Genomic DNA, 72,089 nt, shown 5'->3' on the forward strand with positions numbered 1-72,089 from the left:
ATATATATATATATATATATATATTGTAATGTAGACTCTCTCGTCAGGCTCTTTCTTACAATCATATTGTCAATGTTGGTTTGGAGAAAAAAAAGGGTGTTGGTGCTTTACTTTGTTTTGATAATCTTTTCATGTACTCATGATTGATGTCATTCCTTTTAGGCATCTTGGAATTTATTATTGGTGGTGGAAAATATATCTATACCATGTCACGTCCCACTTTTTATTACTTGAACAATATTACCATATCTATTATTATAATCCAATTTTATTAATAACATACGGAAGCTATATACATTCACACTCATAAATAAATGGAAATTCTCTCATTCGTACATACATTAGATGCAAAATATTTTACAATTAAAGAAATGTCCGTAGGTGTACATTATTACATAAAAAGAAAGGGCTCAACCCTTTTACAACAATGGCATACCACCAACAAATATAAGGCCTCTTGGCCATCAATTAAAGAAGATCCTTTCGACCTTGAGCCTCTTCTCAACTTATACCTGAAAAATGATTAGCAACGTGGGATGAACATAAAGTCTAGTAGAGATCTCAAAAATGATCCTAAACAATAGCAACATGCAAATTGCTATGATTATGAATGCACCACATTATACTATATAAGTAATGTGACAATTTTATTTCAAAATAAAACATATATAAATACATATAATTTCTTCTCAAAATCCATCTTTTCAACCTTTCAAGGAAAATCCGTTTATCATCTCTTTATCTCATCAATTATGATTTAAAAGAAATTCTTCAAATTATCTTTACTTTAGATAAATGTTTTAAAACAATAAATTATTCACTCATTCTAGCCTTCATCCCAAAAATGATAATCACACATTCTAGTCATAATCCCCTCTTACATCATAACTCACTGCACACATACCCATCAACACATTCACCACTTTCCCTGGCTTTAAGCACAAGGGAAAAAAGAATTGTCACGACCCCATTCTGCCCCTAGTAGAATGGTGCCATGATGGCCAGTAATCCGAGATTACCAAAGGCCAACGTATAAAAATTCACACAATCAGAGTATACATACGGGGCTTACATGTGCGGAAGCAAATTTAAATCTAAGTAGTCTATAAGAGCTGTGCATAGATCAAATGAAATGTCATACATCTTAACATGATTTTATAACTTGAATACAGATGAATTAAACTTAAACATTACATCTTGATCAAAAGGCTTCTTAAGCCGACATATACAAAAGAGATGAATTTCAAGCTAAGAAGCATAATCTTCAAGATGCTAGCAAAACATGAATACGAAAACAACTTGCAAATAACATCTTAGGTGTCACCGCCTTCTTGCTCGTCACCTACATATATATAAAGGGGAGGGTGAGCTTGGACACTCAATGAATGATATAAGTAATAAATGTTTGAATGAATGATATCCGAGATCTTTATCAAAACAATACATATCATAGCTTATAACAAAACATGGGATGAATCAAGTTCATCAATCAAATTCTTTCAAAGCTTCTTGGGATGTTTAATAACATCTACATAATACAAAGGATGACTATAGACGTCAGGGAATCCCGTTCTGTTCGTTTAGGCTCACTACAGTTCAGACTCAAATTGTCACGGTTCTTAATCTGATCTCACAATGTGCAATGTGAGATTGATAAATCACCAAAGAATCCAAATCCAGCAAATCGTTTTGAAAAACAGATTTTTAGAAAGAAATGCCAAACATGGACTGCTTTGCCAGATACAGAGTCACCACCCAAATATTTTTTATGGGGGAATTTAGGAAACCCTGACTCGTTTGCTTAAGGCCATGTGTCCGTCATCACCAAAGTTGCCTCGGCTCGGGAACTTGGGTACGATTGGGGAAGGTCAGCTATGAGCACCCCCGCTCACCCGATCAAAGATTGGCCTCTACTAACCATGATATCTAGTTTTGAAAACATTATGCATTCTTATTCCAGTTATTTAGCTAATCTTACTATGTGATGCTCACAACACAAAAGTATAGACTAGATCGCCTAATTTGGAACAAAGCATCGCATATCCGTTTTGTTTGGAAAATGGTTTGAGGTTTGCTACTCGCAAGTAGGCTAAAACACGGGTTTCGACGAATTATTCCAATTCAAGCAACCAAACCTTCACCCACAGGCATTCATGCAGTAAATCAACTAAGCAATTAGCCTTATGGCAAGCATGCTTTCATGTTAACACTCACATACATGCAATATGCTAAAGCATAAACACTCACAGTGTACTCCGAGCCAAAATGAAGAACATGTTAACAATCAATGTATGATCCAAGTCCATGTTAAGATGGCTAATGTATCGTATACAAAATGTCGCTAGAATAGGCTCGGCTAATCTAAGGATGGCATGTGAAATGCAACAACTCGATGCACGCATTCAAATTGGAATTGAAATACTGTGCGGTTAGTATGATGGGCCGAGCCCGATGCATGCAATACAGATGAATGGATGCACGCATGCATTGCATAAGGTATGCTAAATCAAATATGCCCTAAAACTAACCATCATAAGTGGTTAAATAAAAGGGAGAAAGAAGTGGGGGTTGGAAGACATGCACACACGCACGCACACTTATTACAAATTGCCCTCTCTCGGAGGGACCAAAAGAATAATACAAATTTAACTAACTAACTTGCTAATTAAATAGTTACAGACCACTTAACTAGTTTAAGCAAATTAACTAAGCTAATAAAGCGGTAAAACAGCCTTGGGAAGAGGGTCCAACGCATGTGTGCTTGGCTCCGCTCGGAAATCCACCACCATGCACAAGCTGCCTCTGTTTTCATTGTTTTATGCCTATGAAAATTACACAAGTCCCAAGGATGCTTCAGCATCACTCCCTGATCACTGTGGAACATCACCGGCCAAGAGGAATGGTCACCAACCATGGGAAAGTGGTCATCGACCAGTTGTAAGGCTCTCGGCCATCCATTATTGGTCGATCGGCCCTGAAAATGGTCGGTCGACCATATCTCCATGCAGAACCCTGTTTTGACAGCAGCAGAGGACAGACCAGGCATGGCAATGCATCTTAAAGCAAATGTTTGCACAACCAACCTTCCCATCATGTCATGAACTCAAGGGAGTTTGGTCCTCGACTCTCGGACCACCAATCACGTATTTCAATGCATAATAGTCCAAGAGGCCAAAGTGTACAATTTCAATGTCAAATGGAATGCACACAAAACACATAAAGGACCCAACCTCTATCATGCTTGATCAAGAGGCAAGGCATGCATGATATGCACAATGTTATGCATCCTAAGCATGCAAGCTAAGTATGCAACATGAACATGCAAACAAGCAATGTGTACTAGGCACACAACCTAAGCAAACAAGCATGCGAGGCATGTAACAACCATGCTAATGACAAACATGCAATAATATGTAAAGGGGACTTAGCATGGAAGCATGTAAGGCAACTTAACAAAGACGATGCATGCCAAATACAATGTGATTCAAGCATGTGACAACATGCGATAGGCAAAGTATGCAACAATACGCAAGGCGAGCATGCAACAACATGCAAAGGATGGACTTACACCAAGATGGACAGCTCTCTAGTAGGTCCAAAATAGTGGCCAATATACCAAGGAAATGGAGGTAAGTGTACACACAAACATGCATGCATACATGGTCCAATACTTAAGCATAAACAAGCAACTTTTAAGCACACTTAAAAGGAACAAACATGGACAAATGGCATACATTGTAAGCTTTGAAATCATGTTAGAAAATGTGCCAAACCAACTGAACAAATCAAACAAAGCATGCAACAAGGTCCAAGGCTCAAGGCTAGCCAAGGGGCTCAAGCCATGACCATGCCGACCAAGCCTCAAAGGGCCAAAGGGACTTAAAACAGTCCCAAGGCAGACCAAAACAAGGCCAAAGACATACTTAGATGGCATCCCAAATGCCTACACATGATGGCATACACAATGGCAAAAACATGGAGCATGAAACACAAACTTTTTAAGACATTAAAGAAGCGTCAATTGTGAGTAAACAAGCATGCCATATGGACTGAAATGACATGGTAAGTGACTCCAAGTCACTGAAATAATGCAAGTAAAGCATGCTAGAGGATCCAATACTCAAAGCCTACAAGCTAGGTTGCATGGTAGGTATACAAAGAAAGTCATGGATGACCCAAACAACCAAAATCAGACCTTAAGCATACCAAAACATGCATAAAAGCTCCACAAAGCTAAGCCAAAATCATGCTAGAAAGTCATGGTACATCATGATGCATGTTAAGGCAATTTCATGGCATTACAAGACAAGTATGCAAAGCATGCATGGTGTGTCTAAACCAACTTAAAACAGTGCTATATCATGACAAAATAAGCACAAATACCGACTGAAATGAAGCTAAAGCAAGCTAGGCATACAAGCTACAACACAAGTCATTCGTGCAAGCATCAAAGGCAACATGGAGAGGGGATGACCCTCTCCCATTTAGGACCTCAAAACCATCTCTCCACCACTGAAAATCCTCTGGATTTCAGTGGTAGAGAGGTCATGCAAAGCTCAAAGCGAGGGCCAAAAGGTATGGCCTTAAACAAGGCCTAACAAGGCCTTGAAGGGGGGAAACAACCCCAAACCTCAAACCAACTTTAAACAAAGTTCTAAAACACACAAAATCATAACTTTTATTAGTTATGCACTAAGCTCAAAAACAGATGCAAGATAGGTCAAAAGCTTGTGCAAAAATGGGGAATAAAGGGGTAAGGTTCTTACCCTTGAAGACCTTCTTCAAAAAGACCACTCCAGCAGCCTCCTTAGGTCAAAACCAGCTCAAAAACTCCAAGAACAACCCTTTGGCATCTCAGCAACCAAGGTATGGTGTAATACTATGTGTCTTAGTGCAAAACTAAGAACAAAACACCTTTATACACACACAAATCAAAAAGGAGAGGGAGATATAGAGATAGATAGATATAGGACTTCTCTAACCCGAATACTAGACCTCTGGAACTTTTTGGAACCCTTGCGGAGGGAGGAGAAGCCCTCCCTTTATAGGAATTCCAATCTTGCAAAGCTTACAAAACAAGCTAAGCAAGAGGGAAATCCCTCCATACACGTGTATGGAGGGGGGCATTGTGGATGCTAGTTATCATAGCTGACATAAAATATCTGCCAAAAGCAGATGAACAATGGTCGGCCAGCCAAAAATGACAAATTGACCAAAACAATGGTCGGCCGATCATAAAGGGTGCCGACCGGCCATCATCAATGGCCGGTAGAGACAAAATAGGGCCGGTGTCCTCAAGCCATGGCCGGTGAGGTGTGGGGATGACCAACAAGCCATTCCCTGCCCTCAGCAGCAAAATAACAAGTGTTTGGTGCAAAACCAAACACAAAACAAGCATGTCGAGAGATCTTAAGGCAAGACGCGTAGCCGAGACCTCCAAGAACTCAAAACGAACACGAATATGGATGATCACCGAGTGTTTAAACGATGACGTCTAAGTCTTAAGGACGGTCAAAAATGGGGTGTCTACAATGACATTCCTAACAAAACAAAGGAATAACCGACCCGAAATCAAAGCACACCCGTTCATGACCATCGGTGGCCGACCCGAAATTGGTTAGACAACCCACCCGGAAAATCATCAGTGGCAAAACGTAACCCACCCGTACAAGACCATCGGTGGTACCATCTGTACATGACCGTCGATGGCAAAGAGATATCTCAAACATAGGTGCTACATAGACGTAACTTCCCCTAGCACGAAAGGACCTTCGAAGAATGTCATCAAAACAAACATAATACTTGATACAAAAATTAGAGGATAATCATTCATGCTTGATCAAATAATTTTCCAAAACAAAGCAAAGCAAATCTTTTATCAAAACATTATAACATAGCTTTATTAAAAATACCACTCACATAGCTTTTTGGGTGTAGGGATTAAGGCAAGAATCCAAGACCTACAAGTACATAATAAATCCCATTGAATGCACTTCAAGAAGACAAGAAGAGATGCTCAAAGATGGATATGAAATGCATTCTCAAAATAAGCTTTACATGAGTGCAAATGATCCCTGAATTTCTTTTTAAAACCAAGTCAAGACAAAGCAAAACATGTGCTGGAAGTTAAAACACTATTTTTCTTCTAGGGAAAACATGCTGGGTACCAACCAGATCCTCGAATGGATGCACAGAGATGATCTAGGCCAAAATGACCTAGCTGGGTGAACTCAGGAAGTCTTGGCCGAGGTGTGGTCTCCTAGGCCTAGGTGTGTGGCTGCCGGCAAGGGTGTACCATGGTCGGCCTAGGGGTGTGGTGGTCGGCCTAGGTGTGTGGTGGTCGGCCTAGGTGTGCATGCAAGATAGGCTAAGGTGCAAGTGATCATGCAAGGTAGGCCAAGGTGAGATACAATGCTTGGCCTAGGTGTAAGATCTAGGTAAGAGTGGGTCTCAGTGACCACACTTAGGCAAATGAAGTCTAGGAATATGAGTTTCCTCTTAAGGAACATGAAGAACATGAATGCTAAAATCATAACTTCTTATTTATAATTTGAGATTTCATGTTATGAGTTCAAAAACATGGACCTGGGTACCCATAGTTGAAGATTTCATGAAAACAAACACAAAAACATGAAACTTGTTATAAACTTTCGGATCAAAACACAGCTTTTCTTAAAGAATACAAGAACATCATTTTCTTTTTCTTAAACCAAACTTTAAATCAATGCATGGCTTATGAATCATGCTATATCATGCAATGCGATTAGATCAACATAAACAACAACAAGAGTGGATCAAGAATCTAACCTCAAAACACGAATCTATCGGTTCAAGGTGTGAAGATCAAGCTTCGAAATCTAGTTCTCTCTCAAGAACTCCTTCTCTTTTTCCTAGAGCTTCTCTCTCTACAAGGCTAGGATATAGAAAATGATATGGGTTTCTCAGCTACAATCTGACTTAACCCTCTACTGGGACACGTGGCATCGCCAGATTGGATCTCCTCAAAAAGGTGCTAGAATGAAAAGACAAGAGTATGACAAAGTGTGTATAACAAGTAAGGTGGCATGAGCACTCTGACAAGGCAACGATCTCGGATTAGGACATAGGCTTCAGCAAGTAAGGTCTCACTGATCTCGGCCAGGAAGGATAACACTTGGCCTAGCTATGCCACACCTCGGCCTAGATGTGCCACACCTCGGTCTAGGTCATACCAGTCCAGGAACAAGATCACTAGGTGCAAGGATCAAAGATCTAGGATACCTAGATGATAACATCTCGGCCTAGATGATATACACCTCGGCCTAGGTGATGCACACCTCGGTCTAGATGATGACATCTCGGCCAATATGCCAGGGTGAAGGTGGAGGTCAACCAAAGTGGTTCCAAGATGGTCCTAGGTGTAGACGTGCAATGGTCTAGGTGTAAAAGGCTCAAAGGTATGACCTAGGCTTGAGATGACCTAGGCTTGAAATGATCTAAGCTTGAAATAACCTAGGCTTAACACACCAAGCAAGGAACAAAGCATGCAAGCAACACTTAGGCAAATTACATAAGCACAAAACAAGACAAGAACCTTTACTGAGGCAAAACAAGTCAAAGTCTACAAATGCAAGCTTAACAAGACAAAATCATGCAAATGCACAAGAACGTGACTAAGACAAGAATGAGGGTTATTACAAGAACACCTCCAACAATATATCTATGTGTATACATATATATAAACGTGAATAACGAAAAACAATAACTAAGCACAGATAGCTAATGAAACAACCCACATAACAAAGCACACTTTACCGACCTCACCCGGATAGGAATGACCCATAGGTCATATTTTACCGAGCGCAAACCTGAAAGGAGAGAAACTTGTCTCAAGGCGCCACGCTTTACCGATCCCATCGGAGGGTAACATACCCCAATTCACACTTTACCAGGCACAACCTGAAAGGGAGATAAACCATCTGTCAAGGCGCCACTCTTTATCGACCTTACCCAGCGGGAAACGAACCCCCAATCCATATCACAACATTCTAGATTACAATAACAATCTACAAATATAACACATACATGTATTCTACTTAATAATAACAATGTCATCCTCCACCGATGACCACAGACAGAACCTGTAACAATTAAATACATGACTCTAGTAACTCAAATCCACAACCGATTCCACCATTTCAAGTCATTAACGTTTTTAATGAAATCATTTCAAAACAACCATTTTCCCTACTCACTTTCCATTTTCCATTTTCCATTTCATTTCACAAAGGAATTAAAAATGTCATATTGTTTTCAAAATCAAACCCCTTCTCCTAAATCTCCAACCATTAGCGGAAATCCCTTTTTAATTGTCAAAATCCCAATTAGTGGATACACAGCCACAACCCAACACAACATAACATTAACCAAACAATCACAAGACCCGATTAACTGTTTTTTACCAACCCAAGCTCTAATTCATTAATGTAAACACATAGCTCAACAATTACTTAACTTTAATTCATTTCGTTCTATCAAACTCTTAATTACAAATTAGGATTTTTCACTACTATCAACATAAACATGATTATTTAACTCTAAAAATTCAAAACCCTAAACCCCTTTCATGCCTTTCCACAATCCCATAACAAAACATGCTTTTAATGCGATAAAAACTACCACATGTCTATCTATAACGAGGTATTGAAAAGGAGCAAAGAAATCCCTACCTCAAGCAAGAAGAGAAAAAATTCCAAAAATCCAACTTCAATGAAACAGGATCCGCTCAGATTAAAAGGAAGCTCTGGCTGTGCTCTACATTTTGGTATATGGGATTAAGATGAGATTCTCACTCGAAGAAGATGAAATCTAAGGTATAAGAGCTTAAAGCTCAAAAATGGAGGAAACAGAGAGAAGTGAGTGTGAAAAGTGAAGGGATTTGACCTAAAACGTAACTTTTAAAGATCTGATCCCGAACAGATTGCTCGAGCGATCAAATCTGGGCTCGAGCGGTGAATGAAATCTCTCAGTATCTATATTGTCTCGAACAAACTGCTCGAGCAGTAAAAAGTGCACTCAAGCGGTGAATCAAGGTTTGCGGTATCTCAAACAGTTTTTAAAAATAGAGTTGAAAGGGTCTATGGACCACTCGAGCGGTAAAACTTGTGCTCGAGCGAACTATACACGCAACACATATTTGCTAACATCAAACTGGCATAATTCTCTAGTTTGAACTTTGCGTAGGGTCGTTCTTGTGTCCAAATTGAAGCCCAGGAAGTAAGCTTTCTAATGGTTCTAGCCTTATATCAAGATACAAAGTGTGGACAGAGAAAATGATAAAAGAGTGAAGACTACTCAAGAATTACTGTTCGAATTTGGAGTTTTTGATCCAATCTCGCCCAACTATTATGGTAACACCTCAACCAAGGCTCAAATGTTGATAAGAAGGTTCTCAATTATGATAATCAAAGAGTCAAATATAATTTTATTATACCAAAAAGTACGGAATGCTACAACCTCCCCACCTTAAGAAATTTCTTCTCCAAAATTAAGAATGCACCAAAACACAAGGCAAAGCAACCATAAAAGGAAATACAACCACTCTCCATAATATACATTTTAAGGGAAAATCCCATATTTTAACAATATTTTTAAAATCCTCAACCACTTTCCAAACTAACAAGTAATATGTAACCTCGCCCATGTAATACTTCTAATAAATGGAAAATCACAATCCATACTAAGTGCATCATTCTTTGTTTCTCAATTACATAACAAAGGTGAGTTACAACATCTCATCCATAAGTTTTTCTGCTCTGTCATTAGTTTGGACCACTTACGTGGTATTATGAGTGAGTTTTTCTTTTTTAATGACTTTTAACTTTTAAAAATTTTTTGGGGTATTAAAAGTTAATGTTTTAGCAATAATTTTGTAGTAACTTTCTTAATTGTATGAAAAAACATAAAATGATAATGTGATATTTTAATTTTTTTGCTTAAATTTTTCATTTTACCATTGTTTTAATTATATGGAAAAAAGCTAATATGAGGATATATTAGTCTTTAAGAGTGTTGCTACTAGCACCCCAATTAATACTTTATACCAACACTTAATGAAAATCAAAATCTTAAAAATTTCTAAGGACCCCTCAAATAATATCAAAGTTATCCTTCTAAAATCATCACACCTACCAGAATGTGCACCCCTTAGCACACCCCCTAAAAACCCTTCATCTCCCTGTAGACGTCCCCGAACGCCCCGGGAGGGAAATCCCGTTCCGTTCATATGGGCTCACTACAGTTCAGACTCAAAAGTTACGGTCCTGTATCTAATCTCGCAGAGTGCAATCCAAGACCGATGAATCATCAAAGAGTCCAGATCCGGCAAATTGTTTTTTTGAAAACAGATTTTGTTGAAAGAAGTGCCAAACATGGACTGCTTTGCCAGATATAGAGTCGCTGCCTAAATATTTTATTTTAGGAAATTTAGGAAACCCTGACTCGTTTGCCTAAGGCCACGTGTCCGTCATCACCAAAGTTGCCTCGGCTCGGGAACTTGGATACGATTGGGAAAGGTCACTTCGTGAGCACTCCCGCTCGCCCGATCAAAGATCGGCCTCTACTAATCATGATATCGAGTTTTGAAAACATTATGCATTCTTATTCCGGTTATTAGCCTAGATTTACTATGTGATGCGCACAGCATACAAGTATTGACTGGATCGCCCGAATTGGAACAAAACATTTCATGTTTGTTTTTGAAAGCGGTTTGCTACTCGCAAGTAGGCTAGAAATGCAGATTTTTCCACCCTCAGGTGGGCTTAGGAAACATGGTTTTGCCACTATTTAGTGGGCTTAAAACTCGCAATCAATGAATTATTCCAATCCAAGCAATCTAACCTTCATCCACAGGCATTCAGGCAGGTATGTCACATAAGCAGTTAGCCTCATGGTAAGCATACTATCATGGCAGTCACTCAAACGCACGCAAGGATCCTAAAGTATAAAACTTACCGAGTACTCCAAGCCAAAACAAAAGCTGATTAGAAATCATGCATGAATCCTAACTATGCTGGAATGCCTAATGCAACACATGCAAAAATGAAACTAAGATAGGCTCGGCTATTCTAAAATGGCATATGAAATGCAACAACTGATACACGTATTCAATTCGGAATTGAAATACAATGCAGTTAGTATGATGCGCCGAGCCCGGTGCATGCAATACAGATGAATGATGCAAACATGTAAGCATAAGTATGCTAATTGAAACATGCCCTAATCTAACCATCATAAGCTGGTAAAGAAAAGAGAGAAAGACGTGGGGTTAGAAGACATACATAACACACACGCGCACACTTATTACAATTGTGCCCTCGCTCGGAGGGTCCGAATAAATAATTATAGTTCGAATAAATAATTAAATATTACAAAACCCTAATAAATTAACAAATTAACTAGGAAAGCAATAAACTAGTATGCAAATTCATGGACCACCTCAGCTCTGTTCCGAATGATGAAAGATGCATGCATGCTCGAGTCGCCTCGTCGGGATATTCCATCGCGATGCCTCGTCTCGCCTTTGTTTGCAATTGATTTTAGAAACTTGCACAAAGCTCCAAAAGGCTGAAACTCCACCTTAGGAAGGCTGCCGACCAGGTATTGTCTTAGGAGACACCTGCCGACCACCCTTTGTGATGGAAACCAAAAAAGGTGGTCAGCCTGCCAGAAAACCTGGTCGGCCGACCACTTTCTGCCCCTGGATCCTGGTTTTTCTGCAACAAAGGCAAGAGGGAGAGAAAGCAAGGTATTTTCAACATATGTGTGCAAGACCACTCTCCCCGTCCTTGCACAAGCTCAAGGGAGTGTAGACCTCGATCCTCGCGCCATCAATCACGCATCTCGATGCATGATGACCGAGAAGTCGAATTGCACAACTCAATGGAATGAATGCAAGTATAAACACAACAAGGCTTAGACTCCATCATGGTTAATCCGGAGTGTCGGTGACCGGGAATTGAGACACGTTTCGTCACTTTGAGCACGAAACGTCCCTCGTTTCCCGTGTTTGGGCTAACTCCTATCCCAAACACAATGCAAATGAGATGACATACACAATGCGACTAACATGTAACCTAGCATACGCAATGCTATGGACTAAAATGGCATACACAATGCGCGTGATGTAAGATGGCATGCACAATGCTCTAACATGCAACCTAGCATATGCAATGCCACGGACTAAAATGGCATAAACAATGCAAGATGGACTTACACCAATATGAGTGGACCTCAGCCACACTCACATTAGTGGCCATGTGATGAAAATGAGACAACCGAAATACATGCAAACATGCACGGATGCAAAGGATCGACCCTAAAGCATCAAATGCCACTCTACCAAAACATGGCAAGAGATGAAAGATGGCCTACAAACATGCAATTTCCAGCTCTAAAACATGATGCGCAATGGTTCCGAATCATGAAAATATGGCACACAATGCAAGCTAGGGGGCCCGGGTACCGAAACTAGTGAAGTGCGTTACACTAGAGGTACCCAAAGCAATGCACTAATGGCAAAACCAACCCCAAATAGACCCTAGGCAGGTCTGAAATAGTGGGGAAATGGCCTAAAATGATGGCTCGGAATGCAACGAAATGGAGCTCATTCAATGGTCGGTAAATGAGGCATACAAGCCCGACTCTCAAACGCATTTAAAGAGTATAAAACATGACAATATGGCATTCAAACAAGCTCTAAAATATGATGTATAATGGCCCCAAAACAAGGAAATACCTCAGTATATGCATGTAATGGACCCCGAAACTCAAAGCTAAGTAAGTGTATTGAACTACAAGCATGCAAAACAACATCATTCGACCATGAGACCCAAAAATAGAGCTAGGGCAGTCCAAAATATGCACAAAATCAGTTTAAGGCAAGCCCAAAAAGAGCTAAAATCAAAGGTCAACAAAGCATGCGAAGTAAGCTAGTGAACCATGATTTGCACTACAGCTATATGAAGCACATGAGAGCTCACCAAACCAGCCAAAAATAAAAGTATGCCATGCCAAATAATTCCCCAAAACCCACTGAAACTCAGTCAATGCATGCAAGAATGATGTGCTCCTTTAGAAGGCCATGCAAGGGGTTGTTCCACACATATAAGATAGACATACAAAATGGAAAAACCACCTTTGGAAAGAGGTTATGAGGACCCTAAAACTCACCAAAAAGGTCCTGAAATTAGTCTAGGAAGCATGAAAGTGAAAGCCCCTTTGAAAGGCGTTGAATATGATTGCTCTACACATGCATAATAGACACTTTATATAGAAAAATGGGCTCTGGAAAGAGTTTATGTAGACCTTAAAACTCACCAAATAGGGCCTGAAACATGGCTTCAAAACATGCAATGTGGAGCTCCTTTGGAAGGCCAAAAGGGCCAACAAACAAGACAAGGAGATAGTGGGTCACCCCCCTCTGATTTTGGCTCTAAAAACAGTGTGATAGCCATTGAAAATCCACTGGATTTCAGTGGCTAGAAGGCCAAACAAAGCATGCAACAAAGGCCTAGATGCAAGGCTCAAAACAAGATGCAAACAAGCATACGAGGGGGTAGATGACCCCCAAAAGAAAAATTCCTTTAATAAAACTTCAAGAGGGGCTCAAAATAAGACTCTTTTCAGTTTATGAAAAATCTCAAAAGTGCTTGCAAGTAAGGCTAAGATAGAAAGCAAAATAAGCCTACAAAGAGGGATGGAGCATACAAGGAGGTAGATGACCTCAAACAGAAAAGTATCCTTAATAAAACTTCAAGAGGAGCTCAAAATAAGATACTTTTCAGTTTAAGATGAAACCCAAAAATGCTTTCAAATAGAGCTAAACTATGGAGCAAAACAATGTCAAAATGGGGAAAATAGAGACTTACCCTTGTAGCCAAAGGGACCAGCAGCTTCTGGACCAAAATAACACACCTTCAATCTCTAAAAACCAGCCCCAAGTTTCTTAGAGTGATGGTGGAGGTGTTGTGCTAGGAGGTGTAGGGAAATGGTGCAATAACAAGGGTGTTTTGAAGCTTAGAATAGAGAGATATAGGGAGAGGTGTATGTATGAGCCTTCACCAATCTTGGAACCCTTGCAATGGAAGAGGCACTTTTCCTTTATAGAAGAGAGGGCCTAAAGCTTCTTCAAGAAGCTTAAAACCAAGCTTAAACATCCTCCATATGTATGGAGGATGCATTCTGAGGCTTCCAGTTGGCATAGCTGGCTCACACTCATTGAGACAAAACAGAGGGTGGCTGGCCAACCAGGGGTCAAAGGGTTCAAGCTCCAAAGCTGGTCATACATGAAGCCCTTGAAGTTAGCTTTCCAATTCCGCAAACCTTGCATTAAAATTCCTCCTGTGCAAAAAGTTATGCCTGTTTCGGTGAAGCTGAGCAGTTTCGGTCCTACCCGAATTCGTGCCGAACTTCTCCCAAACTAGTTTTCCTCCCTCTTCTCCTCTTTTCTTCAAATCCAAACCCCTAGACAAGGTGTTTTGAAAGATTTTTCAAAGATTTCATCTTTCTTTCATTCATTTCCACTTTGTCCTTGCTCGGTTTACCGAAAAGCGCAACATTTGACAAAATGCGAGCCTCGAAACATCGTAAAAACTTTATTTCAAAAACATTTTGAAAGAGAGGGTTTTAAGGTCTAAATCTTTTGATCAAGATTGCTTTGGTCCAAAAAGGGGTATGAAGTTGAGATTTGACTCTCTCCTTGCCGAAGAAACTAAACCTTTCCCTTGCACACCTTTCTCCACCATGTAAACCATCAGTCGCGTCCAAGTCTTAAGGGCGGTCAAAAATGGGGTGTCTACACTCCCGAAACCTTTAATAGTTGAACTCACCAATCTTCCTCTCATCGTTGAGAGAGATCCATCGTTGAGAGAACTGTTGGAAAAAATGATTTTTTGGTGACTTTAATGAGAAAATAAAGTAGGTCCCAACCATTGATTGCGGTGGGATTAAATGGGTCTAGATTCTTTGTAACAAGGTCTTTACACCACAACAAGAATGATAAAAAAACAATTAAGAATTGAATGAGAAATTGTCTCATAAAGTTGGCCTTATGAATGAGGTATTAGGTATTGTGTATATCTACCAATCTGACATTGATTATAGAGGAAAACTTTGATGGGTGTTTAAACATCAAGATTTTGATAAGGGTATGAGCCCTTTGGGACATCTAAATTTTCCGAAGGAAGGGAGTTATGGATGCTTCAAGGATAGGCTTGGGTCAAGACTATAGTCCAAGTTAGTTATGAAAAAATTGCCACACGCGCGTGCCGCCTGGATCGGGCTGGGTCTGGGTCCATGATTCGTGGGCTGTGGGTCGTGGATCTTAGATCTTAGAGCTTGAGGCTTACTGGAATGGGTTAGGTGTCAGACCGCGATATTTGTACCATGATAGGCTACCAACCCAATATATGAACAATAACCAAAGGTATACAATTCAACAACTGGAATCTATCACATTCTCATAAATTTCTTGTCAAGCTCAAAATAATAAAATTACAATACACGGTAATATAAAAATATCCATGTAAATTGTCACAAGGGCTTACATCTTTCAAGACTGAGAGCCTTGATTCAACAAATAAAATTCCTAACTAGACAAACAAGCTCAAAGGCTGTAGGCGAACAACATCAAAGAAGCTTCGGTGCTCCACATTGAATTCCATTCGCTTTTCGACACTATCATGATACACCTTCAACACCTAGATTTTTAGGATATCTAGCCCACAAAAAGGGAGTGAGCTTTGATGCTCAGTAGGAAATAAACTTAACAACAAATAAGTGTGCTCAAAGTGATTATGTTCATACAATGTCATGCCATGCATGCATCTTAACTTTATTAGAAAACCAATTTGTAAAATGCTAAATTCGCATTCGAAGTTTGACCCAATTTGTTAACCATTGATTTAACCATAAACCTTCATTTTGTAACAAACTTCACGTTACATGCCACCAACACTCCCCACATTTACTGGCCACCAAGCATAGTAGGGCAAGTGGGTACCTTTTACTTTTAGAAAACCTCCACATTTACCAACCACCAAGCACGGAGGGGCAATTGGACACCCATTTCATTCTTAAAACATCTCCACATTTTTTGGCCAGTGAGCATGGAGGGGCAATTGGACACCTATCAATCATTGTAACTTTTCCCCCACATTTACCGGCCCATAAGCACGAAAGGGAAATTGGGCACCTTTACCAACATACCGATAGCATCTCCACATTTTCCGGCCTACAAGCACGGAAGGGCAATTGAGCACCTCAATACACACAACATTTCTAAATAACCCATTTTTACTTAACTCTACACACTTGATCCCAAAGCCATGAAGATACAATGCAATGCAATTGGTTTGCCAATATTATAGTTTGCCTAATGTTCAAATCATTACTACAAGAATAATTAACATGAAACATATGCAAGTCAATCTCAACAATTTCCATAATCATCTAATATAGCAACATCAATCCCAAATTCTCTATCGTTCCAACATCATGTGAATATCAACTCAAAACGACTCCGATTCCACTTTTAAACATTACTTAGGTAAGTTATCTCATTTCTATTAAACTGCCAAGCTAAGGTTCCAAAATGATTTAATCCACAACTTCTATCCCCACACTAGTTTCATAAAATTATTCAGTGTGTTTGGTTTGAGTTTTTTGAATTAAGTTTTTTGAAAACTGAGTTTTTTAGTTTTCGTATTTTTTTGTTTTTAGTGAATATTTTTAAAATTTTAAACATTTTTTTTTTACTTTTTTAGATGCACCTTACTTAGATGTATCTAAAAAGTAAAAAAATTGTGAAAAAATATTTTTAAAAATTAATAAATACATAAAAATACAAAAAATGGACTGAATTCTCATATATTTTTTTTGTATTTTTGGTGTTTAGTGAATTTTTAAATGGTTTTTTTCAAATTTTTTTTTTACTTTTTAGGTATATTTATGTTAGGTATGTCTAAAAATTAAAAAAATTGCTCAAAATATTAAAAAAAATCAATAAAAACAAAAAAACACGGAAAATAAGAAAGTAGAATTTTCTTAAAAGTGTTTTTGAAAAGTGGTAACCAAGCATAGTGATTAGGATTTACCCATTTCATAATCTCCATGTATTCCAATACCATATTAATGTCAACTTTAACATAAAACTATCAATTAGGTTCAAAATAACCTTTTTGCTCCACATTTCAAACCTACGGTTTTAAAGAAAATTAGGGGTTTTTCTCTTTTCTTAGTCAAATCATCAAATCATCAATTATTATTTATCAATACGCCAGAACATTCAACACCCTTTAAAAATTTGAGTGGAAACCCAATTTGTACTCAAATAACTAGCCATTAATGTTTTCTAACCCATAATCAACTCAAAATCCTAAAATGTCACCAAAATCACTTTGAATCATACATATTTAAGGATAAGGGAACTCCCTACCTCAAGATTGGAAGCTAAAGATGAAGACCCAACTTGAAACTCCAATGAAATCGTAAAACAATCGGTGAAAGTCTTGATCTATGATTGCTCTTTAGCCTTCTTGAAAAATTTGGGGTGAATCTTGGGTAAAAAGAAGAGAAATCAAGAGTTTGGAAGGTTAGGGTTTTGGGTTTGAAGGATGGGAGGAGAAGAGAGAGAGAAAAATAAAATTTTTGGACCAAAAAGTCACTTTATAAAGTCAATTAGTGACCTGGTTGCTCGAGCGAAGGAAGCTTGGCTCGAGCATAGAAAGAAGCTCCCCGAATCTCTGAAAATCACGCTGTTCGCTCGAGCAAAGAAAAGCTCGCTCGAGCGAGCATGCTTCCAATACAAAAACTCAAAATTCAAACAGGCATAACTCTCTCGTTCAGACTCTGTTTTAGGTCGTTCTTGCATCCAAATCAAAGCCCCGGAAACAAGCTTTCCAACGGTTCTAGTCTCACATCTAAAATGCAAAGTATGGAAAGAGAAAAGGGCAAAAGAGTGAAGATTGGTCAAAAACAAAAACTCAAATTTGGGGCTTTTTATCTAATCTTGCCTAAATACCTTGTTAAGGCTTCAATTAAGGTTCCAAACATCACGCAAGGGTCCTCAATTATAATATTTAAGGTTCACTTTGCCAACCGATCAATACCAAGAGCCTGACAACCATACAAGTTTTAAGGTGACGGGCACCACTTTACACCAGTCCGATACGTATAAGAATCCGAGTCATCACATTAGGTATGGGCTGGGCCGAATTGGTGGTCCACTAACCTAATCTTTTTGGGCCAGGTCTGCTACAAGATATGTACATACACATAGGTGTATAGTGTGTGTAACTCACACATTGAATCCCCATCAATTGTGTGCATTAGTTTTGCAGGAGTAATGGGTATTAGTTGCCAGCCTTCATGGTTGGAAGGTTACTCCTCTCTTCCCCATTGTATATAAAAGAAGGCTTATCTCCCTTGGGTTCAACATAATTTTTTTAGAAATAATCTATTGTGATAAGTAACGAAATAAGAAAATAGCTTTATATTAATATAAGTATATTTTAATTTTAAAATCTAAGTTTGTAAATAGTATAAATTTTATTTTGTCTTATAGTACTCTATGATTGATAAATTGTAGAGAAAATTAGTCTAAGGTCTCTCTTCTATTTTTAGCAGTGGGAGAGGTCCACAATATTTCTTTTTGTAGCTTAAAGTTACTCCATCTATCACACCCTCTCTCATTCACTCTCCCAAATTCCCTCTCTCTCATGGCTTCTCAAAACCTCTTATTCTCTCTCATCTGTCACTCCATCAAGCCCCGAACACTGTCTCTTCCATCTCGCCTTTCTCTATTGGGCTTCCTCTCCAATAGTCTGGTGGACTACGCCACTACTGTAGTTTTGCCTTCGTCGCCACAGCTCTACCTCCGTCACTAGCGAAGAAGCAGGAGAGTGGTGGTGGAAAGGTGACGAGTGAATTCATGTGTCGATTACAAGAGTTGCAACAGAGGGTTGAGATAGTAACTAAGATTTTGGGACGAAATGGAAGCCAACCATCAGAGATGGATTACAAAGAGGAGAGGGTAAAATCAGAAAAGAGATTGTCAATTTCTATGGTGAAATTGTGCTTTTAATGAACTACAACAATATCAACTACACAGGTAGTCCTTGATGTTCAATTCTTCCCAAATTTGTGAAATATGTTGTGAGATCATATTTGATAGTTCGAGCAAAGCAAGTTGACACTGACTTGTTTGAGAATTAGTTTGATAGATGGAATTAGTGGAAAACACAATTTTCTCTAGTTTGATCAAAACACAGAGAAAATTGTAAGTAAACTAGAGAAATTTGAGCAAATCAAAAAAATTCTCTGGATTTATCTGGTTTGAACTCAGAGAAATTTCAATTTTCTCTGATTTGAACCTAGATAAATTCTTTGCATGTAATTTTTCTAGATCGAAATTTCTCTGCAAAAATGTTGAGGGACCTTAGCTATTATGAAAATATTACACAAAGCATGAAGGACATGTAATATTAAACAATCTCGAGCCTTTTTCTGGTTCAAACCCAAACAAATTCTTGAAAAAACCAGAGAAATTTTCTAGAAATCCAGAGAAAATCTCTAGATTAGAATCTAGAGAAATTCTCTAGATCGAATTTCTCTGGATCGATATTGAGGGACCCTAAAAAATTCTCTGGATCGATATTAAGGGACCCTATAAAATCTTAATATCAGGGACCCTAAAAAAAAATCCCTAAATTGTATTTAGTGTATGTAATTGTATAATATATAATAAAACACTACAAATTAATTTAAGGATGGAAAATTTTCATGATTATTTTTTGAAAAATTTTCTTGAAGCAAGCTTTGGTCTTTATATATATATATATATATATATTAAAAAAATTAAAATGGGCCCCACCAAAAGTTGTGCTTTGGTGATCACTTTTTTATGATATATAAACGAGCTTATTCTTAAAATAATTAATTTTAGAGTGATACTATTACAATTAGTATTCCTGAATTTCTGTCAAATGTTTGAGAGTTTTGTCCTAAAAAAATGACAAATAATTTTTATTATTTTTGTCATTTTTTTCAAGAAACTTACTCTTATAAGACCAATCTCATCTGAGTTAAGAACATCATCAAAACTATGAACCTCTTCTGAGCTTTTATTGTTTTACTCTTCTCGTCTCATGGAATTGTGATTGCCAGAAAAACTTTCACTCATTATCATTACCAGAGAAGTGTAGGCAATCAAATGGTTGCCACCATTACTATTGGTATGAGGCCCCTGATCTTTGCAATATTTTCTTTAACCCTTACTTTTAAATTATATCTTTGTAGTCTCTCAATTTCTTAATTAATTTCAATTTTAACCTTAAAATCGAAAGCATGCGCCCACTAAAAACTCACAAACCCTAAATTGAACCCAAGAACTCAGGAACCGTTTCTAAAACCCTAATAATAATTAATTTAATTTTCTAAGTATATTTTCCATACAGAAACCCTAAGTTTTCGATTCTCAGTATAATTCACCGTTTAATTCAAAACAAATAAACTTTAACCGAATTAAATTTCCAGATGCTAAATAAATAAAACACTACACTTAATTAAATGTTCAAATTCATAAATTAAGATTTTGGCCCTCGTATTTTTCTTGAATCACACTTTGACCCCAAACTAGTACCATTACACACATATACATACATATGTACAATATATATATATATATACTTATACCTTTCTTAAATAAATAATTTTGTACACAAAATATCTTCAAATTGTACACAAATAATCAAAAGAAATCCCCTCAAATCCACTCGCTATGGCCGGCCAACCCCTAGAGCTACCATTAGAGTGTACCAATTTGAAACACATTGCTAAAATCATAGAGATATGTCTTTGACCTAGGTACAATTTGAATATATATATATATATATATATCTAATGTACTTGTAACTAGCATGAATTACATTAAACCTAAGCCTAACTAGATCATGTTTAAGTACATATTAAAGTCATAATCACAACTCATTTCATTATATTCCAACTAAATCAAAGAACTATTCAATAAAATTGGAACCAAGGCCATTCTAGACAATTCACACCATTTCTTTTCTATTAAAAAACACCACCACCCTCCACATGCTACACATCAGAGAGTGAACCTTGGTAGTAGAGGAGAGGAAAAGAGAAGAAAATTGTGCATGCACTTTACTTAACTTCAACTAAGCCACAACACAATTCTCTCTTTTATTTTCTTTTTTCAAATACATGTTATTAGAGGTTTAAAATAATATTTTTAGATGTGTTGTAATGATATTTTTGTGTTAAAAATGAAAAGAACTAAGCCTTATTCCACCCTTACTGTGTTTTCTCTAAATCGGTGCAAAACTATCTTTTTCTACACCTATCTCTCATAATTTCTAAAGGAACACCTTCAATCTAAATTTATGAGTTCAAAATATGCTATTTAGCATGTTTTTATTATAAAATAAGTGAAAAATTATCCTTCGCTACCCTCTTTTCTTACCTTCTCTCTTATTTCAAGCTTTGTGCTCAAAGAACCAATTTTTGGTCAACTTGCGAAAATTCTAGAAAAATTTATAAAAATTTCCTTCACCTCATTTTTATGTCAAAGACTTCCTTGAAGGGTTATGCTTCAGGTAAAAAAAATTTCATTGAAAACGAGTGAGCGGTTTGAAAGAGCATCCGATTTTTGAAACAATCAATGAATCTAGACAACGCTGAAGTGTTTATTGAGTAACTAAAAATCTAGAAAAGCTATCCTACTTCCGAAAAATGTTCTGAAAACTAGATAAAATTTTCTACGAACCATGGGAATGCCAGGCTCGGGAAAAATCTGAAATGGTTCTTTTGATTTTAATTCTTAAATAGTACCGAATCTGGAAATTTATTTTTGCATTGGTGTTCTATGCTCTTATCTTCATGAATGTACTTATTAGTTTATGATCATGTCTTGGTATGATATTACATAAGTAATGGTTGTGTACCTTTTATTGTAGTCCTTTGATGATGCTCATACTTATGTAATTTTTTTTTTAATTGCATGTGCTAACTAACTTAAAACATTAATCTAAACGGAGAACTTAATGGGGTGGCTAATGGGGTTTCGATCGCATGACTATTGTTATAGGATATGGTTATGTTTAAATTGAATTGGTTAACGGAACCTGTTCCCTTTGAAAGCTAAAGTCTTGCGCAAGTGGTTGCTTTGAGTGGAACGGTTGTATTTGGACCCTAGGTGGTTTTGGTGTGAGGAGGGAATGGGCAAGACCCTTATTTTATCGTCTCTTTTGAGGTCCTCTATTGGCGCTACACAATATGTAACCGTTAGTACTTGGGGTAAGGTCTGCAAAACAGCAAAGATGAGGCATATCAAATAATCCGTGTCCAATTCTTGTGGTTCAAAGGATGAAATCTTTTGGGAGATTTCCAGAATACTAACAACTACCCTTGTTATTTACTTGAATATCATGTTTCCTTCTTCTATTGTTGTAATTGCTATAGTGTATTAGATTGGGAAAAATGGACGGGGGTGTGCGTTTACTAGGCATTCAAAACTCATGGCGTTTCATGCCAGGTATTGAAGAAACATATGAGGTTGACGAAGAGCCAGAGACATTTGAAGACTTGTGTATGTTTTAGAGAAAGTTAGAAGCCATTTTGCTTATAAGTCTATTCGGGCTCTTGGCTGTTAGACACTTTAGTGACGCTACCCTAACCCTTAGAGTAGAAATTGGGGTGTCACAGCCAGAATATTGCCACCAAATTATTTTCATAATTTTTAGGATAGGTAAGTTTTGAAGATGAGATTTGGGAAAGATGGATGAATGGTGATGGAGGTGGCTACTCTCATAAACCCTAATTCATGATGTAGTAGGTATGTGGGCTTAATTTGAGATAGGGTGCCCCAAAATTATTGATGTCTTTTTTAGCAATTTCATTTAAGGTTATTATTGTAATACAATAAAAATAAAATAAAAAATAAAAAAGAAGAAAGCAAAAAAATGGGAGGTCCAAAATAATTGATGCAATGTTAATAGCAGCACTCTAATTTTAACTCATTAATTTTGCAAAAATGCTTGAAATCCCAAAAGTTCTACTAAAATTTCTACAAAATGTCTCTCGTAGAAACTTTAGTAGAACTTTTGGGATCGGTAGCATTACTCTTAATTTTGTATAGTGTTTGAGTTGTGTAAAAAATTCTTATTAGTACTCTTAATTAATTTTAACTCTTGTAATGATTTTTCTTATGAGGCGTTTATCCATAATTTTTTTTTCACCTACTTAAATTTCACATAATTTAAATTATTTTCTTATATTCTAATAAGTCCTATGGGTAACATAATTATCAAAATATTCCTAATACTAATAGGATGAAGCATGTATTAATATTTTTATTGACAGTGTGAATGTTTCATAATGTGAACATTCACACTGTCAAATCTATATATATAAGGAAAATGGTATTTTTAAGAACAATGATTGTGGAAGCTCTCGACTCCCAAACTAATTTTGTTAATTTGTTAATTTTTAAAGAAATAAAAAAAAAAATCTATTGGTTAGCTCCTTAAGTCAAAAATCCAAAAACCAAAAAAGTTTTAATTATCTACAATTTTGAATTTTAAAATTTAAAACAATATAATAAGTTACTCTCACTCTTTCCAAAAATAATGTTGATCAAAACAATTCAAATAAAAAAAAAAAAGACACTAATTATCTACGATCTTGAATTTCAAAATTCAAAATAATATGGTAAGTCACTTTCATCTCACTCTCACCTTTTCCGAAAATAATATAAATCTAAAAGTTTAAAAACCCAATCAAATTAAAAATTAAAAACAATTCTCTCTTTAAAATACTCAATATTTAATCTTTTTTCTAGCCCAGCCAACTCCTCCCCAAATGTAATGATGCAATGGTTATTCTCTCTCTTTGCCAATAGTCCAAACTTATTTTAAATTTGTTTGCTTGTATTTTTTATTTTTTTTTGTAAATTTATATTTTCGTGTGAGTATTTTTTTCCCCCTCTATATGACTTTTTTTTTTTCAATGTATTTTTTTCCAACTAAATTGATAATAAATATATATTTGTAAACTATCTTTGTTTTGGGAGTTGATTTGAATGTTTCTCTATTTTTTTTTTTGGTGGATATTTGTGTATTTTTTATATTGTTGTTATTACTTCTTTTGATATATGTGAATTGATAATATAGTTATGAGTTTATTATTATTATTATTATTATTTATAGAATAAGGCTTCTTATATTGTTCTTTATGATTGGCCATTTTTTAAATTTCTTAAACAAAATTTTCAAATTTTTTATTTGTAGAAAATTAAAAACATTTAATTGACTTGCCCATCAATAAATAAAATTTTAAATAATGAACATTATTCCATAATTTATGGATTTAAAAATAAAATAAAATTAACACCTAAAATCACGCATTTTTTTTATTTTTCATTTTTAATTCTTTAAAACTCTAACAGTACAGTTTTATTTTCACAACATTGTCTTTTTATATTTATAAAGATAAAAAACTAGACCGGATTTGCATAATGGTTAGTGGAGGTGGTGAGCATGGCAACAACAAAGGTGATGATGAGCTTGGCCAGAGCATTGATTGGGTGAATTTTGAAAAGGTGAATATTAAAATAATAGTAGATAGTTTGGGTGATGACTTGATTTAGAAAACTAATGTGTGATTGAGATTAAGTATGAATTTACCATATAAAAATTGAATATGGATCATATATTATTTTTTTAATATAATTTTGGATACTTTTGTATAATTATCAAAAATTATTGTAATCACATGTCACTTATCATTTGATATATTATTGTGTATTATCGTAATGAATTTTATTATTAATGCCTATTATCAATGCAGTGGTGAGGCATCACATGATAAATAAAAATATGCTTTGTTATTATTATTATTATTATTATTATTATTATTATTATTATTGATGATATATTTCTTTATTTACTTTTTTACAATGTTCAAAAATTTAATTTATGTTTATTGTTAGTTTTTGTAGATGAGAAGTGAAAAATAAATTTTAACCAAATTCAAGTCATAACTAATTTGAGATTGAAAAGAAAATTTCAAAAGTGATTATAGTTATATATAATTTTAAAATATTTTTAAAAAAATACAAGGAAAAATTGGAACTATAAATTAAAATTATCAAACAACCTAATTCTATGGGCAAATTTAAATGAAAAAGTCATCAAATTTGAATTTATAATTATTAAATATTTTTAATAAGTCATTAATTTTTTATTCAGGTTCTAGCTTGATTTGGTCTTAAATAATTTTCAGATATAAATATATCTTAATATTGATACAGTCAATATTAGACATATTTTAAGAATAGTAAATTATATCGATAGTCCTCGCATTTTGTCTCTTGTGTTAATTTAGTTTATGTAATTTCAATTAGTTTGATTTCTATCCCTAATTTTAAATTTTCTATTAATTTGGTCCAATTAATAATGCCGGTTAAGATTTTTGAAAGAAAATAGTTATTGAGTTGGTTGAGATTAACTTATTGAGTTGAACAAGTTTATAATTTTATTTATAAAAGTATAACAAATGCTACTCATATGTATATTTTCAATAATAATAATAATAATAAAAACACTAGCAATTATAGCAATTGGATTAAATTGAGACAACATTATAAATTTAAGGCTAAAATTGAGCAAATTAAAATTAAACTTCTATTTTTTGATTTATGTAAATTAATTTAATTTTAATTATTAGTGATTATACAAGTAAAATTTATGTGGGCATTAGCATGGTAGGTAGTTATGATTTTATCCAAACAATTATTATTTTTTAAAATTATATATAAAGGGCCAATTTAAAAAATTCTCCTAAAATTAAGAATAACTCAAGGTCGACCATCTCCGTCAATCTCTCAGAACCTGGGAGGGTATTGTGCCTCAGAGGTATAGCACTGTTTTGTCAGCTCATTGGAGTGTTTTTTGAATCTATACCGTTGATCTAAATAGTTTATATTATAAAATTTATTGAGTAGTTCATTTATAAAAAAAAAATCAAATCAAATCAATTGTAACTTATATAATAAGACTATATTTATGTTTAAAAAAATAAATGATTAACATAATTTTGATAATTTTTTAAAAATAATAATGGTTCGATCATGGGGTTATACATCCGATTAATTTTATTTTTTATATGAATGATATACTTGACGAATTTTATGATATGAACAATTTGAATCATCAAAATAAAATTGATACAAGCCTCAATCGGGCCATACAACAGAGTGTTGTGACAACACCATCCCGTTTGTCCCAATCCCACTCTAATTCCTTTGTAAACTTTTGTTTTTGATATCTACTATAAAAATTGTTTTAATAATCGAGTGTTCCGACTAATTTACGCGTATCTTGATTAATCTCGATACCCTGAAATTAATGATCGAGCAAATCTTTAATGCCCCTAGGTTTGGAATGTTTGACCTTTATGAGATTTGAACCTGTGACTTCTTTAGTGGTAAGACCTTTAGTTTTCTTCTCCTCCCACTAAGCCAAACCGCTTGGGGTTATTGATTTGAAATTTAACTATAATTAAAAGAGCCATGCTACATTTATCAAATTTTAGATTGCTCGAATCGCCTGAATTTGTATATACTGGTCGTCTGGATGATTGACCGGCCGGTCGTCTAGCCGGTCATCCAGTAATAAGGGTGACAACCGCAGTTGATAAGGGTGACAATTATAGTTGATAATGATTGAAATTGTCATTTGAGTAGTCTTTCAAAGGGTCAATCGGCACACATAAATTCAAGCAATTGAGATAAACTTAAATTCAAGCAATTGAGATAAACTTAAATTTAGTGCTTGAATCATTATCATAATTAAAATTAGTTGTTACTTATTTAAAATATTTTGCCCAATTTTTTTATTTGTTTATAATTTTTTTTAAAAAGTAACAACTTAAAAAAGAAAAAAACAAGAAGGAAAGGCTAAAAAGTAAAAAATGTAGCAAGAAAACGGTCTCGTACGTCACCAGAGTCCTTGCCCAATTTTTTTATCAACAATAATTCATCCCATTAAAAATATCACCACTAATAGTACTAATGTATTAAAAAAGTAAAAAAAAAAAAAAAAAAATACAACTCCAAGACCAAAACATCACATCATTAATGACGGGACCCACTGTCACCTAATTAGTGGGAGCACTTTAGTGCTCCCAAGCATTTTTCTTTTTTTATTTGTTTATAATTTTTTTAAAAAGGAACAACTTAAAAAAGAAAAAAACAAGAAGGAAAGGCTAAAAAGCAAAAAATGTAGCAAGAAAACGGTCTCGTACGTCACCAGAGTCCAATCCAAGAATGGGGTGTTTGGTAAAAGTTATTTTTTGATTTTTTGAATTAAAATTTATAAAAAAATAAAATAGGTTAAAATAGTTAATAAGATAAAATATTACATCAAATTCATAATTATTCTATTTTTTCTCTCACAAATATCGCATGCAATTACAAAAAAATTTAAATATATTTCTAAACACAAAAATTTTAACTTATTAAAATAGTTAAAAGTTAAAATAGCCTATCAAAATAGTAATTTTCTAAACACCCATAATGTTTGCTTTAAGCTTAAGCCAAAATGAGTGTGACCCTTTTCATAGAGCATAATGTCTGTCGAGGGAAATTTTATTATAAAATGTGTATAACATGTATTTTTAATTATGTTATTTTTTTTAGTTATGAGTTATAAAATCTTTATTTATAACTCATGTGATATTCACTTATAAATTTTTTTTTTCATTTTTTTCTTTAATTATGACTTAAAAACTATATAATGACGTCATTTAATTTATTTTTTTAGTATTCCAATCTTTTTCCCTCTCTCTATCTCTTCTCTCTCTCCCAGGCAGGAGGTGTCTTAAACTTCGTTTGTGATTGGTTACGGTAATTAGCTTTTTTGTATTAAAATTTTTTTAACTTGACTTTTTTAGTCTCGTTTAGTTTTTGTTTTGGAATTTTTTTTTTTACTTTTGTGAGAGAAAAAATGTAATGATTATAGTTTGAATGTGACATTTTGTCATATTGACTAATATATTCTATTTTGTCTTTTTATGTTTTTTTAGCCCCAAAATGAAAATCAAACGAAGACTTAGGATTCGTTTGAGAAGAATATTTTTAACTTAATTTTTAAAATTAATTTAACTTGACCAAATTAGTTTAATTTGAAAGATACTTTTTGAGTTTTTTAACTTTTTAATTTTTTTATTAAAAAAAAATAAAATAATTATAATTTGAATATGACATTTTATTTTATTAATTTATTTAACTTATTTTATCTTTCCATATATTTTTTTTTAGCCTCAACCAACTTCGAATTAACTTCCCAGACGGGGACGAAGGCTTAGTTTCGTAATCAAATTTTGGCTAAAAAAGTATAAAAAAAAAAGAAAAGAAAAATCTATATAAGTTAATAAAACAAAATTTCACATGTAAATTATAATTATTTTATTTTTTCTCTCACAAATATTAAAAATATTAAAAAAAAAATCAAACCAAATAAATTTTTAATCCCAAATTAAATAATTAAAAGATCAAAAAAAATTAATTAAAAAACAACCTATTGTCAAAGGAGGACTTAATTGGCCACCACCTTAGGTCATACCAACCACCAAGCTAGTGTTGAGTGATAGTTACCTTTCTTTCTCCAAATTTGGTATTTCTTCTGTTTCTGTTTGTGAGTGAGAGGAGATCTTTTGGTTCAAAATTAACCCAAGGAATGGCAGAAGAGGAGGCGCCTAAGAAGTTGTTGGAAACCCAGACTCCCGCACCAGAACCCACCACCGAAGCTCCAATAGACGTAGCTGAGCACAAATCCCTAGTTCCTCTTCCTCCTCCTGAGGCCAACAAGGCCGATGATACCACAGCCCTCGCAATTGTTGAAAGTAACATCTCTCTGTCTCTCTCCTCTCATTCTTTTTCATCTTTAGTTGTGCTTGGTGGCTAAGAAACTGGAGGATGATTCCACAAAACTAAAACATCTACTAATTTTTATTGTGTGTGTGTGTTTACTTGATAATTTTTCTAGTGTTTGTTTTTCTTGAGATTGAAAACATATAGTATAAGTTTACTGCTTGATGGATGTAGTAGTGGCAGTAGAACTGTTTCGCTGCAGTTTTCATGTTTCCAAAGACTCAAAATTCACAAGTCTGGTTTATTTCTATTTGCTTGTTTTCCTTTGTTTTAACCCAGCAATCAAGAGAGCGTTAAAAGAAGATTTTCCAGGATTACTTACTTCTCTTTTATCACTTTTTCTTTCTATTTTTGTTCTTTCCACAAGTCTGGTTTATTTCTATTTGCTTGTTTTCCTTTGTTTTAACCCAGCAATCAAGAGAGCGTTAAAAGAAGATTTTCCAGGATTACTTACTTCTCTTTTATCACTTTTTCTTTCTATTTTTGTTCTTTCCACAAGTCTGACTAGTATGTTGTTCTGTTTTATGATGATTACCTCAATTATGTTATGTATTTAACATGGGAGTTTTTTTTTTTTTTTTTAATTTATATTTGTTTTTTTGAACCCAAAATTATCTAGATTGCTTAATTTCATGCTGGTTCTGCCTTATATTTTTAGCCAATTTTGAAGTTTAATTAAATTTGTAATTTAATGGTGTCAGATTTTCAATTAGATTACCAATCAGTCACAACCCCAAAATCTAGAGATGAAAAGCCAGTGAAGTGAAGCATGTTGTTCTTTTTTTACATAGAAGCTGTGGTATTAGTTATGCGGGGGACCGGACCATTACTTTTGGAGTTAATTTTTTGCTTACAACACTTAAAAGCGCAAAATATATTGTGATGCCTCAGATAAATTACCTACAAAACTTAAGAATTGCACTGTTTAGAGCTGAATAAACTTGGAAAATGAATAAATTTACTCTTTCCATAATTGGTAATACGATGTATTTTGGTTAAAATGCATTGTGCATTAAGTGACTTCATAAATTCAAATCGAATGCATATGCAAGATGTAGGGATTTCGAATAACGATATCAACTTGATAATAATTAGTTCCTTATTGAGTTCTAGGGATACCATCTTGTGTATGGCTTTGGAGACAGAATGTTTTGTCAATAGTCTTATTGGTTATTACTAGGATCATGTAGAAGATTGGTATTATATAGTTAAAAGATCTATAAATAAAATGTTTGGGTTTGTCATTTTTAAGACTAGAATTCGCTCCAAGTGTAACTACTAACATTTCTTGTTACTTTCTGTTCTGTAATTCTTTGAACTTTTTTCTGATCAATGCAGCCATTCCAGATACTGGAGAACAGAAAAGTTCTGAGGGTTCTGTTAACAGAGGTAATGAGAATTTACATTTCAGTGTTCCTCCTTCTGGCTTACTCATTTATGCAAAGTTTGATGATTGAAAGGAATGCTTGTATTCTTTTTCAGATGCTGTGCTGGCACGGGTTGCAACAGAGAAAAGGTTATCCCTAATCAAAGCATGGGAAGAAAGTGAGAAGTCAAAAGCAGAGAACAAGTAAGAGATTTTTTTCAAATATATGATGTTATTTCAAGAAGATTAACAAGTTTTTTTTTTTTTAAAATTGCTACAAAAGAGTACAAGCCATAATCATGATGTGGACTTCGATAATATTCTTTATCATATCCAGTAAATACTCTTTGAAGAAAGAAAATTAGTGTCTTGGAAAGGAGAAAAACATTGAAGCATATTTACACATCTTTATCAACGCTTTGCCTGCTCAATGTTGCATTACTGGTGATTTTTGTGAGTGGGGATTTACCTGAAATCAATTTTAAGTCCGATATTTACACATTACTGCGGCCATCATAATGTAATACTTGATATTTAGGCCTTGTTTGTCATGTACTAAAAAAGTCAAAAAGTTGAAAGTCACTATTTTTTTTTTAAGTCACATCATCTTATTTAAGTCACATCACTTCTCTACCACATCACTTCAAACCCAACCCAAATCCAACCCATATTTCATAAAAAGTCAAAAAGTACACTTATTTAGAACATTCCAAACCACCCCTTACTTTTTTTTTTAATTATTTTTTTTTATTTTCTCTGCTTGATAAGAACCCAATTGTGGATTTGAATCTTTTCCACAATTTATGCTACCATTTTCTCCTTTTGATATCATTTGCAAATCATAATACAGACCAAAAATTTGAGCCACTATTATATGCTTTTGTATTAAATCCAAACTCTTTGAGATGCTTAAAAAAGTTCTAGTACAGGTAGGTTTTGTTTAAAAATCCTATTTTAATTCAAATTCAAACAATACTTGTTTCCAGTTATAAATGTGGACCATGTGTACCAAATCTCATAATCTGAAATTTTTGAACAGAGCTCATAAAAAGGTATCTGCTATTGTAGCATGGGAGAACAGCAAGAAAGCTACAGTAGAAGCCGAGTTAAAAAAGATTGAGGTGAGAAGTTTTCATTCGTATTGTTAAAAGATTGCATTTATTTATTTATTTTATTTTTTGATAAATAATCAGATTTATTAGAAAGTATCAAGGCGATGCAAAGAATACAAAGATACGGCCCAAAAAGGGACTGAAACGAAAACTAGCTAATCAAATCCTCCACAAAATCTACGAAGACCAAAACATTGGGATCAATTATACCCATAACCCAACTGTGTAACACCCTCAGCAACCGATGCTCTAACCAAGAGACAGAATGACACTCATCCTGAAACACTCGCCTATTACGTTCTAACCTGACCAACCAAAGCAAACAATGAGAAGCAAGCACCCAAGTTTTCCGGCGCCTTTTCCCCACTCTAGCCCCACACCAACTCTGTAACACCCCCAAAAGAGACCCTGGTTGCACCCACACGAAGCGAAATAGAGCAACAATATAATTCCACAATCTAGACGCAACCGGGCAATGAAGAAGCAAATGATTCACCGATTCCGCGTTTCTGCAACACAGACAACACCAATTCACCAACACACGACGATGCCGAATCAAATTATCAATAATGAGGATACGACCCAAAGCAACTGTCCAAACAAAGAATGCAACCTTAGAAGGAGAACCCGTTGCCCAAATAAATTTTGAAGGAAACACACCACCAACACCTCCTACAAGCACCTCATAAAATGAGGACAAGGAGAAAACACCTTTAGATTTGCGAACATCCCAAACCAAAGAATCCCTCCCTTTCCCCCCAGTCTGCAAACCTTATAAGAAACCTAGAAAATCCACCAAGTTGTCGAGCTCCCAATCCTGAACATGACATCGTAAATGAACATTCCAAATGATTGAATCCCCTTGCTTCACCCTAACCGAAGCAACTAAAACTTCCACATCAGCAGCAATTGCAAAAATGAGCAGGAACTTGACCGTCAAAGACAAATCACCACACCACCGATCTTGCCAAAAGCAAATTCTATCACCAACCCCCACTTGGGACCGAACCCTCTTCGAAAACACCTCCCTCCCCAACCAAATCCCCTTCCACAACCCACGACCATGAGATTGAATTGGGCCTCCCCATACTTAGCCACCACCACCCTCCTCTCTAACCTCTCCTGCTCCCCCACAAAGCGCCACAACTACTTGCCCAATAAAGCCCAATTAAAAGCCACCAAATTCTGCACACCCAAACCCCCCTGCTCTTTCAAATTACACACCCTCTCCCAAGCCACCAAATGATAATGAAAACCCTTCCCACTCCCACTCCACAAAAAATCCCTTTGCAATTTCTCCAACCTCTTAGCCACCACCTACAGGGATCACATGCACAGACATAAAGTATATCGGAATACTAGAGAGAAGAATGCTCTTAACCAAAGTAATCCGCCGTTCTTTTGACAAATATTGGTGCTTCCACCCTGCCAGCCGTTGCTGAACTCTATCCACCATCCCATCCCACCCCACCCCACCCCACACTTCAGACTCCTTAAAAGAAGCCCCCAAAGGAAGACCCAAATAAGAAACTGGCAACTGTGCCCTTTATAGCCTAAGACGGCTGCTAACACCGGTAATCGAGCCACCTCACCCACAGGAATTAATTCTGATTTTGATAAATTAACCCGCAACCCTGACACTGCCTCAAAACATAACAGAATACACCACAAGTGGTCAATTTGCGTAGCATTCGCATCGCAAAAAATCAACGCATCATCCGCATAGAATAGGTGAGAAACCCGCAAACAAGCAGGCACCTCTCCCACCACAAAGCCCGATAATAAGCCCCCTTGGACCGCCTTAGACAACAAACGACTCAACGCTTCCATAACCAAAATGAACAGTAATGGGGACAATGGGTCTTCCTGTCGTAAGCCTCTCCAAGTGGGGAAGAAACCCGCTAGAGTTCCATTAACTAGGACAGACATCCGAACGGTGGAAATATAAAAATGTATCCATCTCTGCCACCGTGCTCCAAAACCCAACCTTTCCAACATGTATATCAAAAACACCCAATTTACATTGTCATAAGTCTTCTCAATATCCAGCTTACAAATTAGCCTCCATTTCCCTTTCCGAAGCTGCGAATGCACACACTCATTTGCCACCAAAACAACATCCAAAATCTGTCGCTCACCCACAAAAGCATTCTGAGATTCTGAAACGACCCCTTCCAACACCTCTCGAAGCCTGTTAGCCAACACCTTGGCCAATAATTTGTAAATACTACGCAAAAGACTTATAGGCCGAAAGTCACGAATATCCTCTGGCCCCCCTTCTTGGGAATCAAAGCTATGAAAGTGACATTCAGACTCCTCCCAAATTGCCCAGACTGATAAAACTGTGCAAACACATCTAACACCTCCCCTTTGACCACTTTCTAGCACTGCTAAAAGAAAGCAATAGAGAAACCATCTGGACCCGATGCCTTGTCCCCAGGCATACTCCGCAACGCATCCAAAATCTCCTCCTTAGTGAAAGGCCTCTTCAACAAGGTCCCATCCTCCGCAGAAATAGAATCAAAAGCGACACCCTCCAACCTCGGTCTCCAAATCTGGTCCTCATCACGGAACAAATGCTGGTAGAATGCCACTATACCATTCCTGATCTCCTCTTTTGAAGAAAGCATCACCCCATCAACTCGCATTCTCCTTTTCTGGTTCACCCGCCGACGAGCATTAGCCATACGATGAAAGAACTTTGTGTTACGATCCCCAAGCAATCTAGTCAATTAGAGGCGCTAACATTTTAACCTTAGCAAACTAATGTCTAATGACTTAGAGAAGGCTTTTTTATACTCGGAACTGATATTGGTTACAAATCATGTGAGCAGGAGAAATTGGAGAACCTGAAGGCAGCATATGTGGAGAAAATGAAAAACAAGTTAGCTCTCCTCCACAAGGCAGCAGAAGAACAGAGGGCAATGATTGAAGCAAAACGTGGTGAAGATCTTCTCAAGGCAGAGGAGATAGCTGCAAAGTATCGTGCCACCGGAACTGCTCCGAAGAAACTCCTTGGATGTTTTTGAAGTGGAAAGAATCAAGTCTGGTTCGAAATAATGAATTTCTGTTTGTAAATTATCTTCTTTGGGCTTTATTTGTTTTTATTTTATTTTCTTTTTTCTTTCTTATTTTTTTGGATGTATTGGGTGCTTATTTGGTTGACAAGTTAGCGTTCATAATTATGTGTGCATAGTGGTGAATTTCTATGTATATACGTACGATTGTGGACAAAATAGCTGAGTGAATTTGTAATGAACAAGTGTTAGTGATACATGATTGCCATTTTCCAAGTTGTGGTATGGGGAGGTAGCAGATGGGAAAAGCTCAAAATCTTATATTGATTGTAGTGCTAGCAGACCAAAATTTTAAATCTGGTACAAGAAAAAGAAAAATGATCCCCAGAATTATATGAGCAAGCTTGAAATCATCGAAGAATTACAATACAAGTATTGATCAGTATAAACTACATCAGACCTTATTCATGGGTTCTATGTTAGACAGAAAATCCCTCTTTTAATCTTTTTCCTTATTTATTTTTTTTCAGGTAAGACAAGTAACCACTTTATTTATTGATTTATTTGGATTTCTAATTGGATAGACAAGTAACGACTTGCTACTCTTAATTTGTAATGTTGGGTTAAAATAGGAAGCAGCGTGCATCTTTATATACTGACTTCATTTGGAAAATGGCAGACCATATTTCGTTTTAGCATGTGGGATGCAGTTTCTAGCACATACATATTTGTACTGTGTTGTTGATAGTGCATTACTGATTAAAAAGAGAGAAAAAAGGAGTGGGAAGAAGTTGAAGAAATTTCTTTCAGAGTAACCTTAAAAATAGTCAATTGTATATGCATAGCCAATATACTGTCTGAAAAAACCATAAATAGATCATTGTATAATATAAGGTAGAGAACAAAAACACATTCACCTGTGCAGGTCATAGTAACTATCAACTAAGAATCCAAATAAGTGCGTCAATGATCATTGTTGTTGCTACTGCACTTTTTTGGACCAGCCTAGTCCTCATTGACAGCTTCGTAGTAATGAGTTTCTAAGTTTCCTGAGAGCTGTGGTGTTATTTTGTTATGATATGATGGAACTTGTAAATACATGGAAAAAGTCAATCTGTGTTATTTCAGATTAATTCTTTCTGTGCATAAAATGTAAATGATGAACATTGATTTTCAAGTCTTGGATATCAATATACTATGCATATTTGGCAATGTGAATATATGGTTGTAGGCAAATTGTGCAAGTTCCAAGTTGTTTCTAAGCTATTTAACCCCAACGATTATTGTTAATGATTCCTCCATGAAGATTCATTAGTGCCTCCTCTAATGCTGTATTTGGTTGGGGGATTTGAGGAGAGATTTGGAAAGGAGAATGGAAAAGGTATGTGAAATATGAATAAAACATACCTATATTTCACCTAATTTCACACACTTTTTTCTTTTCTTTTTCCAAATCCCTCTTTAAATCCCCCAACCAAACACAGCGTAAATGTTGGAATGTAATTATGAGACTTGCCTAAGCCTCTACTCTGACCAATTTAATTTATCTATGATTCATTAATATGTTCCAAATTTGAGAAGGGAAAGAAAAAAGAAAATGTATTTGTAATGTGAATAAAATTTATCTACTTTTTAACTAGTTTCATACACATTTTCCTTCTCTGTTTCCAAATCCCTGCCCAAATTGATGAATAAAGCACAACCTTACAGATCCAATTACGCCGTGTTTGGTTGGAGGATTTGAGGAGGAATTTAGAAAGGGAAAGAGAAAAGTTAGGTGAAATGTGAATAAAATATACCTATATGTCACCTAGTTTCATACACTTTTTCCCTTGCTTTTTTCAAATTCATCCCCAAATCTCCCAACCAAACACAGCATTAGGGTACTCTGCTTGGAACTACTCAAAACTTTCTATGTGCTGTGCAATAGAGAATAAATTTTGAGTTTTCAACTTGTCCTTCTAGGCAGAGCACTTGTGTAACCGCTAAGATTAGGCAGACAATGAGACGAAGCCAAAGCTTTTGAGAATGCGCCTCGAGCTGAGCTAAATCTAGTTTTGAATTGCATTATTGCACGAGTTCAATCAAAGTTATGGAGAGGTATAGTTTGGGAACATTGAGCCACATCCTATCTACATACGGTAGATTTAGTAACTAAAAATTCTAGAATAAGCTATCCTCAAGCAATTATCTGCAAAACTTGCTGCTTTGTTAAATAAACCTATGGCTGGAGAAATGTTAAGGTTTGGTTTGTTTAAAGGTCAATGAAAACTAGCAACCCACTTTTTTTTAGGCAGAAAATTCTTTAGGTTTCTTTAGAATAACACATAGTTGAAATTAGATTAATGTAGCAGAATGAACACTTCATCTCTTAAAATATTCCAACATCTATATATCTTCTATACTATTATTAAGTGAAGGATTGTATCTATAAGGTAGTGCACAAAGTTTGAATTTAAAATATTGGATTTCATTAAGAAAACTCTTACTACTTAGCCAACATACATATTACAACATTAATTTCTTTTTTTCTTGCTTTTTTAGATTTGACACAAATTGTTTTATTATTTATTTTTTATTCTTAATTATTTAAATTGCACATGTATCGCGTGTGTCACCTACTAAACAATTAAGTCAACAATGTAAAATCAAATTGTGATTGGGAAATGGGAACATAATTAAGATATAAATAGAAAAAGAATAAAATAGGGTTATATGTGACCCTTTATTTTAATTTTTAATTTTTTGTTGTTTTTCTTTATGCTGTTTGACCTTTTCAAGGTTTGGTGAAATAGGTTTACGACACTTCCATCAACTCAACATCTCAGCTTCATGTTTTGTGTGTGAATATATATAAATAATGTATATACTTATTTCATGAATCACGATGAGAGTTTGATGCATTCAGACCAATAATATTGGAGAAGACCTTTCATTTGTGAAGCATTATATTGATTATTTCAAACTCATTTGACTTAATTTGTTTTTTTGGGTGAATATTTGACTTTGTTATATGCAGCAGAAGAGGGTTATTTTCAAAAGCAACTCCACAAAACAATAGCCTCTAATTGAACTTCATGGCTTTCCAACATGGGAGTTTCAGTTTACACCAAAAAAATAATAATAAATGAAAATAAAAATAAAATAAAATTGGAAAAACCTTATTACATCTATTTTCTAATTACACTCCCCTTTCGAAATTCAAAAATAAAGAAAATAAAAAAATAAATATTTTATCTTTTTTCATCCCTGTCATTCTACCAGTACTTATCTCTAACCTCTCAACTTCTTATTACACCACTATTCTTTCAAACCCTAACTTTGCCCCACCTCCAACCACAGCCTCCGGTCTCTACTTCAACCCCCTTCACCTAGCATTACTCCACCCTTGCCCACGTGCACGAGAGAAAGACCTAGGGTTTTCAAATCTGGAAAAGAAGAAGAGATTTTTGGAAGAAAACAAGTAAAGACTTTGATGGCCATTTTTATTAGTATGAGAAGTCTTTGCAAAAGGGTAATTACAAGTTACTTTTTCTTGATGTTTCTTCAACACCCCTCATATACACATCCATCGTTCATGTTCAAATCATCTTCTGTGATCAAATCAACCAACTCGCTCTCGAGGAACCAATCCTCAGACTTGAACTGTGGGTGCTGAAACATTTCATCAGCAGAACCATTGCTCAACTCTTGACGAAACTCGCAACCAAATGACCCCTCATTTGCTAATAATCCATTGAGAAAAGAATCTTGGAAGTTTGGATTATGGTCTAAAGCAGCATCCTTATTAGAAATTGCTGGCTCGCCGGAACTTCCAAATTCCTGGCCTTGAAATTGATCCAGTGAGAGCCACTCAGCAAATAAAAGCTTTGGCAAGTTGTTCTGAAAGCAAGCAGGTTCCCTTGGAAAGTTGAAAATCTGTGGTATGGACTGATTAGTGTTCGTTGATGATCCTTCCATGTGTTCAAATGATTCGAAACTTGGATTGCGAGGAGTTGATTTGTGGGAAGAAAGTGAAGATTCTGTGTTGGGACTCATCAATTTGGTGTTGTTTTGAGGTTCGGTTTGTTCCATTTTGGCCACTTTCTTCTTCAAATAAGAATGCCAATAGTTCTTTATCTCATTATCAGTTCTTCCATACAAATGTTGAGCTATCTGAGACCACCTGATCAGTGGGGAAAAAAAAAAAAAATTAGTTTGTAATTATCATCCAAAATGAAAGGTTTCACATTTTTTTTGCATTTGACCATAGTGAACGTATACAAAGTGCAAACAAATGCCTACAATGCAACAAAATGAAGCAGTAGCATTTTTCATATTTGTGATTTCCTTTCTTTGGTGTTTTATTGTTAAAAACTTGATCAATACGTCCAAAAAATCAAAATTTAATAGAACGTGTGACGTTAATTCTTATATTCTTTCTTATTTATGTTAACTCTTATATTCTTTCTTATTTCGAAGATAGCCAAACTTATGCCTTGTGTCATAAGTTGGACCCACCAAAATCATAATATAATATCAGCAATTTCCATTTCTATCTCCTCTTCTTCTTCTTCTTCTTCTTTTATTTTTATATTTTTATTTTTTTAATGGCTAATTCTACATGTAATGATATCATAGGCTCAAACAGGCCTAGTCTGACATTATTTCTCTTTGGATACTTGAAGAAGAGTATGGTTCTGCTAGGGATAGGTGCACGGTAAGAAAGTGAAGTCAATGCTTACTTGTTGCCCAACATAGCATGAAGGGTGAGGATTGTCTGCTCTTCTGATGCAGTAAACATCCCTCTCTTTAGGCCAGGCCTCAAGTAATTGATCCACCGTAGTCTGCAGCTCTTCCCATTCCTTTGCAACCCTGCCACGTCATGATCGCAAAAAAGTCAGCTACAATGACATTTTAGTCTATACAATAATATAAGGTCATCATCAATCTCTTTCACTACAATCTCAGTTTCGTTAATTTACCACAAAATTCAACCTCCGATCCTATTAATTCCCAAAAATTTGAAGGAAAAAAAAAACACTTTGAAAAGGTTTTCATTCATAAAAAAATACTTTGAAAAGGTTTTCATTCATAAAAAAATAAATAAATAAAAAATAATTCTTAGGCCAACTAATCTACCAAAGCCGACCATGCATTGAATGGTGATTTGTCCATCCAAATAGCGAAGAACTTCAATAAATCAGATATAAAAATAAAATATAAAAAAAAAACCATGATCATCCTAATTAGTTTCATTTCACTATATTTCTTATATATATATGGTAGAGCCGACCTCCAACGACCCAAACTGCAGTTTTGTAAGAAGAATGAAGAATGCTCATATAGGTATGATCATTGAGAAATGCTATGTATTTAAAAAATATATATATAGAAAAATGTTCAGAATTTAAATCGAGCTCGAATCAGGCCAATACTTGGCACAATTTTCATAAGTAGCATACACACTTGAAAACAATTATGGGATATGGTGGAATGCATTAACCTGTAACCATGTCAATATTTGAAGACTTGTTAATTTTATTAGGAGAGGTGATGAGAGATGATGATTATTCTACTGAGAGTAATAATGAGATATTCATTAGGAAGCAAGCAAGCAACACATGAGATGAATGAAGAAGTCTCACCGGCATTGATTGGGACAGAGCTCCAGCAGCCATGGCCATGCTCGAGGATGTGGTTTCTGAGCCTTTGGTCTTCATCGGGCGACCACAACCCCTTCTTGTGCTTCTGCTTCTGCTTCTGCTTTGGCTTTGGCTTTTCCGTTGACTTATCACACCCCATTTTTTGATGATTCAAGATCAGGACAATGTCCCAAAAAACATATATATATATATATATATATATATATCTCAATTAATATTAGTATAGCTTAATGAGAGATGTATGAGCTTCACATAGAGAGAGAGAGAGAAAGACAAAAGACAGAGACAGAGACAGAGAGAGATGATGATGATGGTGATGATGATGGTGATGGCGGTGAGGTTATGGACACCCAGCCGACCCTTGTGGATTGGAATTTAAAGGGAAGATTAGTTCTACTATGCTCTTTTTGAAAATAAAATAATTGTCAACGAATAATTTATAATGCGAAGTTCTATTTTTTTATTTTTTTTGGAACTGAATTTGTAATGCGAGCTAGGGGTGATCACGGATTCGGTTGGGTCGGATGGTATTTTATCCATTCAAAATTAGGTGGATCAAAAAAAATCACTCCACATCCGTCCACTAGTTTGACGGATGCGGATTGAGCGGCCGTGTGGGTGGCGAATGTATGGAATCGGTTTTGCAATTTGGACTTTATAAATTTTGAGCATTTTTTTTGAATTATAATTCATAATTTTTACAATATCCAATAACTAGTAATCTAAACAAATATGTATTATTTGTCTATAATAAGCCATGGCACCACACATTTATATTTTTAAGTTATTGTTTTCTATTTACATAAATATGTATATATTATTATTTCTATTCTATGTTTTTTTTTTTTAAATTTTCTTTTCAAATTTTTTTTAATGAACTTCATCTACAGGCATATTGGGGCCATGCAGATACAAGATGGTTGATCCGCCATTCAAACTGAATCCGCAAATTTTAAAATGTTTCACTTGCATTCATCCACTGAAAGACATGTATCTGCTCAAAATCAATTGAATTTAGTCGATTCAATCGAGTCCAGTCGAGTTAGACGGGTTAGGTGAATCTGTGATTACTCTAATGCGAACTTGGTTTTCTTAATTTGCTAGTTTTCAAGATCTTAAAATGTCAAGATTGCCCTTTATACTTTAACATCTTACTTAATCTAGGGTTAAATTCATTTTATCTACTCGTGGTTTAAGATTAGAGCATTTTACCTCCTATGATTCAAATATAGTCAGAAAATCTTGGACTGAAGTGCTACCATTGGTTTTCTTATCCAAACTAAAGGAAGATGTATCACACATACTACTTTAGACAGCGGGTTTGGTTTTCTAAAAAAATTAAATAAAATTAACACAACAAAGAGACAATTTTATTCCTATTTCCGCCAAACCTAAAAATATAGTAATATGTTAATTAAAATAAAATAAATTAAAATATAATTAAGGATTGATCTGAAATATAAAATATAATTAAGGATTGATTTAAAATATAATTAAATTAAAATCAGATTAACATATTAGGAATTGTAATAAATAATTAAGAATTTATGATTAATTAAGATCTAAAATATAATTAAATTAAATTTAAATCAAAAAGTTAGAAATTACAATAAATTATTAAGGATCTCAGATTGATTGTATGTATGTATTCCTTAAAAGATTGATAAGTATTCTAAAATCGTTAATTTTAACCTATAACTTGAATGAAATTATTAAATTGAAACTAAATTTAAAGTGTATTGATGAAATTGTTCAATTTAAAATAATAGAGACCAAAATAAATTTGGGTCAAACTATATAAGGGTTAAAAGTATAATTTACTTTAACAATTAGATTGATCTGATAATCATATTCAATGAGGTTTAAATATGGGTTTGACTTCTCTTAGTTTTGGGATCCATTTTGGTAATCAGAATCATTCATTTTTTTAGGACTCGTTGATTAGAATATTTATATAAAAAATTAAGATGATTGGACATTAGTAACTATATATTCGAATCAAATTTGTATTATAAGAAATAAATAACTATTTTTGAAATTATATTTTTTATCCATTTTTTTAAACAAAAGGATTCAAACATATAGCTATTGATATCCGATCATCTTGATTTTTTGCATAAAAATTCTACTTAATGAGTCCTAAAATTAAATAGTTTGGATCACCAAAATTGGCCATAAAATAGGCCTACCTAGGTCAAACGTTCTCTTTATAAGTTGATATGACAATTTGAGAGAAACCAAACCTTTATTATATGGGTTTGGTTATGGTGTGCAACTTACACCTTACACCTTATACCTTACACTTACACCTTACACTTACACCTTTTGTAAAAAATTAAACCTTACACTTACACCTTTTTTGAGGTTGCACACCATATGCAACCCACTTACACCTTACACCTTACACTTACACCTTACACTTACACCTTATACTTATACTTACACCTTACACTTACACTTTTTGTGTAAGTGGCACATGGTGTGCACTTGCACACTTAAGAAAACTCCTTATTATATTCACTTGGTTTGGTTGGAGAAAATTGAGTGTTTTTTTTGTGTGTGTGTGTGTGTGTGTGTGTGTATTTCATTTGCTTTTTTGTCAATTTTTTTAATATTTTAAGATTTTTGTTTTTATTTTTTTGATATACCTAATCTAGATACACTTAAAAAGTATAATATTTATAGAAAAAAATCTTTAAAAGTTTCATCAAATACAAAAACTACAAAAAAAATGAAAAATAAAAATTCAATATATTTTTGTATTTTTGTATATTTATTGAATTTTTAAATATTTTTCACAAATATTTTACTGTTTAGGTGAATCTAAGTTTTGCTCATCTAGAAAGTAAAAAATTTACTTAAAATATTAAAAAAAATTCACTAAAAAATAAGAAAACCCAAAAAAAAAAATTTAATTTTTAGAAAATCAATCAAAATCAAAGAAGGTGATTACTTTTGAAAAATGTACTTTCCATTAATTCTTTTAAGACAAATATGCTAAAATCATATAGTTATAATTAAATCGATTTGAAATTATAGTCAATTAGGTTTATTATATGTTACATTGTGCATCTTTAAAAAGATTCACATTGTAAAAAATGTTACAATTTTTTTTAATGAAAGTTACGAATGTTTATGATGTATGTGTTATGTCACTTTGTGATAAAAATTACAAATAATGAAACTATTTTCTCCCAATAAAAACAATCTTAAAAATCTAAAATAGCTAAGTAATTGACTTTGTAATATAGGCCTCTTTTGGAAATATGAAAAAAAGTTAACTTATTAATTTATTGACTTATTTGAGTTACATTATTATTATTATTATTATTATTATTATTATTATTATTATTATTATTTTTGTACATTTAAAAATAAAAAAAAAAGCCGCCAATAGACAATCTTTTTTATGTAGCATTCAGAGAATTTATACTAGTCCTTGGACCACAAATGATAGGCGTACACCTTGCTGTATCGTGTGTCACCAAGCAGGCTCAAAAGTTGTGACGCCACCAATTTGAATAGTTGGTTCGGTTTGGGTCGGGGTTTTCTTGGCGTAAATTATAATTTTGAACTTAGGCAAAGTTTGGGATGTTTTAAAAAAGTCAAAAAGTCAAAAAGTTACTTAAAAAGTTAAAAAGTTAATACTATTCACCAAAAGTCAACAATTACGGCTGCACAACTCCCAATTCAAATTTTTCCCTACAAATCAATTTTTACAATTTTTTATTACACATTTTTCAATAAAAAGTCAAAAAGTTAACCCAAACCTCCATATTTTCAACCTCAATTTTTTAGTCTAAAAAGACAAAAAGTACACTTATTTAGTCTTCCCAAACTTGGCCTTAATATAATTTTGACTTATATACTATTATACTTTATCCTATTATATTTAACCAATGTTCTCCCATACAATTTTTTTTTTTATTTTATTATTAAAATTAAGTTAAAACAAATATAATCGGTTCAGGTAATTTTGTCATTCTTACATATTCCATTTGTGTCACTTTTCCATAGACAACATAATACAATTCAATTCATGTTGTGTTGGTCTCTAAATCTAAATTATTAATAATAATTATCTCACTATCTAATGTATAATGGTTATATCTTTGGTTTTCTATTTCTTACAAAAACAACACCATAGTAACCATCACAAGACCTCATTTTTGGAGAGTCAATTAAAACAAAGAACAACAAAAACAAAAAAAACAAAAATAAAGCCTCATTTTGGAGATGTTTGGAGGATGAAGTTATAACTGCCTTGGTGTTCCGTACAACAACAGGAAAACAGCAATACATTATTCCATGTCAATTTTGTTGTTAATGATATTTATTGGGATAAATAAATAAAATTGAAATTAATTGTAGATCAGTGGAAATGTAAATGAGGCCCTATTTAGAAATAGACTAGTTTAGTTGATTTTTTGACCATTTTAATCTAACTTAAAAAGTTGTGTTTCGAATGATAGTAGTTTTTTTTTTTTTTTTTTCTTAGTTGTGAAAGAAAAAGTAAAATAATTATGATTTGAATGTGACATTTTATTTTATTAACTGTTTTAGTCAAATTTATCTTTATTAACTATTTTAATCCAAATCTAACTTCCCAAACGTAAAAATCATACCACAAAAACACATATATGAGTTGTACTTAATTAATTTACAACTAATTTCCTATTTATCTGAAATTAATTGTAGTTGTTTTGGCTACTTTTGCTTCTTTTTATTTTGTTTTTATTGTCATCACCTAGATTGATCAGTTTCGTGAGAAGCCAAGACGCAACCAATTCAAGACTTTTTTTTTTTTTCAGAGAGTGTATAAAACGATAAAAATGCCTGATGTCATGTGCAGAATCAACAACTTCGCATGCTCTTGACAGAGCATAAAGCAACACTTTTTGCTCTTTCTTCTACTACTGCTGCTGCTACTTCTACTTCTTCTTATTTATTTATTTATTTATTTTTATTTTTATTTTTTTGAAACAATAATAATTATTATATATCTCCCCGGGTGATGGTAGATCCCACTATTTTTATGACCCCTAAGGGTGCACTAATGATTAGGTGCAATGATGTGACGATGCTATGGAATAAAATAATATGTTTTTATATGTGATATGCATTTTTTTAAAATAAAAATAAAAATAATAATATTTGCTATTAAAAAAGAAAATACTTATTAGAAAAAATTATTGAAAAATCCAATTTAACAATAGTCTAAGGCATTAGATCTAATGAATATTTTTTTATTAGTAAGAAATCCACATTTTGTTTTTAAGGGCATTTTATTTCCAATTTTACTCTTCTATCTATTGAAATATTTTTCTATCTGTTAAATTTTTATTTTTATCTGTTCAATTTTTTTTACTATCTATTGAAAATATATCTGTATGAAATTCTATCTGTTGAAATTCTGGTCCTATTTTTATTCTACCTGTTCAAAAAAAAAAATTCTGTTCATTTTTTTGAACCTATCTGCTCAAATTCAAATTTGTATCTATTTGTTGAAATGTAGTAAGCCAATTTTTGCTATCTGTTGAAATTCATTGGGCCAATTTTTCCTATCTGTTAAATTTCAACAAGCTTTAATTTCAAATCTGTTTAAATTATACTATCTTATTTGGACAGCATTTTTTAATCTAAGGTTTCTAGGGTTTTTGTCCTCAAAACCTTAGGGTTTCAATCCCAAGAAAACATTTCTCAATCCTCAATCATCAATGTCTTCAATATCCAACATCAACAATAAAGCACATTAACATTAATAATTTTTTTCTCCATATCCTCAGTCACTCAATACCCAAGAGTGATAGATATGTACATATAAGGATTTTGGGATAAAAACACCGTTTTAGGCTTCAATCGAGGTGGAGGAGTTGCTGGAGATCTCTAGCGGCGTAGTCATTAATGGCGACGATCTTTGAAACTTACTTTTTGTTGAAGAACGAAGACAGAGGTAGAGATTTCAGCGATGGCAATGGCAATAGTGACATCGAGATAGCCACGTGCCAGATTCGATCTTGGTAAGGCAAGCAAAGTCATTACAGTCGTCAATGTTCATCGCGCAGGACCCACAGATCTCCTCACGGCAATATTAACAGAAGGTGATGATTGGTTTTGGGTTTCTAAACCTCCTCTTCGATATGGTAAGGATGTTGGTAGAGGCGGTTAAAGATCCGCTTCAACCTATTTGTGCAGATCTGCACTTCTTCTACGCTTTACAAACCTCTATTGATGACCGTGAAACAACCTAAACCTATCTGTTCAGGCAAGTTTATATATCTCGGTGGTGTTTATGAGAGAGATAGAGATAGAGAGAGAGAGAGTGAGTAAGATTGGCAGATAAAAGAGATTGCTAGCGGAGAAAGAATGCAGAGCGGTGAGAGAGAGATGACTAGTTAGGGTTCCCATTGGAGAGGTGTCGGAGCTCCTACGGGAGATGGCAATGGCTAGGGTTCCAATAAGATAGAGAAACAGAGATGATAGAGATAATATATATATATATATATAGAGAGAGAGAGACGGGTTTGATGTAAAATAGAAAGAGTCATGGTTTTAAATACATGGGTAGTTTAGTTATTTGTTTAGGAGAATGTCCTCATAGACATGATAATTTTGCACTTGAACCTTTCGGCAAAAGAAATTTCAATATGGACTGTTGGACCAAGTGCCCTACTTATTATTTAGAAAATTACCTTAAGATTTTGTTTTTCCATTCCCAACTTGCTTCATCTGCTGCGAATACTTTTCTAGCCTTTCAACGAGTACAAAGCATAAATTCTCACTCTTAATGAATATTACTTCTGATTAGTGCAGCAAACGAGTTGAACCGAGCTGAGCTTTTGAATGCTCAAGCTCATTTATTAAGAATTGAGCTCTAGTTGATCTTCAAAAATCGAGCTCGAGCTCAACTCATCAAATATTTGTTGAACTCGAGCTCAACTCGAGCTCGCTCGATCACATAAACGAGCTGAGTTCGAGCTTGAAAAAAAATAAATTAAATTAATTTACTTATTAAAATAAAAAAATAAAAAATTATGAGTAAAATATATAATAATACTTATATTCATAATAAATTCCATCAATCAAATATATAAATTTGCACAAACACCAAACATAAATAAAAAATAAAATAGACTATTGAAAATTTATTTAATATATTATCAAAAATACTTATTTATTTATTTATTTTTATGTTCACTTGCCTTATCGAGTTGAGCTTAGGGCTACTCGAGCTTGACTCGATTAATAAATGAGCCTAAAAATCCAGCTTGAGCTTGTTCATTTAGTAAACGAGTTGAGCTCAAACGAGTTTTAAACGAGCTGAGCTCAAGTTGTTCACAGACAACTCTGTTCGTTTACAGCCCTATTTCTACTTGTATCACTACTCTCAGACCTCTAAAAAATTAAAAGATAGTAGATAAAGTGTATATGGAAATAGAAAACTTTTATTGAATACTTGAAAAACTACAGAAATTACAAGAAAGATAGAGATAGCACTCTTCTTTATTTATAAGTAGAGATGTAAGAAAAATCAAAAAAATTGACCAAACTAACTATATTTGGTCTGTTTTTTAAAAAGAATTGGTCTACACGATTTTTAGATTTGATTTTTTTCGATTTTTGGTTTGGTATCGTTCAATCACTTTGTGCACCGAACTAAACCGACACCGACCGTTTCAACATACATTATATTTATAATATATATGTATAAAATCTAATAATATAATGATATTAATAAGTATAATAAATTATTAACGTTAATTAATTAACAATAGCGTCTTTATAACCTAAGTTTGTAAATTATTATTATATATAATTTTAACTCTAATTCATTATTCTTGAAACCTTAACATTTTTTTTTTCATTTTTGTTAATTTAGAAATTGAAAAGTATTCATTAAATGGGTGGATTGGATATATTTGAAATGGTTGACAAATAACTAATTTAATATTTTTATGTAGATTAGTGATTATATTTAAAATTGACTCAAGTTCGAAAGGTCCTAAACCCATTAAACTGCACTGAACCGAACTGTTTCAATCGGTTCGGCGTGGTTTGATAGGAGAAGTGGTATGTATTGTATTCAAAACAATAAAATCAACATTATCAGTTCGGTGAAATTTTTTACCTAAATACCGATTGTACCGAATCGATTACTTCCGTACTTCTAAGACTCTACATCTTGACTCTATTTCTACAAGACACAATCACACCCTTTTATAGGCAAAGTGTAACAACTTGTTAGTTTATTTATTTATTTTTCCTTCTTCATCATTCGAGTGGCGGGTTGTTCGCTTGAGTGGTTTTGCAGATTATCTAGTACTTTTGTAGGTCAAAGATTCTAGGTGATGTTGAGATTCGCACGCACGCAGCATAGGTCGCTTGAGCAGTCTGCTCTTTGTTGGCCTGAACTTCTAGCAGTGTATGTTCTACGCCCAAGCGAAGGTTTTCATCGCTTGAGCTGTCTATTTGAGATTAGCACTTTAAAAAGTCACTTTGTGGTCAAATCTAGATCATTTCTCTCTCTCTAGGTAATGTTGAGATTCACATGAGCACATCATAGGTCGCTCGAGGGGTCTGCTCTTTGTTGGTTTGAACTTCTAGGAGTGTACGTTCTATGCCCGAGCGAAGGTTTTCATCGCTTGAGCGGTCTGTTCGGGATCAATACTTTAAAAAATCATTTTTTGGTCAAATCTAGATTATTTCTCTCTCTCTCTCTCTCTCTCTCTCTCTCTCTCTCTCTCTCTTCCCTCTCTTTCCTCCATGTCCAAAAATCCTAAGTTTTTCAGCTAGGATTTCATCTCATTCTACTCAAAGCCTATAACGTTTCCGATTTAGACCCAACCATTTTCATGTTCCTAGATCCGAAATTCCATACCTTTAATTGTTGTTTATAACCTCTTACTCTCATTGCTAGTTGAGTTTGGTTGTTTGGGAGTTATTGTTGTGTTTGAAACAGGTTGGGATTTAGTTTTTCAAAAGAGTTGTTGTCCAGTTTTATTCTTGTTCGCACGAGCAGTGTTTTGGCCGCTCGAGTGATCTTTGAGATCTCCCTGTATTTTTACAGGTCTGCAAAACTTCTAGAAGTGGGGAATCTTGGCTCGAGCAGTATTTCTTGCACTCGAGTAGTCTTTTGCAGGTATGAACTTCTGGAAAGGGATCATTGTACGGTCAAGCGGTGTTTTGGTTGCTCGAGTTGTTTGTGCGTATATCAGATAAAAAAAAGGGAGATTCATCACTTTTTCACTTCCCTCTCTCTCTCTCTCTCTCTCTCTAAAACATTCGAAACCCTAACTTCTTTACACACTCTCTCGAGTTCTTACCTTAAAACCCCAAATATTCCCAATCTATTGATTTCTACACCCTAGTTCAATGGAGAAAAAGGTAGAGCTCGTAGAAAACTTTATTTTAATCAGAGAGGACATCATTTTGGGCTTCGCCAAACTTCAACCCTTACTTTCTTCTTCTTCTTCTAATCTTGAGGTAAGGATTTCTTCGACATTTGGTATGATTTTTAGCCTAGTAATTTGCTCATTGAAAGGATTTACTGATTTGGGGGATTTCAGGTTAAACTTAGGATTTGATTTTGAAATGTAAAATAGGGGTTTTGAAATTGGGTTCTTGAGAAAGGTTATGGAGATGTGTTTATAGTTGAGATATATTGAAATGCGAAATTTCTTTACTTAAATGTGATTTGAAAGTAAAGAACTTTTTGTTCAAAAATCATTATTATTTGGTTTATAAAAGAAGAGGGAAAAGATGTTGGCTTTTGAAAGAATGAAATGAATGTATCTGTTGATGATGAGGGTGGAGTTGGATATGTGATGTTGCTCTATTTTGAAAATGACGAAATTGTATCTTTTGTTAAAAATTATTGGTTGAATAGAAATATCTGTTTTGGGCTATCAGTGGAGGATAGCTTTGATTGTTGTAGAAATTGCATGACAATTAGGTGAATTGAAACTAATTACTCGTACATCTTGCATAGAGCATTGTTTCATACTTAAGCATTAAAAATGTATTGTTTTGTGAAAAAAAGGTGAATGCCTTGGTGAATCTAGTTAGGGGGTATGGCTGTGGTTATTATGTTGGCCTGTATGTCCTTGGTGAAAGTCCAGAAACCTACCCGGTTAGGTGTCGATCCTTTCGGTTAGTACCGGTAAAATGATTTTGGTAGTGTTTGTATAGCCTACTGGCAGATACGTACTTGGAGATTCTTAGCGTTTTGTATACATTGACTTGTTTTCTAATATAACAGGATTTTTTTATTATGAAATCATATATAGTCATAGCATTGCATTGTTTTGAGATAGAAATGCAAAACGTTTGACAAATGACATGCATATGTATTCACCTTATGACTTCGCTAAGATTTATAAATTGTGTTGAAGTATCTTTATTGGGTTTTAGCTTACCCTCCGTGGAAAAAAAATTTTTAGGTGCTGATGATATGCCTCCACTAAGGACATAGCTTGGGAGGACTTGGAGCCAAGAGCTTCTTTTTCTTTCTTTTGATATAATTATTTTTGTATAAGCCTTAGGCTTTAACTGTATTGAGTTGAACTCATTTTGCTATACCCAAGTATTGACTTGGAAAGATGTAGCCATAAGGGCATGAACTTACTTGATTCTCTTTTTATTTCAATTAATGTACACATGTCATACGCTATAGATTTAGGATCTAGGATTTATGAATGTATACAAGCATATGTCACTTTTTGTATGATCAATGAGTATATATGGAAATGTTAAATATAATGTTGGTGATCAATTCTACGGAATATTATGATGTGGGTTATTGTTATTATTTCAGGGTATGACAACTTGGTATCAAAGCTACTGGGTTTGCATACTTTAGGATCGTGGGATGTGGCTTTTACTACAATGGGTTATCTTACTAGATGATATTAGAAGTAGACCTAGTATGCTATGTGATAACATGTTTATGTGATTAGATGAGTATGAGATTTAATTTTTAAGATATTGATTGGGTCCACGAGTTTTTGGAAGTTCTGTTAGAAGAGTACTTGATCACTGCTATTTTTAACTAGAACTTTGGTAATGTCGGGGGATGATCATTATCTAGAAAGGAAATTCATTTGTGCTTATGTGATTAGGTGCTTATGTGAAGTGAATTATTTATTATCCACCGTATTGGGATGTGAGTGAATTAGTTTCGACACATTTGTAAATGCTCTAATCTACTATGTTACTTCTATTAGAGTGTCAAGACATGGATGTGGTGGTGGTATGCGTAGCAGGCCTACGCGGCATGAGGTGCCGATATCGGTTGAAATTTCAGCACAAGAGGAGGGAGGCCAACGTGGCCGAGCCAGTAGGTCAGTAAGCTATGGTTGCCTTAGCCCGCGAAATGGATAGAGCTTTGCGGAAATCCATGGACATTCTCAGAGCTGAGAGTCAAGTCTAGGCCCATGTTGCCGAGCCAGGGTTGTCTTTTCTGAAAAGGGAGTTTTCTTGATTGAATCTGAATGAATTTATTAGGGATCCTAAGGAGCCACGGAAGGCTGATGAGTGGCTAGAACAGATAATGAAGACGTTCGAGATGCTTGGCATCGAGAACGATGGGTTGAGGGTGACCTTGACATCTTTCCAACTGAAGAGAGATGCGGGCCAATGGTGGAAGTATGCGAGAGGGCATATTGGGAATGTGTTGTTTTGAGAAAAATGGGTGAATACCTTGGTAAATCTAGTTGTGGTTATTATGTTCTGTGGTTAAGTGCTGATTCTTCCAGTTAGTATCAGTAAAATGACTTTGGTAGTGCTTGTATAGCCTACTAGTAGACACGTGCCTAGAGATTCCTAGTGTTTTGTATCTATTGCCCTATTTTCTGATATAAGAGGATATATATATTTTATGAATTGATATATAATCATGGCATTGCATTGTTTTGAGATGAAATTGTAAAACGTTTGACAAATGGCATGCATATGCATTCACCTTATGACTTCGATAAAATTTATACATTGTGTTAAAGTATCTTTACTGGGCTAACCCTATGTAGAAATTAACTTTCAGGTACTGATGATATACCTTTACAAAGGACATAGCTTGGGAGGACTTGAAAACAAGAGCTCATTTTGCTTTCTTTTGATGTAATTATTTCTGTACAAGACTTGGGCTTTAACTGTATTGAGTTAAACTCATTTTGTTATACCCAAGTATTGACTTAGAAAGATGTAGCCATTAGGGCATGATCTTACTTGATTCTCCTGCTATTTCAATTCATGTACATATGTCATATACTATAGATTTAGGATCTAGGATTTATAAATGTATACACGCATATGTCACATTTTTTATGATCAAGGAGTACATATGGAAATGTTAAATATAATGTTGGTGATCAATTCTATGGAATATTATGATGTGGGTTATTGTTATTATTTCAGGGTGTTACAAAACCTTACCCTAGTTCCATATACTAAAACGTAGAGCATGAAGAGAGCTTTCTAGTAATCTGAGCGGATCGTATTTTTGTTGAAGTCGAATTTTCGGGGTTTCTCCTTTTCTTGCTTAAGGTAGGAATTTCTTTGCTCCTCTTCAATACTTTGTCTATATATAGACACATGGTAGATTTTATTACATAAAAATCATATTTATTATAGTTCTTTTTTGAAATCATGAAAAGGGATCTAGGGTTTGATACTTGGGGGTTATAATGGTTAAATTGGTTGTTGTTTGGTTAAGCGGGGAGTAATCTATTCATTTTTATGTTGAAAGGGGAAGGGGAGGGGAGGGGAGGGGAGGGGAGGGGAGGGGAAGAGCCCTAATCGATTGTTATTTTCTTAATGAATTGAAAAGAGGTAAAGTTGAATAATTATTATGTTTTGTTAATATGGATTGTGTCAATGTGTTAATTGCTAGAAAGGAAAGTTAACCATGATATTGGAGTTGTTTTGGACTAATTATGTTGAGTTGAGTTAGGTTATGGATTGTTGGATAAGGATTGGAGTATGGTAACTTGGAAAATAAGGAAATTGAGTGAAATCGTAACTCTTTGTAAATTAAGAATGAGTTTGAGAATTGGATTATTGTATTATGGGTATTAATTACATATGATTAGAGGTTTTGTCCTTGGTCATCGGTGGAGGATGACATTGATGTGTTAAATAGATTATGTGTATGTATTACACTTGGGTAATTATGCTTTTAGCATGTTGTGATGGTTGATAATGTATACTGTGCTGAGAATGAGAGGTACCATTACCTTCTAGCTAGTGTCTGGTGAATTGGCTGCACTTAGAATGAAAAGTGTTAGTACCTTCCAACTAGCGCTTGGAGAACTTGGCAGAGGTACCATTTCTTTCTAGCTTGTGTCTGGTAAATTGGCAGAGGTACCATTCTCTTCCAGCTTATGTCTGGTAAATTGGTATTTCGTTGTGGAAAGATATATCCTTGGCCAATTATGCTTAAGGCAGGTAGAGTATGGGTTGGGAGTTTTAGTGCTGAATTGGTTTATCTGTGTATATCTTATATGGTAGCGGCTTGATTAATGAGGCCGGGTTGTCTCATGTGATATTGTCATAGTCTTGACACGTATGTTATTTTCCTTTTGTGTTAAAGGTATTGTATGTAAGTTTAAGTGTCGAATGAGTTGTAGAAATGTTTCATTACCCTTGGCTTAGGGCTTGGAAATGTCTTCATGCATTAGAAATGGGTGTATGTGATGGGTTGGGAGTGTAAAGAATGAAGGACGACTTGATTTTGTGAACATGTTATCGAAAATGAGTTATTGATATATGTTCTTTTTGAAATGGATAATATAAAAGAAGGAAAAGAGAATATTATGTATTGTTGAGCAAATTGGATGAATTTTTGGAAAAGTATATATATATATATATAAGTATACCTTGATTATAAACTGTCACATTATTTATATTTTATGATACGAAACATTCATGATCATAACTATCTGTATGTTGTGATTGTTTATGATCATGTTGGGATCCATACTAAGCTTTATACTCATCCCACGTTGTTAATCTCTTTCAGGTACAAGTTGATAAGTAATACAAGATCGGTGATCTTTCTTACGTGTTAGCCACAAGCCTTTATTTGTTGGTAGAACGCTGTTGATGTAAAGAGGGTTGAACCCTTTCTCTTTTATGTAATAGTGTAAGCCTACGAGTAATTTATTTAATTGTAATTCATGTTGCATTGCCATTTGTAAATGTGATTGAGGGACTCTTTATGTATTTATGGATGTCAGTGATTTCCTTTCCGTATTGTATTAATGAAATAGACTATAGTGCCAGATTTGGTAATGTTAACCAGGTAATAAAAAGTGGGGCGTGACACAAAGAGTGGACTTCAACTTTGGAATTGAAATGCATAAAATTAAAAGATAAGGTTCTTGTAACAAGATAAGAAACCTTTTACATTCTAATTTATTGAAACTACAAACTTGATAGTAGTATCTCCACCACTTTGGTTTTATTCAGCATGTGACTCCCTTGTTTTCATTCACTATGTGATCCGCTTTGTTGTGTCTGCTTGGTTGTATCCATCATGTGAGCTCTCTTTTGGCTTCTTCTTTCTTGGATTCTTCTGTTATGTAAAACCTTTCTTGGCTTTATTCTTCATGTGACTATTCTGAAGGATTCTTTCCTTTTTTGGCTTGATTTGTCATATGAACTTCTACCTATTTTTCAAAATGGAAAGGTTCATATCTTGCATTGATTCATAGTGAATTTGGGCTCTCATCTTGCTTTTGTAGAGTTCCTAAACAGTTGTAGAGGTGGTTGGTGCTTCAATTATTTCTTCTTGGAGTATCTTGAGTATTTCCTTTGCTTTGTCTTCTTCTAGCTTAGATGGTTCAATGAAAGCTTTTTTTCTCCCTACCACCACAACTCGCTTCTCATCACAGAAGACTACTGGTTCTAAATGTTGGAGAAGAGTTTCCAATGTATTATAGAAAAATGTGAGCCTATCAATTTTGTCGATGGTAGGATCATACCCCTTCCATGATCTTTTTTTTTTAACCTTAGTAGAAATATTTGATTGGTTACTGGGTATAGATACCATATCTGATATGGTTGATAAAACTGAGTTTTAATTCTTTTAGCCAGAGTGGACACGATGTATGCTGTAATTAGCATCAGGCTTTCTCCCATAATTGTAATAGCATATTTAACTATTTTTGAAAATTCATTTAAGAGCTGAAAATCTTCTCTATCAATTTCCACAACAATTCTAAGTTCAATCCAGTGCATATTAATTTTATGGATTCTGCTAAAGATGGCATACGAAGTATTTCTTCGTGTTCATCTTGTCTTTTGGCAATTTGTTTATTCCCTTCGACCCAAAATAATAGTCCCTTTTGGGGAATCTAACTTTTTTTGATAGTACAATTATTGCACTTCAAAAAAATTGATTTTTCAAAATTACCCTTTGATAGCACATTTTTTGGAGGATATCAATTGTCAAAATTGTACTTTTTGTTTTGTTAATAAATTTAAAAGAAGGGCAAAATAGGAAATTAACATTATTTTAGTCCTTGACTTTTGAAAATGGACTAATATTTTGGGACAATGAAAAATATAATAAGGGACTAATATTTTGGGACGGAGGGAGTAATTTTTCCAGCCAACTTTTTTGGAAAGAATGCTTCTATTTCTTTTAAAATAAAAATTCTTTTTTTTCTTTTTCTTCTATCATTTTTACATCATTACGAATGATGTTAAGCTCCTTTTCTTGAAACCCAACATAATCAGTAAGAGCACTAATAATTTTATGCACATATTTTCGTTTATTATTGTGCAAAGCAGATCAAAATTCTTTAAAAAGCTTACTACTTTCTAGTGCTAGTCAAGGATTATAAAACAAATTTTCAATTATAGCAGGGAGTTATACTCTATCCATATCTTTGAGTTCAACGAGTTCAGAGGTTAACTCACATTTTTGAGGTTAACTCACATTTTCGCTTCTTTGATGATTCTCCTTTTAAGAATCCCTTTGAATGCTTTGGTTTAAAATTTAGATTTCATCTCTTTACTATCGCAGTTTTGGTCATACGCGCTTTGTTAGCTGAAACATTTTTTGGATTATTTATTCCACTCGTTTTTGGTGTCTTCTCCGAATAATCCTCGTTCCTTTAAATTCACATTTAAAGTGACAGAGAGATTATCGAAAGAAACCATTTTTAGGTTTTGGTATTCTTTGATCGATATCTTTGATGAAGATTTATTAGTAATAGGGATAGTTATTGTTTTATAGTCTATTATTTCTTCAACTGAACTTTCTTGTACATAAGATTCTTGTACACTAAATTCTTCAATGATTGTCTTATTTTTATTTTTTGCTCTTTCTAGACTACTTGTAGAGTTAGATCTAGTAAAAAGAATTGGTTTTCGTCTAGATTCATCTAGATAAACAGCACCTTTGTTTTCTTGAATTGTTAAATTTTTGAGATTTTTTCGATCTGAAATTTCTCCAACAATCCATTTCTTAGGCCATGATAATTATTTTACATTAACGTTTTTGGATTGAAATTTTCAAGTGTGAGCACGTGTTTTTTCAAATAGCTTTACTTCAGGTACATGTTTACTAAGAGGATTAACTGTATTAATCATTCTATACATAAGTCTGTAATTAATAGCAATGTTTTTGATTCTTGCATCAATGTCTTGCATACCTTGAGTTTTTATTTTCAATGCTAATGCTCGATTAAGATTAGGATCTTCCAATGCAAAAGAAATAATTTGGTTTGATAGTGGAAAAAATTAGTCCATTATAGAAATTACTTTGAATTCATTTGATTAAGGAATTTTCAAAGTTTTGCTATCTATTATTCATGATAGATGTTAACACATGAATCTCTTTTCTACCTGAAAATAAAGGACATATACTAATTTGTATAAGTCCTAAATGAATGTAATTATATTTTTTATTGCGATATTGTTTGATCTTATATGGTACATGTATAGATGTTTTTTCTGTATTACCAACTGAAGTTTTTCCTTCAAAGATTTCTATATTCATCTTACTTCGAGGTTTGAAGATTGAGTTTTTATAAATTTCCTTAATTGGAATTTTCGGCATTTTCCAATTATTGAAAATTCTACTTCTTCAATTTCAAATGATTCACTTTCTCATTTTTTTGGAAGGATCATTTCATTCTCATTACCTGAATCTATTTTCATCATAATAATAGTTCCAGTTAAATCTTCATCTAGCTTTGCTCATCGTTTTCATTAGAATTATATTCAGATTCTGATTCATATTTTGACATGAGTTCTTCTACTTCATCGTTAGATTCTATTTTGTATCCCCGTACTAGTTCATATTTTTCTTTTAAAAATAATATTTTTTTAACATGTTGTTTTCTTTGTTTGCTATGACATTTGTTTGCGAAATGTCATTTTTCTCCACAAAGCCAACATTTGTATTTTTCATGAGATTTTTTTTTTTTTGGATATGGAGGCTTTTTATTATTTGTGAATTTATTAAATTTCTTTCTAATATATCTACCCCAAGATTTTGGTTTTTTAATTTTTTTTTATAAGGATTAAATTTTCTTTTCTAATTTTTTTTCCCATTTTTTCACAAATTTCTTCTTTTTAACCAATGATTTGGATTTCTTATCACAACCATAACTTCCTACCATACCTTCTGTTTTTGAACAATAACTATAATTTATATACACCTTTTCCATATCTTTTATAGCTTGTTGTTATGCACAATATTTCTTTGTAACTTCTCGCACAGAAGCTATTCTTCTAGTAAAGAATCACAGATTTATTTTTTTTCTAATAGCTTTTCAAACTCTTTTGAAGATAGTTTATCCCATGATTAAAGAAGTTTGGCTATAAATTATTTTTGCCAATGAATAGTATCTTTTAGGTCTAGTTTATATAACCAATTTTTGTATTCACAGGCACATATCACATATTCATATCTTAGATTTGTAAATGCTATTTTTTCTTGAATTCCCAATTGATTAAGGGCTATTCCACAAAATTCTCGTTTAAGGTTATCTACCATAAACATGATACTCTCTTCAGCAATAGCTAAAGCAAACCGCTGAGCTCTTATGTTATCATTATCTGATAGAGTATCCCAAAATTTTATAGCTTGACCTCTTAGAGTAGCTTTTACAAAAGCATTTAGACCTCCTGCATCTATAGCTTGCCTAACTACCGCAATTCTTACTACTTGAGCCCAATTATCTGTAACCTCTTCTATGTTAGTTATACATCAAGATCAAGATATACTTCATATTTAATAATAGGCACATTTTTTTTTTGCAGCTTTAGGAATAAAGGCATATTTTATATGAGTTTTTAAGGGTCCTCTTTTTTCTAACTTTATTTCTCTCTTAAAAGATTTTTCTTCATTATCTCCAAAGATATTATAAAATCGGGATCTCTCCAAAAACTAAAATTTCCAAATGCTTTGTTTATTTTAGATATTTCAACTTTTCTTTCTGATTGATAGCATTGTTCTTTTAACTCCACTGGATAAGTAGAATCACATATTGGTTTTTTAAACAATTTTTCTCTTTCATAATTATCCATATATAGATTTAAATATTTTTGAAGATCTTATGAGGATATTCCTTCTATAGGATTTTTTGGTGCAAATGTATCACTATCATTCTAATCTTTTTAATCTTTTGCAGTTTCTTCAACAACCATGAAAGAAGTTCCAAATCTTTTAACAAAACTTTCTTTTTAATTTTTAAGAGAAATTTCTTTTATTTCCCTAAACTCTTTAGATATTTCAATAATTACAATATTTTGATTTCTACAAATATTTAAAGTTTCTTTACTCACATCCATTAGACTATTGAATGGTCATGTGATTTCAGTTTTACTATTTTCGTGATCAAGATATATAAAGTTTCTTACATACATTTTATCTTGCATTAAATATTGAACTTTCATGTTCAAAATTTTTCCTAGTTTTGATTTCTAGGCTCTGATACCAAGATTGAGGGTCTCACGATATCTTCCAAGTGAAAATTCAAATTTTATGAAATTATATTAAACTTCAAAACTTAACTATAAAATTATACTAAAATTTAGGACCAGTTTGTGATTTATGAAACTTAAAGTTAGTGGAAAGATGAGTGGGATTGTTAAGCAAGTGGACAGGTGAGGTGGATGATTAGGTGGAATGCCACTTAGGTGGTGGCCTTTTTAGGGATGAAGAAATGGTGGTCCAAGCTTTGTCCTATCTCCATTTCACAATGTTAGAAACAACTTCTCCAAAAATGTGGGTACGACTGCAGTTCTTTTCTTATTTTTATTTATTTATTTCTTTTTATGTAATCAAGTCATAAAATAAAATAATGGAATATACGTGTTTACAAGGGACATGTCCCCCCCCCTCCCAAAAAAAAAAACAACTCTATACAAATTCCAACCTCTAAAAAAAATTAGGGGGGACAACCAAAAATAAATAAATAAATAAATAAACAATGAAAAAAAAAAACAAAGAAATAAAATGTGTTGCCAAATTTTGCCCCTAATTGCTTTTGCTATTAACAATGAAGACAAAGCAACTAGGAGAAGTACATTGGCAACAATAACAAAAACAAAAATAACAAACAATACAAATACCTAAGTTTGTTCAAACTACCACCAAAAAGACCTCCTGAAACTGCAAACACAACCAATAGGGCACAACAGTTGTAAGAACAAGCTCAGTCAATCATACCCCACAAATGTCCTTGCAACCCTGTAGGCACCCTATTTTTGACGACCCTTACGACTTGGACACCATTGCATGCACATTCAATGATGAGTTTATATGCTCATCAAGTGCTCGAAGTTCTCAACGAAATGCCACAGCTTTGAGCCCTTCAAACCCTACACCCTTGTTGTCTCATTCTTGGACCAAGCCTTGGTTTTTCAAGCCTGCAGTTTCTGGTGGCCTGCTGGCCACATTTTTGGGTTGCCGGCCATCACTTTTTTTGTTGCCGGCCAATGACGTGGCATGCTGGCCACTAGTTTCTTTTGCAGATATTTTGTGACAGCTATGCTAGCTATTTGCACAGATACATGCATCTACCCCCGCGTGTAAGGCTGGATATGCTTGAGGAGAATCCATATTTTCTATATATAAAGGGCCTCCCTCTCATGTTTTAAGGTTGGAAACATTTTAGAACAAATTTTTTCCTCTCTCTCTACAATTCTCTCTCTCTCTAGCAAATTCCTACACTTTTGCCTACAAATCCTTAAGCTTTGCCTATACACCATTAACCAAACCTTCTCATCTTTGAGTTGAGGAACTTTTGAGCTTGGTTTGAGCTCTTGAAGGGTGCGTTGTCTTGGTTTTGTTGCCTAAATTGCTTCTTCTCTTCGAGAGGTATAAGGCTTTGCCTATTTGCTTGCTTTCTCTACTATTATTCTTGCAAATTTTCAACTATTTTTGGGCTATAAAAACTCTGTGTTTTTGGGCTGAAACTTTGGTTTTAAGGCCATTAAAGGTTGAGGGGTGGTTTACACTTCTTTGTACCTTGTTTTGGAGGCCTTTGCCCTTGTGTTTCCTACCCTTGCATCATCTTGTTCTAAGCTTTTAGACACTGTTTTTCAGAGTTATTTCAGTGGCCAAAATTATGTTTTGAAGTCCAAATTTGGAGGGGTTAGCCTTCTCTCCTTGTGTTTTGCTTACTAGCCTAGCTTGTGCCATGTTTTAGCATATTAATCTAGCTATTTTTAGCTCAATTCTAGCATGTTTTAGGACTGTATTAGACTTGTTTTAGCACTTTTTTTGGTTGATGGTTGCATTTGAGCTTTGTTTTGCATGCTTATAATGTAATTGTCCTCATAAGCTTGGTGTTTTGGGCCTTAGGCACCATCTTATTTGAGTTGATAGCATTTATTTATGCTTTTCTCACTCATTTTTAGCACTAATAATCTCTGCAACCTCCCTTCTTTCTTGGCTTTTTGTTTTTCTTTGAAAGCGGTTCAAACTACTTGTTTGTTTAAAGCATGAGATTAAGGTGTCATTCTTAATGGTTTAATCCCTTAGGGGGTTCATTACCAATGGTATGATGTCTCTTTCATACCTAAAACAACTCTTGGTTTGAACCCTCTTTCTATTAGAGGACTTAAACTCACCCTTTGGACTCAATTAAATAAAGAATGGTCGGTAATTTAAAATGGAGTAATTAAAATTGAGGCCAAAATGGTGCTAGATAATATTGGTTTTGTGTTCAATCGGACGTTAATTGAATACAAAGAGGCTTGAGACATCTCAAAATTATTAGTGATGGAATGGTTCAAGTTTCCAAGGTCACTACTTCCCTTGATCTTTCATGATAGGGATGTGGTTTTTGTGTCTTGTTTTGTTGCATTTATTGAACTTGCACACTTTCGTTCACAAGCCATCATGCAATGAAATTGCTTGAGTTGGTGGTTTGTGGCTTAAGTTCACTACTCCTTTGATTTGTTCATGATAAGGAGGGGTGAGTTGTGCAAACAAACCCTTGAAAATACCCTGTGCATGCTCTGTTTATTCTCTGTTGTAGCAAGGTGAACTAGGCAACAGTGGCTGGCAAGCCAGTTTCCATGGTCGGTAGGCCACTTTTGATGGCTGGCTGGCTATCACTAATGGCCGGTAGGCCTTATCACTGGCCAGCGGGCCACTGATGCAAAATTCAACAGTGTGTTTGTAAGGCAGAACAGAGTTATTCTAGAAATGGGCAACAGTGTATGTGTTCTATTATGTAACAGAGGCTCTCCGGAAGCAAAACAGTGACTTTTCGGGTGAAAACTGAGCACGTGCATGAACATTCCTCGCATACCGAGCATGTTTAAGTTTAAATATTTAGTTTAGATATTTGTTGTAATTAATTAGTTGTAGCTAGTTAATTTTGTAAAGTGTTGTAATTAATTAGTTAGTTAACTAGTCATTCGATTTCGTTTTGTAATTATTTTAATTAGCTAGAATAGTTAATTAATTTGTTGTAATAATTAGTTAAGTATTTTAGCTAATTATTCATTTCGGTTTGTAATAGTTGGCTTAATTAGCTTAGCTTTAATTAGTTAGCTAGTTAGCTAGTTTATTCATTTGGACTCTCCTTCGTAGGAGCGGAATGTAATAATGTGTATGTCTTCTAACCCCACGTCTTTCTCCCTTTTATTTACTAGCTTATGATGGTTAGTTTAGGGACATCATGTTTTGTTTAGAATACTTCATATTTGCATCCACTTGTATTGCATGCACTGGTGCTTGGTTCATCATTCTAACTTGCATTGTTAGTTTAAATACTTCTTTGAATACGTGCTTAGACCGCATGCTACGTAATTGATTCATATGCCATGTTAGTAGCCGAGCCTATTAATTGCATGTTGCATGCGTTGCATTAGTCATATAATGGAACAAGAGCATATAATGTACATAAGATTCATATCATGATTAGTAGAGGCCGATCTTTGATCGGGCGAGCAGGGGTGCTCAATTCATTCATGACCTTTCCCTCTCGTACCTAAGTTCCTGAGCCAAGACAATCTTGGTCATGATGGACACGTGGCCTTTGGCACGAGTTATGGGTTTCCAAATTTTTTCCAAAATAAAATATTTTGGTGGCGACTCTGTATCTGGCAAAGCAGTCCATTTTTGGCACTTTGATTCAAAAATCAATTTTCCAAAAGATTTGCTGGATTGGGACTCTTTGGTGTTTATCTATTTCACATTGCACTTATGGAATTAGATTCAGGACCGTGGGGAGTCCGATACTGTAGGGCTTATTCGCCTTCCGAAAGGGGGCGCAGAAAAAGTCGACCTATAGTTTATGGTGACTTTGCTGGGGAAATTGGAGAACTTGACTTGAATGTTATGATATGAAATTTATCTACACTTATATGTTTCTTTGCAATGCATTTGCATTGGTGTGTTTAAGTCACTGTGTTTGCCATCTGCTATTCCTGGACGGTTTGCCGGAGCTTGCTTGAAAATCTTGCGAAAAGGTTGACCGGTCACGGGCTCTGTCATGATGGGAACACAACCCTTGGATCTGGACTACCGATGTACCGTTTGATCCTATTTTCACTTCTTCATGTTAGGTGTGAGAGGTATATTAGGTAGTCTTGCTGAGGTACCCTTTTTGACCATTTGGCCTAGTTGTATATCGAAAGCCATAGAGACTGTTCCAAACTAGGACAGGATGCTTACCCAAATACAGGGTTGCATGGAACCGCTTTGTTGAATAGTGAACCCTAGTTCCTAACGAAACTATGATAGGGTAACCCTACCTCCTCAAAGGGGTGTTTTGGTTTTCACTTACCTGGTATGTGCTTTACAGTTAAACTGTATAGGAATGTGCGTATCAGTTGCAAGTTGGGTATCAATTTTGAAGGCAGAATTCAATATTGAGTGCAGTCCTACAGCTTTGATTACATTTGTATGTTGTTAACATCTGAGTTGAGGTGCTGTATGGTTTCTGATTTCTACTTTCTTTTTGCTAGGTAGTATAACACCATATCTTCGGACAGTTCGGATATCTCCTAAGCGCTCTAGACCCGTGTCAAAAGGCTTTACCGAGCGGAGATCTTGTTAGGGGACAACCTGTGTTTACTTTGCTCCCACCGGTTACTAAACGAAGGAGGGTAAGGCAGAGTTCACCAGTTCGATTTCTACAGTAGTCACCCCTTCTTTTACCTGCATCTAGTTAGACTCAGTCTTCTACATCTAGTCCAGTACGAGATCACTTGCCCAATCCGATGGCACAGTATCCCCTAGTCAGCATGGAGGACTTAATTCACCACCTTTAACAAATAGTTGAAACCATGCAGCAAGATGCTGCTCGTCAAGCTGAGGTCACATCACGTCAGGCTGAGGTAATAAACAGGCTATAACAACAACAGCCACAGCCGACAGTATCATCTGCATCTCATGCACCTCAGCCATGTTAAGAATCAGGGCAATCTGACAGAGCCGATCCCACCACAAGCCTCCAAAGCACCTGTGTATCAAATTGAGGCTCCATTTGAGTTTGAGGTTGACCCAACTGTGCTAAAGGTCAACAAGTTGGAAAAGCTCTTCAAGAGAGCACAGGGTGTTAACTCTATCCCTGACATAGAAGACAGGTATACCGACTCTGCAGTGACATTGCTAAACCAGTTTAAAATGATGCACATCAATCGGTTCGATGGCTCTGAAGACCCCATTGTTCATCTTCGGCTGTTTTTAGAAATTCTATGGCTAATGGGCCTGACCAGACTACAGAATCTCTCACTCTTTGGCCGGTTCATGTCGGGAATAACGGCTTTATGTTATGCAAAGCTAGAGGATTCTGTGTTGTAGAGTTGGAAAGAAATGGTTGAGGCCTTTGTTGCACAGTACTCGTAAAATACATAAATCGAGGTCACAACCAATGATCTCGAGGCAACGCGCTAGGAGCCAAATGAGGGCTTTTCAGAATTCGTGACAAGGTGGAGGGCCAAGGCTTCAATGATGACCATACAACCTTCAAAGAAAGATCAAATAAGGATGGTAGTTCGCAATCTGCACAGGAAATTGTTACAGAAGATGATCATCCTACCTTTGTTCACATTCACCGAGCTCCACGTGATAAGGGTTCAGATTGAAGACGCCATGAAACAAGGGCTAGTTACTAATGAGAAAGAGCAGGCCAAGAGGCCTTTTGTGCACAGTTCTAATGCAACCACCAGTGGTAGCACAACTGCACGACCGTCAGATGTGAGCGTTGTTACCACCACGACCAAGACTGCCAATCCCTTTGCCAATACAGCACCACAAACTTCAAATAACCCTGCTTGATCCTAGAGGACCTTTACCCCACTCTACATGCCTTTATCTCAAGCCATGAAGGTGTTGATCAAAAAAGGATATCTCAAACCATTCGAGCCACGCCCACTACCTGATCCTCTTCCATCGAAACACAACCTAGCCAAGTACTGTGCTTTTCACCAGTAGCATGGTCACGACACCGACCAATGCTTTAGGCTACGTCATAACATTCAAGACCTCATTGACAATAAGGTGATTGCACCACCCCAAAAAGAAAATGCCACTACTAACCCTCTCCCAGCCCACAATCAAGTCCCCCACCTCACAATCCAAACCTAATCCATACATTAGCCATCCCCTACGATCCCAGTGTATATATTACCCCTTCCCACCTACCCAGACTGACGGTGTTCTTTCTTGAAAGCACAGATTTTTGTATGATGGACACCTTCCCACTGCAATCTAAACTTGTGGTGGTGACAATTAGCATAGAAGGGAGGCTGGCCTTAGAGGAGAGTACGAGTCTGTTGCCTAAGTGCTCTGAGGACTTGTTTGAGGGGGAGTATGATCCAAGCTACTATATTGTGCCGATTAATAATGTCAAGCCAAAAGTGGTATTGCCAACAGTAGTGGGGATTAATGTGGTTAGGGAAGATGGTTCGAGCCAAGGTTTAGAAGATCTAGCAGAGCTAGAAGAGGACCTAGACAACTTACAGCTCTTTGACGAACAAGATTAAGGGGATATGCAGATTGACTGGTTCAATTTGAATGGATCAGCGGACAACTCTGGGTGGTTGAGTGATGAACCCGACAGGGAGGAAGGAACTGAAACAAAACTAGAAGACAAGGCAGCAAGAATTGCTGTAGTGGTCGGAATGGCCAATGAAAAGGAGAAACTGCCAGAGAGCATCGGCATGAACAATTTAGCTCAAGAACTGGACACTGTGAGTACTGTGGACACAGAACAGGAAGCTACGTTGAAGCAGTTTGCACAAGAGAGGGTTGAAGACAACCAGAAAACTGTAATGGCCTAACACCCTACAGAGGATACTTGTGAGGTGAAAGTAATCCAAACGGAGCCAGACAACTGTTTGTCAGCTGCCAGAGGGGTATGACGGGAGGATGACGATCTACTTTTGGCTCACACCGATGAGAACTGGGATGAGTGCCTTCCAGACAACACGTGGTACGTGGAAGAGATAGACCACATGACAAGAAGTGGGTGGTATTTTAAGCCACTGCACTCAGACCAAGCTGAGGCCTCTGGGAAAGATAGAGAGATTGAGAAACAAAAAGAGAAGTAGCTGGAAGAAGAAGTAGAGTTGAAGCAACTGAAAAAAATCCAAGCCGACATCTCAATCTGGGGTCTTCTTATGGCCTCTCGGGTGCATCGATAGGCTGTACTATCAGCAATGGACAAAGCCAAACTGTCCATTGACACTACCCCTGAATAGCTCGTAGGATTGGTCTTCCTAGGTGGTGTTGGGCCAGCCCTTACTTTTTCTGATAAAGAATTGCCGCCGGAAGGCTCAGCTCACAACAAACCCTTGTATATATCTGTTGAGTCTAGAGAAAAATGGGTACCGGTAGTGTTGGTCGATGCCGATTCAGCTATCAACGTCTGTCCTTCCCGCACAGCTTATGCCATTGGCCTTAGATTGGCAGATTTTGTGCCCACAGCCTAAGTAATTCGGGTACATGATAATACAAGTAGAGAGGTATGGGCACGGTGTAAGTCAGAGTCTAGGTAGGCCCAGCTCAGCAGGATGTCAAGTTCCATGTCCTGGATGTCCCGACCACCTTCAACTTACTGTTAGGGAGACCCTGGTTGCATCTGGTGAAAGCAGTCTCCTCTACCCTCCACCAAATACTGAAATACCCTTATGTGAAGGGAGTGGTGATTGTTTTCGGGAATTCGTCTATCCATCCCCCGCCAGAGGTAACTACACCAGTGTTGGAGATTGTTCATGGCGAGGAGGATGTTTTCTTTTTAGGGTTTATGCTGGCCAAGGCCTAAGTAGTACAGACCATCTTGGCAGCAGATGAGGTCATATATGTTAGTGCCAAGTCTGTTTATTTCATGAATAAACTGCAGCATATGCCAAGAATGGGGCTTGGAAGAAGTGGCAGGAAATGTGTCACAACATTGGCTGATGTGTCGTATACCTTTGGGCTGGGATATGTACCCCCCAAAGAGGATTAAGTCAGCAAAAGGGAAGAGATGGCAAGCAGAGCCAGAGTCAAGCAAGCTGGGAAACACTATGAGCTCGTTTACTGGCCAATCCGAGGAACGCTAAATGGATGCTTTGTTCAGGAGGGTGAAGACTTCCCTTTTTGCAGCTTTCTCGAGCCTTGGATGACTTCTGCGAAGCAGTATGTTCCTAGCTTTGAAATCTTCTTCGATCTACAGTTACAAGAAAGTGATGCTAAGGAAAAGGCTGAACCAACTGCTGAAGTTGAAAAGAGCATGGAAAGTGACTCGGACAATAACGATCTTGGAGCAGGGGTAACACTGGCATGTCTCCTTACAGATCTTCCGGCCGACTCAAAGAGCTTGGGGGATAATCTTACCATCTCCATGATCAGGGACCAACCAGGTGCGAACCCATCCAGCGGCATTTTGGATGCATCTGAAGCACCATCTCTTATCTGGCAGATGGAGGAGGGCTACCAATCTAGTTTTGAGTCAGGTGATGAGCCAGAGTCTGATTCCATAGAGTTTGTGGAGTCGGAATCAAATTCTGGTTCTTCTTAGTCCGTGCTTGGTATTCCTGGGGGTGATAACCCGGATGCCAAGGTTTTGTCCAGGCCATCTTTTTCTTTTACTTTTAAGTCGGTTGTAACCAAAGAGTTGGACCTTATGAATGAGAACGCTGCTGATTCTGAGTATTTCTCTGTGCTGCTTGTTTATTGCATTGACCAAGATTTTTAGAATTTTAACGAAAATAAAGTGGAAGAAATTTCTCTAGTTTTGAAAAACTAGATTAATCGAGAAGATGAGAGGTTTGCAAAACCCTGCACTGATGAAATCGTTGCTATTAATGTGGGTACTAAGAAGGATCCGCGTCTGGTCCAGATCGGGTCCATGTTGTCTTCGGAGGGGCACAAGCGCTTAGTTGCTTTATTAAAAGATTTCATGTGGTCCTATGAAGACATTCTTGGAATCGATCCTGAGATTGTATAGCATTGGATTCCTCTTGACCCTGAGGCCCGACCCGTCAAGTAAAAGTTGCGAAGAATCCGCTTGGATTGGGTGTTGAAAATCAAAAAAGAGGTCACTAAGCAGATCGAGGCAGGTTTTATGTTAGTATCTGAATATCCAACTTGGTTGGCCAACATCGTCCCAGTGCCCAAAAAGGATGGTAGAATCTAGGTGTGTGTGGACTTTTGGGATTTGGCTAGAGCCAGTCCGAAGGACGACTTCCCTTTGCCACACATTGATGAGTTAGTGGACTTCATTATGGGTCATGCATTGCTATCCTTCATGGATTGATTTTCTAGGTATAACTAGATTCTGATGGCACCTGAGGATAGAGAGAAAACTACATTTACTACGCCATAGGGTACCTACTGTTATCGGGTTATGTCGTTTGGGCTGAAGAATGTCGGGGCTACCTATCAGAGGGTTGCAACCACCATTCTGCATGACATGATCCACAAAGAGGTCTAGGTGTACGTGGACGGCATGATTGTCAAGTCGAAAGAAAGAGAAGGCCACTACACCGCCTTGAAGAAATTTATTCAACGGATTAGAGAATACAGATTGAGGTTGAATCTGCAGAAGTGTACTTTCGACGTGACAACAAGGACAATGCTGGGCTTTTTGATCACACAGAGGGGCATCGAAATAGATCCTTCCAAAATCAAGGCCATCTTAGAAATGCCACCACCAAGGACTGAAAATGAGGTGTGAGGCTTTCTGAGTAAACTGCAATTCATAAAACGGTTTATTTCCAAATTAACCTTCACTTGTGAATCACTATTTGGTCTCCTAAAGAAAGGAAAGAAATTCTGATAGGATGATCGATGTCAATTTGCTTTTGAGCAGATTAAGCAGTACCTTCAGAATCCGCCTGTGTTGTTGCTACTAGAGCTAGAGAAGTCTTTGATTCTGTATCTGTCAGTCACAGACACAACAATAGGATGCATGCTTGCTCAGGAATCTGAGGATAGGGTGAAGAAAGCCATCTACTATTTAAGCAAGAAAATGCCAAATTATGAGACCAACTATATTCCATTGGAGAAAGCTTGCCTAGCCTTGGTATGGGCTACTAGGAAGTTGAGGCATTACTTGTTAGCTCACTCTATAATTCTGGTTTCGAGATTAGATCCCATCAAATATCTCTTTGAGAAACCAGCGCTTACGGGTAGGCTAGCCCATTGGTTGCTTTTTCTCTCCGAATGTGATCTCAAGTATGTTACTCGCAATTCGGTCAAGGGGAGAGCTGTTGCGAAGTCCCTACCAAATCATTGAGTAGAAAGGGGATGAAGTGGTGGAATACCTGTTCCTAGATGATGCCATTCTGCAAGTTGAGGAGGAGACTTGGATAATATACTTTGACGGAGCGTCCAATTAATACGGTTATGGGATAAGTGCGTGGATGATAGCACCCGACGACTCCCATATACCTTTAGCCTTTAAACTACGATTTAAGGTGTCCAATAAGGAAGCAGAATATCAGGGTGTATTGCTGGTTTGGAAGTCGACCTAGAACTAGGGGCAAAAAGATTGGACGTCATCGGGGATTCAAACCTAGTTGTTTCTCAAAAAAATAGAGACTGGAAGGTCAAAGAAGAAAAGATGAAGGTTTATCACCAGACCCTGGACGTTCTGATTCTTAGGTTTGAAAAGATGACTTTCACTCATCTACTGAGAGAGAACAACAAGTTCGCTGATGCTTTAGCAACTCTATCATCCATCGTAGACATCCCGCTTGGAGTTCGGATGCGTCTGATCATTATTAAGCAGAGATACACGCCGACCTATGAAACTATTGCCGCAATAGATGAAGCGCAAGATAGAAACCTTTGGTACTACGATATTTGGAACTTCTTGGAAAATGAGATTTATCCACCAGGGGCAAATGCCAAGGACAAAAGGGGAATATGGCGAATAGTCGTCCAATTTATCATCTGCGGAGGTAAACTATATAAAAGAGGTCATCTGGGAATGCACAAGTTGTTTGTCAAAGAAGAGGAATCAAAGCGCCTAATGGAGGCCATCCATGGAGGAGACTACAGAGTGCACATGAACGGAGTGATGTTACTACTGGTCCACTATAGAGGAGGACTGTATTGGTTTTGTTCGGTGATGCCACAAATGACAAAATTCATGCAAATCGCATGAATATTTTGCCATCAAAACTGTACAACATGTCGGCGCAGTCACACCAAAAGGGTCGAACGGGCATGAATATATCTTGCTGGCAATTGATTACTTTACAAAGTGGGTGGAAGCTCAGTCCTATGCAGTGTTGAAAGCATCGCATGTGGCTAAGTTCATCCGGAACAATATCATTTGCCGATATAGAGTCCCAAACGAGATCATATCAGATAATGGCTCCCACTTTAAGAAAGAGGTGATAAACTTGTTGGAGAAATACAATGTGGCTTTTTATAAGTCATTTACATATCGGCCGCAAACCAATGGAGCTGTCGAGGCCGCCAACAAGAACATCAAGAATATCTTGCAGAAGATGGTTAAGACCTACAGAGATTGGCTAGATAAATTGCCATTCGCACTCTGGGGCTATAGAACTTCAATCTAGGCGTCTATGGGGGCAACTCCTTATTCTCTCGTCTATAGGATGGAAGCTATTCTGCCAATTGAAATAGAAGTCCCATCACCGCGAGTTATGGCTGAGTGTCAAATAGTAGAGGCAGATTAGCAATAGAGCAGATTTGAAGAGCTGATGCTGTTTAACGAGAGAAGGCTGAAAGTATTATATCGTGTTCAGGGCTACCAACGCAGAATTGCTAGGGCTTTTAACAAGAAGGTTAAGTCCCAGAATCTCAAAGAGGGAGACATGGTGCTGAAAGACAACTGAGCTCCCATCCATGACCTTAGGAGCAAGTTCAGACCCAATTGGACTGGTCTTTACATCATTCAAACTATCTGGTTAGGTGGAGCAGTCATTCTCATGGACTTAGATGGCTTGAAATTTTCCCAACCAATCAACATGGGCAAGTTGAAGAAATACTATCCCTGAGAGGCTTGCTAGGTCGAAAACCTGGAAGGGTGACCTAGGCAAACGTTAGAGTGTGAAAAATTAGAAATAAAGAAAAACTGAGTTCGCAAGGTTGAAAACCCTAAAAGACGGCCTTGACAAAAGTCAAGCACAAAAGGAGAGAGTTAATACTTGAGTGAACCTGAACCGAACTATGTAAGGCCTGATTCCCATTTTCGGGATACGTAGGCAACTTCATCCTGAAGTTCGGCCGTAAACACCTCAAACTCAACTGTCCTGTCCATGTGTCTATTCAGGTCATTTTGTTTGTTCTTTACCTAGGGGTTCAGTTGTGATCTTTACTATGAGAGAAGAGCTGGTTACGATGCTGAGCAATGGTGTTCAATTAAAGGGCAGTTGTGATCTTTTGGTTCGGGGTTGTACATCCTGAGGATTGATTCCGTGCGTGTCAAGTGGTGTTCCTTTTCGAAAATAGTTTTGGAAAGTTTTAATAAAAGTTGATTTTGTTCAAAATTTTACCTTTTGCAACTTAGACCATTTTTGGACCAAAAGGAAAATTTTCAGTGCTCACAACTTTAATTTCATTGATTTCAACATAAAGTTCTCCAACTCTCAAATACAAATCAAAGTTGCTTTTATTACATCGAAAAAACTTGAAAAGAAAGGTCAAAGTAATAAACTAGGGGCATAGATGAGTCAGGTGCCCTTGCGTCCTCCGCTCGTGTTTGTGGAAGCCTCTGAAGCCAAAGTGGGCCTAGTTTGTGCCTCATCCTCGAGCCAAGCCAAGCATTCGCTAGAAAGGGCACAATTGAAACTAGGGGCAGGGGCTAGAAGCTCTCTCATCCTCTAAGCAATGAGGTACCTAGCCAAGTGTGAACCATGGATGGGGGAATGAAACTGGGTACTCTATCCCCTCCTCTAGGCGGATTTGATCATGCCCAAACTGACGTCTAAATCAGAAAGGGAAGTAGAACACACAGATTGTAAGGCCGATCAACTGAATACCAGGCTGCCGAGCCATGTTGTAACTTATCTCAATCAGATTAAGCC

At 35.5% G+C, this 72,089-nt stretch overlaps 1 protein-coding gene and 1 pseudogene across 2 annotated transcripts; one reads left to right on the forward strand and one right to left on the reverse strand.

The window, feature by feature from the left end:
• The first annotated feature begins 28,653 nt into the window (after positions 1-28,653).
• Positions 28,654-34,761, forward strand: LOC114264612 (remorin). Its single transcript, XM_028205289.2, has 5 exons — positions 28,654-28,962; positions 30,329-30,379; positions 30,473-30,560; positions 31,396-31,477; positions 34,303-34,761. The coding sequence occupies exons 1-5, from the start codon at positions 28,797-28,799 to the stop codon at positions 34,495-34,497; spliced, it is 582 nt and encodes a 193-aa protein (XP_028061090.2). The 5' UTR covers positions 28,654-28,796; the 3' UTR covers positions 34,498-34,761.
• Positions 34,762-37,629: 2,868 nt separating this feature from the next.
• On the reverse strand, positions 37,630-40,269 carry LOC114264616 (transcription factor LAF1 pseudogene; annotated as a pseudogene). Its single transcript, XR_014356223.1, has 3 exons — positions 40,113-40,269; positions 39,210-39,339; positions 37,630-38,650 (listed from the first exon to the last, which is right to left on the reverse strand). The product of XR_014356223.1 is annotated as a transcription factor LAF1 pseudogene (transcript).
• Between the last annotated feature and the right edge of the window lie 31,820 nt (positions 40,270-72,089).

This window comes from Camellia sinensis, chromosome 1 (genome assembly GCF_055761805.1).
Source record: "Camellia sinensis isolate YWXY chromosome 1, ASM5576180v1, whole genome shotgun sequence".
NCBI classification, from domain to species: domain Eukaryota; kingdom Viridiplantae; phylum Streptophyta; class Magnoliopsida; order Ericales; family Theaceae; genus Camellia; species Camellia sinensis.

Excerpts from the sequence above, each read along its gene's own strand:
- LOC114264612 (XM_028205289.2), top strand. The coding sequence starts at position 28,797 with ATGGCAGAAGAGGAGGCGCCTAAGAAGTTGTTGGAAACCCAGACTCCC. Across the intron at positions 28,963-30,328 it reads AGCCCTCGCAATTGTTGAAA|CCATTCCAGATACTGGAGAA; the intron begins GTAACATCTCTC and ends TGATCAATGCAG. Across the intron at positions 31,478-34,302 it reads CCGAGTTAAAAAAGATTGAG|GAGAAATTGGAGAACCTGAA; the intron begins GTGAGAAGTTTT and ends TCATGTGAGCAG.